Source organism: Mauremys reevesii, linkage group 2 (assembly GCF_016161935.1).
Source record: "Mauremys reevesii isolate NIE-2019 linkage group 2, ASM1616193v1, whole genome shotgun sequence".
NCBI lineage: Eukaryota > Metazoa > Chordata > Testudines > Geoemydidae > Mauremys > Mauremys reevesii.
In genome coordinates, this window is record NC_052624.1 from 164,458,687 (window position 1) to 164,530,775 (window position 72,089).

At 41.0% G+C, this 72,089-nt stretch overlaps 1 long non-coding RNA gene across 2 annotated transcripts; it reads right to left on the minus strand.

Moving 5' to 3' along the window:
• Nucleotides 1–11,125: 11,125 nt before the first annotated feature.
• LOC120396480 lies at nucleotides 11,126–22,807 on the minus strand. Of its 2 annotated transcripts, XR_005593168.1 has the most exons (4): nucleotides 22,695–22,807; nucleotides 15,789–15,898; nucleotides 14,989–15,126; nucleotides 11,126–11,805 (listed from the first exon to the last, which is right to left on the minus strand). It is a non-coding gene; the product is annotated as an uncharacterized LOC120396480 (long non-coding RNA). The 2 variants fall into 2 exon arrangements; XR_005593167.1 differs by lacking the exon at nucleotides 11,126–11,805 and having other exon boundaries at nucleotides 12,592–15,126.
• Nucleotides 22,808–72,089: the final 49,282 nt, after the last annotated feature.

The window sequence follows — 72,089 nt, forward strand, 5'->3', positions numbered from 1 at the left end:
AAGCACCTGTGTAGCTCTGTCATAAATGAAAGGGGGGGAGGAGCTTCCTTTTATAGACATCCAGTTCTCCAGTTAGCTATAAAGTCCATCGTGGTGGCTCTTCTCTGCTTGGTTTACCTGTAAAGAGTTAACAAAGTTCCCCAGGTAAAGGAAAAGAAGTGGGCACCTGACCAAAAGAGCCAATAGGTGGGCTAGAACTTTTTAAAATGGGTAGGGGGGAAAAACTCTCTTTGTTTGTGTGTGTCTCTCTCCGGGAAAGAGGGAAACAGAGAGCAGCAGGAATGTTTAGTTAGACGCTATCAGATTTACTTCTTATTTTGGCTTGTGGCTCTCCTCTGTGCTAACCCTAGATACTTTGGTTTGCTTGTAACCTTTAAGCTGAACCCCCAAGAGAGCTATTTTGGGGGCTTAATTTTTGTAATGGTTTCTTTTAAAATCTAGCAAAAAGCCTAAGTTCCAGATGTATTTTTCCCTTTTTGTTTGTAATAAAATGTATCTTTTTTTAAGAACAGGATTGGATTTTTGGTGTCCTAAGAGGTTTGTGCATGTTGTTTGATTAGCTGATAGGCATAGCTAATTTCCTTTGTTTTCTTTCTCAGTTCTTCCCCAGAGGGTGGGGTGAGGGTACTCCACATGGAGGAATTCCCAAGTGCTCCTTCCTGGATTCAAAGGGGGGGGGGTTGCATTTGGGTAGTGGCAGTGTTCACCGAGCCAAGATCAGAGCGAAACTGTAACCTTGGGAATTTAATACAAGCCTGAAATGGCAAATATTAATTTTTAAAATCCTTGTGGGCCCCCAATTCCTGCACTTGAGATGCCAGAGTGGGGATTCAGCCTTGACAAGCTTAAAAGCTTGTCTCTCACAGCAACAGAAGTTGGTCCAATAAAAGATATAACCTCATCCACCTTGTCTTTCTAAAATCCTGAGACCAACACAGTTACAACATTGCACACAGCCTACCCATAGAAAAGAATTGTCAAAATCAATGATGAACTACACAGAGACCAAGTCTGAAAGGCTAGACCCAATTCCTCCACCATGTCACAGTCCTTAGTGGCGTTATTCATGAAACAGAATGAAAGAGTTTACCTATTACTGCTACTGAAGCTAGCATGATCTAGAGGATAGGCCACTGAACTGAAAGTCAGCAGACCTGAGTTTTAGCCACAGCTCTACCACTCAAATGCCCTGTGACCTTGGGCAAGTCAATTAACCTCTCTGTGCTTTTGTTTCTCCCTATTCCATTTGGGCTATAAACTCTTCCAACTAGGGATTGTCTTTTGCTGTGTGTTTGTACAGTGCCTAACACAATGGGACTCAGATCTTGATTGGGGCCTTTAGGGGCTACTGTAATTCAAATAGTAAAATATCAAAATATACTGCAAAACAGCCTTGAGAAATTGTCCTAAGAATTCATTACTCCAAGCGGATAATCTAATGATCTGCCTTTCACCCAAATGAGAGGAAAAATAAAATATATCTTACTCATCCATTAAAATAATACTTCATGTGAGCGGGGGAGTATAATTTTGTAAGGCTGCCATAACATGCTTTTTCTTGATAATATTATTCTTTGTTATAAATGCTTGGTAGGCTAAACAATGTATTATAATATTTGTGGTGGGAGTGAATGCTGTAGTTAAGGCTAAGAAGGCCCTTGATCCACAAACTGTCTTTTACTATTATGGATGTTGGAGTCAAAGAGAGAAAAATAAAATTAATTGAAACCACAGAGTTCAATGCTAAATGTCTGGTAACGTTACCCATAGCAATTATATCCTGGAAAAAAACATACAGAATTACTAGATCCGCGTTGGAAAAGTAAAGTTCATTCAGTTATGTTAAATCATTGGCTGCTTTATGTACTAGCCAAACACATCATTGAGAAGAGAGTGCGACACTGGGGAACAAACTCTGCCAGCATGTAGAGCTATGGATATGCTTGCTTGGAATGAACCCCAATAAACATTGCATTGCCTACACTTTGGACTTCTGGTCTTCCGCTTTCTGTCTGTGTGACAAGAACCAGGGAAGCAGGCGAGGGGGAGGGGAAGGAAGAGCCCTCTAACAATGGTGTGTGATCCTGGGAAAAGCTAGAGAGAATTTTGAGGTCTGTTGAATAAAGTGACTTGTGGGCCTGTAAGCACAGAAACTGCTCCGTTTGCTGTTCATTCTTCCTACATTCACTGGAGAAGGACTTTGTATAGTCCTTGTAAATAAACAAGATTGGATCAAGGAAAATATGAGACTCCATTGTGAATTTCTACTCCTAACTGGAACATTCCCTGAGCCCCAAAGTTTGATTAGCCACTTGAGTCAAAAAGTGTGTGTGTGCGCGCGCACATGCATATAAAGTTGCTATTTACTTAATAAATAATCTTAAAATTTATTAATCTTAAAAAAAATAACTTGGGGGAGAAAAAGATTAGATGGAAAGGAAACTCCTTGATTACTAAGCTTTCTTCCCTCAGTGGAGGAATTAACTGAGTCATATTGTTGTGTAAACTTTAAGAAAAGAGGGCAACAAAGCTGTGCAAAGTGTGACACTTATTTAAAGTCTTTTGCTTGGAAAAGGTGAATAATTATCTGCTTCACACCATCTTGTAGCATGTGAAAATAGCACACATATACAACTATACTTTAATATAATTTACAATTTAATTAGTGTACTGTTGTGACATAAATTTAAAACATTAATAAATATTAAAACTTCTATACAGACACAATCATATAAATGTTAATTTAATGAGGATTAGGCAGAAAGGATTGTAGCACATGTAATTATCTCACAAAATGTGTGTGAGCAGAAGAATGTTGCCTATTTTGGGGGTAACAACATTGGAACAGTGCAGAATATGGGATTAAGAAGACAAGTTTCAGAGGGACCCTAGCTCTGAGGAAGCATCCTCCAAGTGGTCCTGAAGTATAGCAGATCAGTTAATACAAAGATGAGGCCCTTATAAGGAGCAAGACTATTAAGACCCAACTTCTAATTTTGCAGACAGTATTTTGTGGACATAGTCAATTGCGGGGGGGGGGGGAGGAGGAAGAGGGTTCAGTTATACCTCACAATCTCGACACACAGATCTTGCTTTTTCTCTGTGAAAGGAGGAGAAATAATTCAGCCTTATCTTCAGCAGTATCTTCCTCTTCCCAAGACCTCAAGGAGGGTGACTTAAAATCTGGATCTTCATTGAGAGGAGGATGGCTAGTTATGGTAGCAGTGGAATTTAAGAGATGCTCATCATCCTGCCTTGAGTGCCTCAAAGTTTTTCCAGGAAAGCTAACACAGACTGAGATTTTGTTTAAAACTAAATGTTTAACTTTAACTAATTAGTAATGAAGGCTGGTTAAAATTGATGAAAATGTTTCCTTAGTGAAATTTGGCATATATTGACATAAATTCATTTTTCATCACTTTTAATTACTTCAAATTCTATTTTGTCTTGTATTTTGAATGCCCCTCAAATTCCTCCAGATTACTGGCACGTTGACTTGCAAAACTTTATGGAATTGCACATTTTAAATTAAACACTAGAGTGGGGTGAATATTTTTTGGAAGAGTTGTTTACATGAAACAAAATGGAGTTTCAGTCAACCCCAAACTTTTACTGAATTTGACACACACAGCATCAGCCATGTGCAAAACTTGACCCCAATCTCCACACACACACACACTCCATTTTTTTTGGAATTGCCCAGGAGCCAAAAAAAATGAGTTATTTGCCCAGCTCTATTAAACACCAGTGGTCTATGGCACCATTTTCTTTCCAGAAGCAATTTCAGTTTGTGGAGAGAAATCAGGAGAGAGGGATCAACATGCCAAAACGCGCTCTCATTATCTCTCTCTCTCTCACACTCACACACACACACACACACAGACATACATAGCCAGTTCTCAATAGAAGTTGGGACAAGTATAAACAACTCTATTTCAGTCTTAGGAAATGGAATGGGAACCTGTACAGGTGAGGGACCAGCATCCAGTAGTCGAGGAGGCATGTGATTTTTACATTGCAATTTTAAGCACCTATAGTAAGGGAAACTAGTTTGATGCTCAATGTGAAATGACTGGTATTAGAGCTGAATTATGGAGTGCCATGAAGCCTGTTTCCTACATGGGTAAGGTGTACTGTACCTGTATGTCCTAGGAAAAAGTCTATGAAGTAAGTGTCTGTCTCATTAGAGTATGGAAACATTAAAGTTATGGGAAAGAACTGCAGGTTCTTTAAATGTTTCGTATCAGATCTCAGTGAAGCTGACGGATTGGGGTGTTTCATATAAACGCTGCCAGCCTGTTATGCTAAGCTTTTCATGACAAATGTGCTTTTGGTACAGTGCATCAGTAATGACTATCGTACTCATAACTTACCCTATTAAACATGTATACCATACAGACTTACATGAATGAAATTTTAATTGCTACAGCTCAATGTATCAAAACTACTTAAACAAAATGATAAGGATATGAGTTGACAGACGTGTCCATGAATGTTTAGCAATTCATGTTTACTGTCTTGCATCTTCATGTTTAATGACTTGAGGCCTTATTCTGGTGAGACATACATGCCAGACATAAATCCAATATATGCATAATTTGAACACAAAAGCAGTAGGACATAACCTCACTATCTAAGTTATACAAAAACAATAGTCTCTTTCAGCAGAATTTATTATTGTTTTATGGTTACTCCAGTAAGAACTGTGGGTGCAAGGCAAATGGGGGTGGTGGAAGTTGTCTGATAACGTTGCTGTTATTTATTAATACCAAATTTAGATATGTTGCATAATGTCACATGTGTCTTGTGCTAGTTGGAATCTTCCAAACACTTGTTTGAAGACATCACTCAAATGACCTCCCTGCACCTTTAGGGGGGTGGGGATGGCAGGGGTATTTGACTGGCTGGCTGAACAAAGGGAACAGTGCTTTGTAGCTGGGGGGGCAGGGGATGAAAACTGCTGCAGAAAGGGTCAGCAAGGTCCTTGATGCATCACCTGGGAATGCAGGGTTTAAAAGGGGCAGCTCTGTGCCTGAAGTCTCCCTTTTTGCACGGACCAAGGCTGAAGCAGGAACCACCCGACCTCCCTTTTAGGTGATAAAATACCAGGTTTTTGGTCAACACCTGCTGGGGGCATTATGCTAGCTGCCCCTTTTTTAGGGGGTCTGGGAAGGAATTTTTTGCTTAGGTGCAGCTGGGGTTTTTTTTTTTTTAGCTTTCCCCACAGCAGGCTCTGTTCATGGTAGGCCATGTCGCAAATCATTATTTAAGTGTTGGTCAGATGTCCAGGGCAGGTACCCCATAGGGAGGATATACAGGGACTGGATAAATGGCTTAGAAAAGGACTTAAAAAAAGGTGTTCATTCAAGGAACAAATGGAAGGCATTTGGGGACTCCTACAATTGGTACAGCAGGGAGCTAACCCCACATTCTTATACCCACCAACACACTCTTGGGAGGGGTTGGGGGTGGATAGTAAGGTCCCGGCAACGGATTTGTTGGAAGGACCTAGATGATAAAAGAGGGGGATCTGGTAAAAGCCTCCGTGGGTAATTACAGAATAGACATGGGGTTACCTGCACTGTACATTGTTATCTGCCGTGTAGTCCCAGACATCTAATAATAAAGTTGTGGTCTGATTAAACCCATGTCAAATGTCTCCTGTCCTTCTTTCAGAATAGCCAGACAGTGAGTCAACCTTCTGTGTCCACGTGTCTAGTGACATTTTCAGATGCTATTTGGGAATGCAGATATTTTCTTCATTTCAAGGAAGGCAACCTCATCAACCAGATTTCCCTGTAATTACTGGATTCCCAAATATATTAGGAGTCATTAAATGGAAATAGAGAATGTAAAAGACTAGACTGAGCATTAATAAGAAGCACACAGAGGGTACATGGAACATTTACAGAAATATCACAAATTTACATATTCTTGCTCATGGAATGACTGTGTGATTTCTTTCCCCTAAAAAATCTTTTTTTTTAAACTTTGTATCCGCTTTTTAACAACCTTAGTTTGTGATCAATGTTTTTATAGGACCTCTAAAAAGAAAATCAGAGTAATATAGGCCCAGATCTCAGGATGTGACTGATCAACACATGTGAGAGGTGATTGCAAGAAAGTGACTTAAAGCTCACCTTTGAACTGTCTTATCCTGGTGCTTCTCTGTGTACGACCATCACACTGCCCCATGCCCCTCCCCTAACCCGTGCTGGCTTAGAACAGGCAGCTTCAAATGGCCACAGGAGGCTGGCACCTCAGCTCTGGGGTCAGCATGATGCACGGCATCCCAGCCATACCCTTCTACTGCAGCTATGTTCCGTTTTTCTCCATTCCCTTGCTCTGTAGACAACAGCGTGGGCAAGAGATGCTTTATCAGCTTTATCCTATTGGAAGATCACGGGCCCTGAGCTGGTTAAGCCAGCTTTAGGGTCAGTTTCCACTTGTGGTGCAGCTCAAAATGGTGGTGCCATATCAAAGAATATGGTCCATAGTCTTTTAAATAAGCTCACATACATGTGCATGCCTTCTAGGGCACTGAAAGATCAGACCCTTGGTTTAGTCCAGGGATCAGAAATCTTTGGCATGAGGCCTGCCAGGGTAAACACCCTGGAGGGCCGGGCCAGTTTGCTTACCTGCTGCATTCGGATGATCGTGGCTCCCACTGGCCGCAGTTCACTGCTCCAGGCCAGTGGGGGCGGCAGGAAGCGGCGTGGGCCGAGGGATGTGCTGGCCATTGCTTCCCACCGCCCCGATTGGCCTGGAGCGGCGAACCGCAGCCATTGGGAGCCACAATCGGCCAAACCTGCGGATGCGGCAAGTAAACAAACCGGCCCGGCCTGCCAGGGTGCCGCATGCCAAAAGTTGCCAATCCCTGGTTTAGTTAGTAGAAATTCACTAAGGAGTTGCAATAATTTACCACTGAGTCCATAGCGTGTTTTACCAAACACCCCTGGCAGACCTGAACACAGATATCTAAGGCATATGACCTAGTTTTCCCCTGATGTTCAGGCTTCTTCATAAGCCATGCAAACTTCAGAAGTAAAATAAGAGAAAAGGCAGCAGTTTAAAAACTGAAATAACCATTTCTGTAATGTCTAAGCAGATAATTTGAATCATCAACTATAACCATTTAAATTGCGAGAGGTTAATGCGCAGAATAACTAAACATCATACCACCTGGTTTTATTAACATTTGGAAAGAAATTGTACAGTTGAGAAATAGAAACTATATTACAGGTTTTAAGAAAAATTGCTAAACCAGAGATCTTACAAATATGAATCTGAAGAACCCCATAAAAATATATTTTTGCAAGCTGTTTCCAGATTTGCTGAATCAAAGTAAATTAATTTTAAAAGCCATCTACCAGATGGGGGAAATGTTCACATTTCCTAAAGTGTTAATGAAATGTAGTTATAGCAAAGTTACAACCATGCATTAGAAAAAAAAAACAAAATATATATTTGCAATGGCTGTGTGAAGCTAACAGCTGTCACAATAAAGTACTCAACTGGAAAAAGGCAAGTTATTTTCCTCTATTCTTAACCAAAGATACAACAACAAAATGTTGATTTCTTGCACATATCTATCTTAGTGAGTGCTATTTTTTTATGAGACAGAGGTTGTATCTTGTTCATAAATACAGTACCACTGAGATGGGTAATGATTCAGATAGACATAAATTCATTCAGATTGATACCAAGAACATTTATAAAGAGTGCCAACAGCCTAAAACCTCCTCAGTGTTGATTTCAAAGTTAGAACAGGTAGAACTTTATTCCTCTTTAGGGATCTTTGTGCAGTTCTTAGAAGCAGATGTTTTAAGATGCAGACAGTGAAGCAAGGAGACAACTGAGGCACAGATGCAGAAATTAGTGACAGATGAGTTTTGTATCAAGGGCCTAAAAGATTTCTTCCCCTCGCTATCCACAAAGAAAGAGAAAATTAATGGCCTAAAGATGGAGCTATATTTTCCAACAGGCTGAGGAGGACAAGGGTAAGATACTAAAGGGCTTTATCTTGACATCAGGGCATGCTGTTTTTTCTTAAACAAGAACCCTGCCCCCCACCACCACACACACAAGAACTCACAAAACAAGGAAAAAACAAACAATACACCCTTAAGTTATTTTTAGTAATCTTTCTCACCCATTGCTATGCTCGTGCCACACTGTCTGCTGTTCACTTCTCTTAATCCCAGTTGCAGAGCAGAGCAAATTTGAATGTTTTATCTTTACCTTCTAGCCCCTGTATCATGCAAAATCTCTGACCCAGTCTCCTTTCATGTCCCATTTGCCCGCTTTGCTAAGCCAGTGATGCTAGACTCAATGTGCCTTCTTATCCTTTCCACGTCTCCAGGTATTATGTCCACAAATCTATTCAACAAGCCTCTATCATTGCCTCCAAGAGATTCACTACTTCTATCTCATCTACACAAAGTGTGGGGGGAGGGTGTGCATATATATATATTAAACGGCAAATAAACTGCATTTACATAGAGTTAAGGTTACATTGCCATAGGTCACCCCCTTGAAGAACATTTAGTTGAGCACAACCCAAGGTTCTGAAAATGAGAAACTGCAGAGTTAACATTACCCATGCCTAGGCAACCTTAACTCTGCCCTCTTTCAGCAATGTCCTAATATGCCCCATTAACACATATCTTTACTCAGCCAACCCGACAGTTGCTGAAATGTACAACTTCTTCACCTCGTTTTACAGCCCCTTCACTATCATTCACAGGATTCCATCCAACACTATTAAAGGGGAAAAAAGGGAGGAGGGGAAGCTCACACCATCTTCCCTCTGTTCTCTTCGAGCAATGCCTCAATATTCACATGTATTGGCCCTTCACATAATAACATTCTTGTGGTTCCACATCCGGGCGTACACTCAGCCAACTATGCAGTAGGAATACCAGACGTATACAATTTAAGAATCAGTTCACAACCTTATAAGCAGCCTTACACTTATAGGATACCATTGCGCTTTCACTCAATCATCACTAAAGCATTAGAATCTTCTCGTAGTTCACCTCACTGCTGACATTATCCTTTAAAAGTCCTATGTCCTGCTATTGGCATAACCTACACAATTTTGCATAGATATGATACAGGTTGCATCCTGTAGGTACATGTGTACCTCTTGCTTTTACTCACATACATGAGAGCACAGAAAACATAGATCACCTCATATCACAACTCAGCTCTGTCACACACCTCAAAATAATCTACAGATCTCACACACACAGCTCTGTCAACTAGAGGTAACTACTGTCTCCACCATTCAGTACAACTACACCTGTCACCGATCACACTCACTTTACCTGGAGTGCATGCATATAATAAATGCTTAGAATGTTCTTATACCCCAGCTCATGACTGACAATACCCTTTGTAATATCTCCAACTCTGGTACCCTGCTAATTATATGACATGCACACTTTGGCAATGAAATGATGTATATCGAATCCTGAAGAGACACATGTACCTCTTCCCTTTGTTCACACACACACCAGAAGGAGCAAAGCATAGATCTGCTCATACCATAATCAGTAGGTCCCCAACTTCTTTCACCTCCCTTACCATCTTTCCCCATTTATCACCTTTTCCCATAACCCCTCCCTGCAGCCTAATACCCCTCTCCCCCACACCTATTTTTTCACCCAAAGACTTTGATTACACCAAAGTAAAATTGCCACCCATGACTCACAAATTGTAACAACCTCCAACCTCTTAATTCAAAACTTTTTGTCTTAGAAGGGGGTATGTGGTGGAGTGGGGATTAATTTATCCTTAGTCATATTAGTTGAAGGGTGAGTTCACAACCATCAATCTCAATGAGTTCTGTGATTCATCCAGTCATTAGCAACTCTCGGTTTAACAATACCAGGCATCAGAAAGGAACAATTTGGGGGAGGAGGAAGGTCTATAATTCAGGAACCTCTTGGTCAAATGATCCCAGATTTGGATTACTAACACTACACAACACCCTGAATGAGACAAATTCAAAGCAACTGATTAACTTTCAGGATTTTAGAGCACTTAAAGAATAGAGATTTAAAGCATGTAAGATTGTGGGAATGGAAACCATTTTGCCATTTTTTTCTCTATTGTTTCATGCACAATATAAAAATGTACACATTCTTAAATAACAGTCTCAGTCTGGGTCCACAAAAATGTATTGAGTGCAATTCCACTGCCTTGGTTTGAGACCATTTTGACCCACAAATTATCAATAGTTTGATCTCTAGGCGAAATAACAATAAAACAAAAAAAAAAGTAGAATTTTAAAATGGCTACTTTTTCTGGGCTTATATATCCAGAGACCCTGGCTCAAATTACTCCAGATTTTGGTCACTAAGCCTACCCTACTGCACCCTACTGAGATACACCAAATTTCAAAGAAATATGAATAAGCACATCCATTTTAGAGGACTTATAAAGATCAACCTTTAAACAGATGTCATGATTTAACTATAGTAGCATTCCTGGCACCGCTATAATAAAAAAAACTAACTTAAAAAAATTAAATATCACAATTAAATCATGACTTATGGATGCTTTGCTGAGTACCTCTATGATCTTAATACTGTCCTTTTTGTCCTCCAGCCTTCCCCCTCTCTTAATGTGTCATGTTGAAAATAGACTGCTTGCTCTTTGAGCAGGGATAGTGTCTGCACACAGTTTGTGAGATGCTTGCACCTTTTTTTTCTTGAAAAAAATATAGTAACTAATAAAACTGGTCAATTTTTTTGACAGAATACTTTTCACTTAGAAAATGCAGTTTAGACACAAATGAATAATATGGGAACATATTTATTTTGATTAACTTTTCAATGGTAAAATCCAGTTAGTTTTATTTTCTTGATTCAATAATGCTGAAACATTTCATTTTGATTCATTTTTTCAACTTTTATATTCTCTGAAAATATTAATGTTATTACATTTCTATCTAAATTTAAAATACTAACTATTATAGAGGTAATATAAAGTAGTTTATATGATATTATGTTCTGATAGTTCCAAATATTTTTTCTCAGTTTTTATTTCTTAGAAAATTTTGAATTTCAGCTTTTAGTTTTGATTCAGAATAAAAATAAATTTTGAAATGTCAGATTCCTGCAAAATAAAAAATCTGGGTAAGCTTTGCCTATCTTGTTCTGTGTCAAGTAACATATGTTCGTTCCTTGATGTTGCAAACTGGCTCAGAGCATTCCTTTGTGTCAGGTTTTCCTATCTACTTTCAGATGTCACCAGCCTGTTTTAGGTCCTTCTTTTTCCCACCCTCTCCCTTTTTTAAGACTGATGTTTTAGTATGTCATCAGTCATTAAAAAAATACTATCAAAGGACTAGTGTGTGGATATAATTTAGTCCTCAGTTCATCTGAAATATGCAACCTTCCATATAAGCCTGTTGAAGTTGTAGAATTGGCTCAGTGGGCTGCCAATCTCTTCATCTCAAAGCTATAAGATTGACTAAAGTATTTACATTTTTTTCCTCATGTTCATATCCATAGCTCTAGGCATGAAATATTACATACTACTTTAACTGAAACTCCAATTCCCACCCCCCATGTATGCCCACAAGTAGAATATGCTTGGAAAAGGAGTTATCATACAGCAGCAAAGGTGGAGATAGTCTTGGAGGAACAATTGGAATTGTTTCTTATTCTGCTAAAAGGTTATTAATCTTCTATTATTGTTGTGGTATCTTCATTATCCAATGTAATATTTTTATCCACAGCCAATTTTTTTTTTGTCTTTATGGTTCTTCCAATATCAAATGTAGACTTCAAGTACCTGTGATGGAAGGTCAAGGAATGGTGCAATATTATAAAACAGCCTCTAAAATGTCTATAAATTATATTCAGAAAGCATTTCTGATACCATAGTACACAAATAGTTAGATTACGTTCACAGTCTTAGAATATGTATAGGTAAAAAAAAATGCAATTTTTTGTAGCAATTTTTTGTGCAACTGTCTTTTTATTACAGCATCTAATTAGATTCAGATCCCTTTTTTCCTTTCACTTGAACTAGTATTAGATTAGCTCCCTACAAGAATTAATCAAGAATTGAGCAGGGGGCTGGACTAGATGACCTCCTGAGGTTTCTTCTTACTCTAATAGTCTATGATTCTATTCTAATCCCATACTAGTGCAAATGAAGGATAAACCTTGGGTTTATTCAGGATGTTTTAGGATGCCTTTAGAAAAGTTTCTCAGATAAAGGTTTCTCAGCATTTTATCTATTTCAATTTAGATTCCAAGAAAGTTAATAAAATCAGTCTATTCTGATACATTTAGTGCTGCATAATGACAGATATGTACCATGAACTTAATCTATATGACTCTCGGGCCAGATTACAGCATTTATGACTCTCATGAAACTATTTCAGATAGAGCATTTCAGTCAGCCAGAAAAGAACTCTCCTCCATATGGGGCTGTTGTCAGTGTTGTGCTCTCTGCATGCTGTACTGGCTCTGGCTAGATAGCCCGTACAACAGCAAAAACTGCCCTAGAAGATCACAGACTCAGTTCAGTGGTGAAGGCGCTCTGCCAGGTTTATTGTCAACAAAGCACAGTAATAGCACCCCATAGAGTCTACAGAGATCTCAGACATGTATTCCCATTATAAAGGACCAGCTCAGTGAGTAGCAGGACTTTCTGTTCCTCCCATGCCAAAGAAACTCCTCATGAGACCCCTTGTAGCGGTGCACTTCACCGCTCCTCTCAAAAACCAACAGGAGACCTCTCTGGGCAAACACCAGTGCCCTTTTATTTTCAGTGTTCCCACCACCTTTTATATACAGTTCAATTCAGCCCAGGTAGCCCCTTGGAGGACAGCTAGCTTCTGTAGCTAGCTGGGAACTCCAGCCTAAGGCTCCTCCCTTTCTTGTTCCCCCCACTGTCTGCAAGCTTTATACAGCCCCCTGGCCCATAAAACCCATAGGTGTTTTTTCTTTAGCCCAGCAATGAGCTACACCCTGCCAGCTCCAATTAATTCCCCTTAATGGGAGCTGGGGCTAACAGGGGCCTAGCCAGGTCTCCTAGCCAGCACCCTGTTACACTCCTCTTTTATACACTGATATAAGTTGTGTGTTGCCCCTCTAATGTGGTTAGTTACTACCCTTTACCTTGTACCTGTTGGTTCAATCATCACCCTGTCATCCTAACCTTATCTTTGGAGGGAGGGGTCAGTGTGTCTCTGTATCATTTTCAGGGAGTATCTTTACACTATAACTTTGCATCAAGGGTTTATGTGAATACATAGTGTCCAGTAGCTATTAGTGTCCGTTTTTGCAGTGCCAGTCATGTTCTTACCAAGTTCATGTACTGGACAATGAACTTGTAAGCAGGCATTTGCTTTGTAAAAGGGCCTGAGTTTTGCACACAGCCTGAACTTTGCTAACTTTGACAGCAGCAGTGCCTGACTTTTGCGAACTTTAATTCAGGCCTGAGGCCTTGCACTAGGCCCCATGCTTCAGGCTCTCTCTTTCTACTACAGGGGTCTCAATTTGTAGCACATTTGTAGCAGGGAAGAACTGAACAATATGTTGGTGCCAGCAATCTGCAGGCTCCTTTTTGCTTTAATAAATAAAATAGCACTATTAAGGTCAGGATTTAGGCACCTGTGGAAGTAGCAGAGTGACACCATCTAATATACTGAAAAACTCACATTTACAAAACAAGATGTTCTGATACAAATGGGGTGGTGAGGAGGTAGGGAAGATTGTATCTAGTGTTGTATGCTGAAAAATCTCTCAACTCTCAGGACAAAATTCACTTCTGTGCAGCACTTAAATTTCACTTGAACCTTCAAAATTGGGCCCTCTGCCTAACGGTGAATTTCACCTGCAAGTTGCAGTGAGGGCTCCTCAGAATTGCTGCACAGTCATCACTTTCAAAGTATGCCATAGACCTTAGCTGCAGAATCTTGCTATACCAGACCTTCTAAGTTGATGGCCATCAGGCCGTCTTAATAGATTCAACAGAGACATTTAGGGTGGAAAAAAACAACAACCTACACAAAAGCATATTTAAACATACATTATGGACTCATTCAACTACCCATTTATGAAAGCCAAGCATCTTTTCCAATTGCATCTCTTTAGTTGACTGGAAGGCATTCTGCCCATCAACTTGGAATCAATCCTTTTCAGAATAAAGTAGTAGCAAAAATAACAGCAATCAATTTTTATACAGGGAGGTGTTGTTGAAATGTTTTCCTTAAGGGGAAAAAAAACAGATTTATGAGCATCTGCAGCTGCAGAATATGTTACCTTCCAAAATCTTAAGCTCATTCCTGTGCATGTGTCCCCCTTTTGTATAATTCCCTAGGAAGTCCTACAAAACTCTTCCAACTACACCATAGGGATCCAGCATATTTTAGCTGATGGCACTGAATATGATTCAGGTAGAGTTTCTTGGCAGGACAAATAGCTGGAATAAGAAACAAGCTGCCAAACTCAGCAATGGAAGCAAATAGTACCAAATGAGTTCAACGAGGAACAGGTCCAGTGTTTGGAAGGAGAAAATATAGGGGTTCCAGTCATTAAGTAAAATTAATGTTGAGAAGAAACTCTAATGCTGAGGTTGAAAACAAAGCAATATGTCACATCAATGAGTACTAATGCATTTCTAGAAGAAAACCAATGAGTGGAATAATTGTTCAAGCCCCAAGTCCTTCCTCAAGGTGAAGAGCAAACTCAAATCCATCTGCAAGTTGCTGCACATCTCCTGGGAGATATTGTGTACCCTCCATTCTCATTGAATGCAATTTATTTCTATAGATTGTTTCATTATCTCCAGTAGCTATCATTGGCATGAGTACAGTCAATAACAATGTGAATCATTCAGCTACTACAGAGGAATCTTTTCTGACTTTCTGTGGATGGGGAGGCTTTTCTTGAGATGAACAAAGTGTTCCAAAATAGCCTCTGAAAATGTTGCTAGGCACTTGAATGCAGAAGGCTGACTCACTTGACTTGATGCCCATTGGTCCTTTTTGGAAAGTCACAGTAGTTATGTAAAAGCATTCCTGATGGTTTTCAACATGTTCTGAATTCAAAGAGAGTCAAGGTTGCTCAACAGCTTGCAGGATTATGCACCTAGTGCATGCTGCAAATGACAGGAAATGGATTGCAGTATTAATATAAACTATAGTATTATTCATTTTAATCAAATTCGAAACAAAATATATAGTGTTTAACCTACATCAAAAGCTGAAACTTCCAAGGACATGCTGTGAATAACATTCTAAGGGATAACATATTTTTGCACAGTATTTATTTGAATGTGATGATGAATTTTCACATAGAAAAAGCTCTGGTTTTTTAATTATTATTATTTTTATTGTCCTGACCCCTCACTAACTATGTTGATGGTCACCTGGGCTACTGAAGTATTTAGTATTTTATATAATTTCTAAAGCAACTAAGAATGTATCCTTGTATCACATAAATATTTTATATTAGGCACAGCCCTGCTGCAGATGTGATGTTAATAACTGAATGAGCCCATTTGGATTTAATTTGTTTTATGCCAAAGAATCCTTAAAAAACCCAGCAACCCTGAAATAGTGTTTTCCTGTGGTGATTTTTTACATATGTTAGTGGTAGTGCAAGTAAGCTGCAATGCATGGAGAATAAATGGTGGGGAATGAAAATGAGGATTTCCAGAAATATCTGTTTGGATTCAGAAAGGGAAACAGGAGCACTGCATAAGTTTTACCATGATAAGGTTTCACTGTTTTGTTTTGTTTTGTTTTTTGTTGCTTATACCTTATTCCATTCACAATGTTCCCATCTGCATCACCAGCTTGCTTTTCTTCCCTTAGGACTGCAGGGTGTTTTAATAATAGGCCTCCAAGACCCTTACAGCAACAAGAAGTCTGATAAAATAAAAAGAAAAAAGAGCTGAAGTGATCCCTGGAGAAAGACAACATATTTTCCTATTTTCTTTTCCATTCCACAACAGATTGATGGGTTGAGCTAATAAAAGCCCACTGGCATTCCAGCAAATCCAGATACATTTTGCTTGTCAGGTAGCAGTTAAAAGTTCTAAATATTAGCATTTATAATTTAGTTGTCCTCCATTTCTTTAAGTGCACTTAAACATATGTAAGCCTAATAATTTAAATTTTCAGCCTGTTTTAGTAGGTACCAGCAGCTAGAGAATGGTATGAAAACTGCTCATTGGAGATTTCTTTCACCCTTCATTCCACTGGCTTACTGAAAAGAATGTATTTGAATGACTAGAATATTGTTTAGTTTTTAGGCATATGTTCTTAACATTTGGCAGACCTGAAAGTTATGTTAATTCAGATTATGAACCCAAATGCTAACCCAAACAAATTTTGAGCAGATTTAGGCAGAACATGGCATACCCTGAATCAAGGCCCCTGCATGATGACAGGGATCACTTGTTGCTGGTCTTCTTGTATACAGATCTCAAGAATATTCAGCTGCTGAGTTGGATCCCTTTCCCCCCCCCCATTAATGAGTTATCTGAACTGCCTTCTTTTAAAAAAATTGATTGCTATTCAGCATATTTCAACAAACACTCAATGTGAATGTATTTCAACCTGTAAACTGTTGTGAGCTATTTGCCCTGTGACTATGTCTTCAGTGATTTCCCATTAGAGCACATTGGAAATTTTTCAATGAAACTTTGTCAAAAAATGCTGTTTTGTTAAAATGAAAACTGTACATGAAACAAGGCCAGGTTCAACAAATTTCCTGACTCCAAAAAATATTAGGAAAGCTTTGTTTCAACATTTTCAAAATGAAAAAAAAACTTTTTTTTCAAGTTTGAAATAACTTTTCATTTTGAAACTTAAGCTAATTTGACTGACAAAAGGTTAAAGGTCAAAATCGAAATGAAAAGTTTTATCTGAACCCAAAACAAACAAGCAAACAAAAATGAGTTTTGGTTTGTGAATTCTTTTGGAAATTAATTTTTTGTCTTAGTTTGAGATGAGGGGGGAGGGAGGAATAGAATTCTTTCAAATATTTGTGGACTAGGAAAGCCATTTCCCACCCAATTTTGCTTGCTGTTCATTATTCATGATGTGTTACATCAACATGATATTGCTTCTGCGCCCTGATTGGATGCTTGAAATGAATAGGGGGAAATTAAAGATTGCCACACTAATACTTCTGGTACGAGTCTTTGTGAACATAGATTTTTGTGAGTATTCAAAGACTTCGTTTTTCAACAAAAATTCTTGAGAGGAAAAATTCACTCATACATATGTCCAGGAAAGTGAATTAAAAGAAGCTGTGTAAGTACGTTTGGAAGCAAATATGTTTTTTATTTGAATAAATGTTTGTGAATACATTTTTGTGATCTTCACATAAGTGTAATCTGGAGGGACTCTGGACCTGTAACATGTATGAAAATTTAGGTTCAGCGTTCATCCAAACTATAGTTTTTGTGCTAAATTCTCCTCCTCCTAGTCTATGTGCTAGAGGAAGTAGTGTCTTGCTCTTTATTCATTTTTGCTCAGGGAGGGACAATGAGTCACTTTGTTCTCTTTCCCCATAGGATCAAGAGGATATTCTTATTTTCTTTTGTCCTTGTAAAGGTAATATGAGAAGGGAGAAGGCTGCTTTTCTTCTGCAAGGGTCCTCTGGTCATTTCCATTTGTGCAATTGGTGGCTTTGACCTTATCTTCCACAACTTTCTGAAAAGTTGTGTCCATGAGGATTGCATGAATGCTCCCTTGTGATACCAAACATTCAAAGCCTAAAATTATATAAGGGAGTACAACTCCCCAACTGCCCCAGTTCCTTGTTCTCCATCACAAAGCACATACAAAGTTCCTTGCAGATGCCTCTTCATTGCCCTTTCTCACAATGCCATTGTTTATGAGTAATTAGTATAAGGAGGTAGCAATAAAGTAGAAAAGGTAGAGGGCCTGCCTGGAAAGCCTTTATATCTTCTGGCAGAGCAAAAACGCTCAGTCAGTACATCATCTCTGCTGTTGAGATGCCACTGTTAGCTTCATGCTTGTGGATCCTTAGAAGTGAGTTCTCAGGCAAGTGAGTGAGTCTGGGAAATATTCTTGAGAGTCAAACAAATCCTCAGGCAACCCCTTTAAAAAATTGCAAGTGTCATACATGATATTCAATAATCAGCAATATTTTGAAGTTAATTCTCAAATGTCAAAAACTTAAGATATCCAGGATTCATATTTTTATAATGTATTTGCTGTGAAATACATATTTCAAATAAGATATAAAACTGAGGTCCCGAATGGCCACTTTATGGCACTTTCAAGCGAGCAGTGTGTTTAATGTTAGTTTCAGTGTCCTGGCTAAATTCCAAAACTAGTAATTACATTTTGCTTACCCAGAAATTATGGGAAATTTTATTAGATAAAGTATCCTATGTTTCAGTCATCAGCTAATGTACAGCACTGCTGTGTAATATAAGACCTGTCATTTTAGACCTATGTGAAACTCAGTGGTTGAGTCATTTTGGGGAAAAGGAGAAAAGTTTGGATCACATGATACCACTGTAAGTCGACCTAAGTTAAAGTCAACTACGTAACTGATCATGAACATCACTTTATATATTTGGGTATTAAGAAACCTAAAAAATCAGTCAGACTCAGCCTAAATGATCCCATTTTGGGTTGGTACCATGTGAAATGCAGAGTATTTAAAGAAGTAATACAAAACCATAATTGCCTGCTAGGAACCTGCAGGAACTCCCCTTGACTTCAATGGGAGCAAGATTGGACTTTTTACAAAAATAAAAGGTCAAACCAATTCCAGTTAAACCAAGAAACAAATCTTGCCTGAAGACAGAAGAAAAAAGTGCTATTATTCTTGTTCTGTTTATCATTATGTATTAATGATTTTATGTATGTATTTTTGAACACCTCTAACCTTTTTCATTCTTGAAGCAGAAATACTGAAAATTCATGAGAATTGCAGACCCCAGAGATGCAAAGAAGGATCAGATGATTATCTGAAGTGACACTATTGTTATGCATAATTACACACAGCTGAATAAAACAACTAACTTCCTAAAGATGCATGAACTAAGGGGGTTCATAAGCATTCTTGTATTTTCTAATTTCCTTCACTATACAACAACTGCCTATGATTACTGAAGTGGAAGCTGTACTTGAAAAATAAATGATCCATCAGCCAACTTGAATGGTCCAGTGGTCAGGGCATGAGACTTGTTGTTGAGAGACCTGGTTTCCGTTTGCAGCTTTGCCATTCACTGGCTTTGTGACAGGGGACAAATGATAGCATTAATTGCTATCGGACTCAGTTGCCCCATTGGTAAAATGGGGATGATAATGCTTAACTACTTCTCAGGTATGCTGTAGAGTTAATTACTGTAAACACTTCAGTTAAAACTCTGCACAAATGTAAATCCTGATTTTAAAATAATTTGGGTTCATATCACTTTATACCCATATCATGTACATTGCCGATTACTCTTTCAGTACCATTTGGAATGTAGAAAGATGCTAACAATCTGCTGAGGCATTATGAGACAACAGCCCTTGTTGCTTCATTTAAAGGACATCTTACTCTTTCTTGGCTCTGTAATACATGTTGGGGACAAACACCACAAGCTGGCTAAACTGCAGCATTCAAATTGATGTCCAGGCGGAGGATGCAAAGCCAGACAGCTGTTGCTAAAATATCTGCTGTTGCTGTTGGCACTTCTTCCATTGTTGCTACTCCTGTTCAATGGCCTCCAAGGTCTCAGTGACAGTGATCACGGTTATCCCAAGCCAGGAAGATGAAGCCAATTTTTGTAATGAGAAAATTGAAGTGCTAGTGCAGAAGATAACTACCCCCCTGCTGCTTTCTGTAGGATAATGGGACCTTGATGAAGCAAAGTTTGGTACATCAACACAGTGTCAGTAAAAAAAAAAAAAAGCAGCTTTGTATAGAAAAAACTGTTTTTGTGCCTTGATTAAGAGGCATAGAATACTTTTAACAACTGTTTGGATTACATTTCAAATGTATGCTTGTTAAATACGTGAATGTTATTAATCCTACTGTAGGAAATTCAGGCAAAGATGACCAGATGTTTCACTTTGACTGATTAATCCTTTCTCCCCTCCCTAACAGAAGGTCCTGCTGTCCTAGAGATTTTTGTTGGAATGTCCATTGACTTTTTCCTCTTTAGTGCTGTGGGCTCGAGAAGCACAAATACCAGAAAGCAAAGTTGTGTTCTGTTGCTTGTGTCTGAAAACACTATCTTATTTTACAAGAGGTGTAAGAGGAGGTATTGTTCATTAACCAATACTCACAGTCAAACCAATTATTTATTTCCTGAAAGCAAAATGTTCTCTCACAAATAACCGCTATGGGAATTCTGATTACATATTGATATTGTATTTTGATATTATAATATGTATCTGATTACATATTATTGATATTACCATTCTTATATCTCACCAAATTCCTTAAAATGCAGAGCAGAGGCTCAGATATTCTGCAGTGTTAGAGGCTCTATTCAGAAAAGTAATTAAACACGTGCCTAACCCCATTAAATGACAGAGGATCATCATGACTGGGGCTTTGTTGAACACATAGCAAGAGCCAGTCCCTTCCCTGAAGAACTTAGGGCTTGTCTATACTTACAACTAAATCAGTGCTGATTCATGAGAATTGCATGTGATCGATGCAGCGGTGTTGATTTAGCAGGTCTGGTGAAGACCCGCTAAGTCAATGGGAGAGCGCTCTCCCATCAATGTCTGTGCTTCAGCTCCCAGCATAAGGTAAATCGGCGGAATAGCATCTCAGTAGATACCACTGTAAGTCGACCTAAGTTAAAGTCAACTACGTAACTGAAGTAGTGTATCTTAGATCAACCTACAGCTTATTAGACAAGACAGAAAAAGAGCAGGAGAAAGGAAATAATTATTATCCCCATTTTACAGATGGAGACCTGAGGCACAGAGATCAAGGTCACACAGGAAGAACTGGAGCAGAATTCAGATCTCCTGAGTCCCAGTTGAGTGCCTTACCCACAAGACTGGAGCCATGTTGGAACCAGAATGTCCTTTTCATAGGATATGATGCAATTTTGAAATTTGTTTTAATTCCAAATTGGAACAAGAATAAAAAACTTTGAAATTTCCAACAAAATTAAATGTTAAAAAAAGTCTTTTGGATCCATCAAAGCATTCAATTTTTATAAAATTGACATTTTTTTCCTGATTTTGACTTTTTAAATTTTGTTTTCAATTTATAGTATAATATAAAATATAAATACAGAAATAATTATTTTAAAAAGTACTTGAGAAACAAAAAGTTTAAGTGTTCCAATATAAAGTGAACCATTCCGTTTTGATATCCTAATGCTTCACTTCAATTTTTGTCTAAACTAAATTTCACCGAAATTGAGACCTACGTGTGGAAATTTTTGAGTTTCACAAAACGGCATTTCCCAACAGAAAACTTTCAGTTGGGAAATTTTCCATCAGCTTAATACAAGACCATCCTTCTGCTCTAATATGTGGGTGCTTTGACAGCCAACTCGCATTTTCTAGGTGATTCTCATACAGCCTCAGAAAATGAGAGAAAATGGTATTAACAGATGCACAAGCAAACCTTGGGATTGAATGTATTAGAAATGGTAGACACAGAAATGTGATAACACTCCTTACTGTCAAGCTTTCATCTGTACCTGTGGTGTCCATCTGCCACTTGTTGGCATTGTACTTTGTTCCATTGTGAGCATCTCCCACTATTGTAGCGAGGTATCTGCATTCATATGAGTTTAGTGAATTTTTTTTCCCTTTACAATGCAAATGACAGTGTTTTCTTGAAACTATTCACAAGTCTGCCTAAATCCTATTTACCTCTTTATTTGCTATTGCTAAATATAGAAACAAAGAAATACTGCACAATAGAGAAGAACAGATAATATAAAAAACGAGTCTCTACACTAAACTCTGCATGACTCGTACTCTAAGCTCCTGTGACATGATGCAAAATGGTGCATCGCTAATTACTGTGGATTACATACCCTCTCTCAGTTAGGAGGATAAAAACTTTAGGAAGCATCCTCTCTCAAAATCTGATAAACATTGACAAGTCCATTTTGTTGTATAACATTGTGTTGATAGTACTGTAGTGTTTTCAAGGAGAATACGAAAAAAAATAATTTAACAGGATATTTACTCAGTGATTCTTCATCGGTGGGGAAAAAAAAATCAAAGCCAAAGTTATACTGCAATAATTTGAATTCATTTGTGGCATATAGTATACATCAACCTAAGTGATTTTTTTTTAAATAAGGCAAAAACTCTGAAGTTATATGCCTTGCCTTATAATTTTCCATACTTACCTATTTAATAATTATAATTAAGTAGTTAATACAAGCTTCTGAAGTAGATAATTGTTATATCATTTCACCTACTTATGAATGGTAGCCACTTCTGGAGTGGAACACAGCAGCTGCTGGACAGTCAACAATTACACTACATATCAGTTTAGCCAAGAAAACTGTAATTAGTTAAAGCCACAGGGGAAACTTTAGGTATTCCTGCATTGGAGCTTGGTCAAGATACCAGGGTTATCATCACTAGCTACCCTTATTAAAAACACTATGGGTCTTCTTTTTTTATAATACCGGTAATAAAACAATAATGTAAGATAAATGTAATGAATGCATTTTAAATAAATAACTACAATGCTTGGTACCTTGGTTTTATGTCATTTCACAGATTCCTCCTCCAAGATCAGCTTGTTCCCTATCACTTGTGACGGGGCAAGGCCAGATGGCTATAAAAAAAGTAGTAGGAGACAGATGTGTTAGCCCCAGGTTAAACCAATCCCTGTTAACAGAATAAGTAAATTGCAGCTGCTCCAGGTCAATTAAGACACCTGGGGCCAATTAAGATCTTTCCAGAGGCAGGGAAGATAGCTAGGTTGATTGGGACACCTGAAGCCAGTTAGGGGCTGGCTGAAACTAGTTAAAAGCCTCCCAGTCAGTAAGAAGCACGTGTCAGGAGCTGTAGGAGGAAGCTATGCTGTTGGAGGAACTAAGCAGTATGAATCCACATCAGGTGCAAGGAAGGAGGCCTTGAGGTAACGGTGAAGGAGATATTGAGTGGGGGCCACTATCGGGAAGTGGCCCAGGGAATTGTACACCTCCTATTTCCAAAAAAGTCAGCTACCATAGCTGCTACTATTAGGGTTCCTGGGCTGGAGCCTGAAGTAGAGAGTGGGCCTGGGCTCCCCTCTCCCCTCCTTGATTAATCACTGAGACTGGGAGACTCCCTTGTTGGCTTATGATGAAAACGGCTCAGTAGTCTGTGACCTTTGCCTCTAGAGAGAGGAGGGCTATGTGGAGAGTCTGAGGCTAGCGAAATCCACCAGGAAGCGCAGGACCCACTGAGACAAGGACAGAGCTTTGTCACACACTGTATAGACATGGATTCAATACTGAACTGTAACTTTTTTTTTTCTACCAGAACTTGTGATGCATGGAGGTAGTCTCCCATCAAAGTATTAATGAAAGTTTGACCCTGTTTAGCCTGTGTGAATTCATGAGTTCACAGGGCAAGGTGGTATGGCAATCCATAAATCTTAGGGCTTCTGCGCAACAGATAGCTTGTGTACTTGTATACCCGTATTCACCAATAAGTTGTGCAGACTTCTGCTGGCATAAGCAGGGGTTCAGGGCTCACACCAAGAGAGAGTCCACTTGTAGGAAACTTGCAGTAGCACAAGGTGCCTCTGTACTCAAAGGCATACACTCCCAAATTGAAAAGCATGGCCTAGATACAGGGAAGATAAATTGATTCATCTCCTGGGGACATCTCTGGTCCAGGTCTTATGAAGCTTTGTCTGCAAATTAAGTGTCCAAATCCCAAATATGCTTGTCTTTGCTGGGTATGAATTTCCATAAAGGTCTAGCAGCCAATATGGTGACTCAAGCTCCTGAAATCTGATCCTGCAGATCTTCCACAGTGGTAGGTTCATGCCATTGCAGACTACGGAATCTGGCCTATGTCTCAGTACAAAACAGTCTTGAACAACAACAACAAGGTCATCATCACTATCTTTGTAGCTAAAACTTGTATTTGTAACTAATTTTCAGTGAAGATGTAGCTTTTAATCATAGTCCCAGCAGTAAAGTGGTTTCTTTTCCAATTCACCTCCTGAACTGCACTAAGCCCCAAGAATGTGACATATATGATACTTGGGAAAGACAGCACAGAAAAAGCATTAACTGCTAGAAACAGTGTCATTAACTCAGGTCATGATCATTTCTCTTGATGATGCAATGCTCCTCATTTTGTTCTGATTAACTACAACTATTGTCACATGATGATGATTCAGATGAAGTCTGAAAAAGCAATTGAACACTTCCCAAAAGTTAGCTCTTCTGTAAATGACATTTCAGTCCCCATTCAACTCATTCACCAGTACTGGGGGGAGGGAAGTGAGAGGGGAGTCTCTGAGGTAGTCATTGAGTTAGCTTTTTGTTTCTTTCTTTGTATTCCACACATCCCTAATTCTAGACCCATCGAATGAGGGACAGATGGTTTCCATCATACTGTCTTCTCGCGGGATGCCTGGTGTGTAATTCCCCTGTAACATTTTTTTTCAGTGAGAATGTTAGATGTTTGTCATTTTCCATCAGGTGAGTATATCAGCAATTTGTCATTCTTTGTCTTTATTATAACCTGAACTTTTTGTTTTCTTTAACAGTAAAGTCCTTGACCCAGTTTAACACAGAGGATCAATCTTTGACATGCCGTTTCACAGCATTTTAAAAATTATGAACTGAGGAGCCTCTTCAATGTGGAGTATAAACTTTGTAAATTATTGTATATTAGTTCACCTTTTGCATTAGAGCATTGCCAAAATGGGTGAGGGGGGAGTTTAAATGCACTTATAAGAGCAAATGTGTTAAAGCTTGACTAGAAAATTAAACCAAAAGATCCCCGTGACTTTCATTTACAGCAGAAGGCATTTTTTCTCTTTTTTCTTTTCATTCAAACCTGTATATATATATGCTACTACACATATATAGCTAAACCATACTGAATTTAATTGACAGTGTGATTATCCCCATATTGCACATGGAGAGAGTGCAGCAAAGTGACTTGCCCAGGGGCACACAATGAGTTCATTCCAGAGCTGAGATGAGAACTCAGAAGGTCTTGACTTCTAGCCAATGCTTAATCCCCGAACCACATTGCTTTACTTTAATTTAATAAAACAAAAATGATTAAGAAACAAGGAAAGAAGAGGTGCCAAAGATAAAAGCTTATGATAATTTTTTTCTAAGGCTTAATTGGAATCTGAAAATAGACTCAAGCAAGAAACACGAAGTTTCAAACCATTACAAGATCAGTACAAACTCTCACTGGATGATCATAACCTTAATGCATGGCACTGCTTCTAGCAATTTGAGAGCTGTTTTTCCTGTATAAAGTCTTTTGCATGTATCCCACCCTCCACAACCTTGGGGTTCTGTGCAATTCTAACTGCCTTTCTTACACTGTAGCCTGTTCAGAGAGCATGAATGAGCCTCGAAAGGTTTGATTATGTGTTCAAAAGTTTTAAATCCACAAGCTTTGAACTTTTTAAAGCAAAGTCCTCCTCTCTCAGCTGTATAATAGTCTTTCTTTAATACTGATATCCCCACTTTAGTACTGTGAACTGACCCAGCTTTGGTTTTTCCAGACATTTTGGCATCTTTATTTTTCTTACTGCAGCAAGCACAGCATTAACATCTGCAAAGCAGAGATTACAGTCATGCATCATATTGATATTTTTTTCGTAGAGTGCTGGTGTTCCTTCAAAAATCCTTCCCTTGTGACATATTCTATGAAGGAACTAACATGTCTGCAGGCAACAGACAACCTTGAGGCACTTCCACTGCTGTTCAGAAGTAATTAATGATGTCTTCTTCTCACCCTGTTCTTGACACAGATATACATTTTACCTCTTGTAATATAGACATGTAGTTTTTGTTCTAAAGAGAGAATCTTTCACTTAGATGTTTTCATGTACAATTATTTCTCTAAACTTTATAGTCCTTATTGATCAAAACTAAAGCCTTCATCAATAAACAGAGCAGTACTTTTGTGGTAGGCATTAAAATATTTGTGTATCCTTAACCATATCAGAGAAATCTATCTGATAATGATTCACTTGGACCCGAATTTAGCTTGATATCCTGCCATCTCTTTCAGTTTGAGATTCACTTGACTTCTAATGATTTCTTTAATTACTTTGTTGACATAGTATAATCATCTGTATCTGGGAATGCCTCCCAATTTTGGAATTATCAGTCTTTTGTGAATGACTTTGGTTCTTTGGGATTCTGCTATATGCCTTTTTATTGGTCTGTTTTGCTCTCTTTTGCTTTCAAAGCTTTGTAATTAAATGACTGTTGAACTACATTAGACTACTGTTTAGTAATAAGATAGATCTTTTATCCTTTGCTAAATGGATGACAACAATTTTTGAGATGCAATTTGCTCCATAGATGCAAAAATATGTTTGTGTCATTTCAGAAAATGTATTCAAAAGCAGACAATACATCAATCCCTTGAAACGAATTCAAACAGTCAAATATACAGCACAATGGATGCAACACTAGTATGATGCAAGTAGTAGACAAGTTTATGAATACTTTAGGAAACAAAATGATGACATGCTGAATGGCCTAAACAAAAAGCTCTGAGGCTAAAATATAATTTTTCAGATGGAGCCGCAGTAGTTACTCTTGAGTATGCAAGTCATGTCTGGGTGGAGGCGGGGAAAGAAGTTATAGACTCACATACAGGATGGCCTGTTTAACTATTCTGTTGCTCTTCAAGAGAAACTGGTTTAACTGCAGAGGGTATTATTGGAGAAGTATGAAATATTAAGCCCTGAATCCTCAGAAGCTGAATTTGGATCCAAGGCTTGATATATTTTCTGAAGTTAGGGTGGGGAACAAAGTTTGCACATTGTGGGAGATTTGTGAACCACTGACTTTGTTCTCTTTCGACCAGCTGGCCTCATTCTATTCCTATAACCAGCCTTTCATATGCCATTATAACTGCTTTCCCTGTCGCTAACAAGACCATACTTACTGTTGCTATAATCAACAAAGGGAAGGAGAGCAATGCCATCTTCTGCTTTTGCTTAGTGATGGTTGTCTTTGCAGGAGTCTTGAAAATGTTATAGATGGCTGTACCCCCATTCTGAATCTCCAGAAGGCTGCCAGGTATAACCACTTCTTTGACGGGGGGAGGGAAGCTGAGGGCAGGATCTGCCATGATTTTCCTATAAGGCAGGAGAGGGAAACAGAGTTCAGTTCTGCGCTAGGGGATTGATATAAGGTGCTGAGCATTCTGGCCCCCATGGTTACTTAACTTTGAGAGCATGACTGGTTCCATTAATTTAAATGGGATTATACATGTGCTTAAAACAAAGAATGTACTTAACAGCTTTGCTGTATCAATGCAAGTTTGCTCACCACCCTGTAGGATTGAGCCCTAAACCGCAATGGCACCTGTAGCTCTCACTTAGTAATCCAACAGCCACTGTGAAACCCTCAAACTTCCTTAGCAATTGTGAACCATTAGGTAGGGTGGTGCAAAGATTGTGGGAGATATCTGTATTTTTTAATGAATATTTTATGTACCTTTGCCTGCTTGGTTTACATGTGGTTACAAAGAATTTACTTAATCCTTGAAGGCAGACAGTGGGTGTAGATGGCCCAGTACACTGGTATTTAATTGAAAAGGTATCAAGACATACCCATATTATTCAAGTCCAAGGGGACACAACCAAGCAAAAGTCTATTGACTTGCTAACTGGTGTATTGACCTGTAACAACTACAGAGGACTGGAGATTGGAAAAATCCCAAAGGAAAGACAGGAAGAGACAAAGGTGTTAGAATCTGTTCCAAGGAAGACTCTCACAAAGAAAAGGGAGCAGACTAGAACCTGAGGACAAGACTGGGCAGGAGGGGAGGGAATGCAGAAGAATCCTGAGATGCCTGGAAGACACTAAGACCCAAGGGACTTTCAGGAGGGCTAAGGGAAACTCAGGTAGGGTTTTTTGTGCAGGGGTTAATTTTTCCAGGGAGCTGTATATCTTTTGTGCTGTGTCTATGAAGAAAGTGTGTGGATCTAGAACTCCTTTACAAAGTCTGTGTATTATGTACTTTAACTGCTAAGAGATGGAGTGAGAAACCAAAATCCGGAAGATCCTTAGCTACAGTGGAATTCTGCATAAGCTGCAGGGGACACCTAGTGGGTCAGCAGTGATCTTGGGAACTGGTGCAGCTAGACTGTAGGGTCCCACAACCAAGAAAGGGACTCTGTATCTCCCTGAAAGTACAGATATAGAGATAGTGTCTGAACACTGCTCAGCTCATCTAGATGCGATTATATCGATCCCCGAATGAGCTCCTGTCGACTCCGGAACTCCACCAACCCCAACGGCGGTAGCGGAGTCGACATGAGGAGCCGCGGACGTCGATCCCGCGCCGTGAGGACGGTAGGTAATTCGATCTAAGATACTTCTACTTCAGCTACGTTATTCACGTAGCTGAAGTTGCGTATCTTAGATCGATTTCCCCCTGTAGTGTAGACCAGCCCTCAGAGTCAATATGCTTAAAAGCCTGTGAGATCCACAAAATTAGGTCCAGTACATGGGTTTAGGTGAGTGCTCACAAGGGGGAGTTTAGCTAGGGCTGTAACATCTGTTCATAGTATTTTAATCTACAGTTTGTCTTGTTTGTTTGTTTTTAAAAGGGGTGAATGTGTGACTTTTGGTTTTTCATTTTCTAACTAGCTTTAATAGAAGAGAAACCTCAAAAAATCTAGTAAGAAATTTTTAAGGTTCTTTATTTACTCTTCTAGCCTAGATTTGATAAAACCTATTCAAAGATGACTGCAACGTTTGAGAGTTTTCCTGTCCTGATTTCAAGCTATGTAAATAACTGATTTTTCAGTTCGCTGGCAGTTTTATTTTGAACATGTTAAAAAAAAAAAAGGAAATATTTTGATTTTAGAGGAGATTTTGGTTTTAGTTTTGGTCTACCAAAACAGTTAGATGGAATCAATACAAATTAATGTAACCTTTTGGTTGACCTGCATCTGCATTTTCCTCTAGAAAATTTTTTTCTATTAACATTTTTGCCCAAATCTAGTCCCAGTGCCCTCTTAGGACAGAGGAGGGTAAAGACACTACCCTGCGGATTGGAGACTGCCTGTCCTCACATGAGAAGAGCGGGAAGCAAATTCTTGCCATGCCACCAGAGGCCCTGGGAAGCACCTTTGTGAACAGGTGGTGATGGGATCACTTTGAAAATGTAAACTGCCATGTAACTACATTAAAGGGCAATGGATCTCCTACTTAAAAAGATGTCCACATGTGTTTGGTAATGATTTAGATCACTCTCGTTCACTGGCACAAATTCTGTGGTGTAGTTTTCTAATTCAGCATGAATGTTCAGATACAAACTCCTTCTGCAATATGAGGAGTTGAGGATCATGCCATGTATTGTCTTAAAAGCAGGTTCCCCAAGATTTGCAGTAAGGTCTCATACTTGATGTCTGACCTTGATAGCAGTTTCTATAATAACTACTTCCTCCAGTTTGCTAACAAAAGGAAGAAATGTACTCAGAGTGGCAGCCCGACAATGCTCTAATTCTTAATTTTGCTAAAGTGCCTTTGGCCTTGATATGGAGTAATGGTGTGACTTTTGTTCACAGTGATGCCAAGATATTCTTAGATGTAAAACTGGCACCCTTCCCTGCAGAAAAAAAAGGTGAAAGAATCGTTAGCAAAGAATGATGTTATAGAAAACATAACTTTGTTTCCAGAGTGCTAATTAAATGATCCTTTATTACCTTTTTTAAAATTTATTTATCTTCTTTAATGTTTTTGCTTGCCTTTATAAGCAAAGCTTATAAGGATTTAAGCAAATATCTAAATGTATCTGCCCATCAGTTGTTCTCCAGTTAACACCTTCTCCATTGCTGCTCCTCCGAATTTGGAAAAAATAAAATGCAACTTTTTTTATTTTCATACTGATATGCCATAAATCCATATTTTAGTGGCCCCAATGTTAATGATACAGGATAAACATTTCAAAAGCATGTAAGTGAAAATCAATGAGATTCTCAATCACTTAGTCCCATTGTCAATCCAAGCCTAAGGCACTGTGACACTCAGCATGACAACGTCTAACTTTTTGGGTTCCTAGAAAATCACAGGAACAACGTTGTGATTCACAATGTCTATGTTAGGTGCCTAAGCTGCTATACTATGAATCTGGAGAGAGGTGCCTTAGGCTGGGAGCCACAGAAGCCAGTACACTGGGTGGCTCTCTTTATAAGCTAGCTGATGGGAGATGCTGATGAGAGGGGTATATCCTAGGCCCTGTCACTGTCACAAACATAGGAACCTAAGCCCAGGCTTTAAAGAAACACTGATATCTGCTAGTGATTCATATCTCCTGGAGCCAGTGGCTTAAGTGCCTAATATGTTGGAAGTTTTTTGACAATGGGTTAGGCAGGTGCACAGAGTGGCCAGTGGAGGAGGCGCCGATCTTAAACTTTTAGCCCAACTCACCTGAGATGTGGGAAACTCAGGTTCAGTTCCCCTCCCTCTGCCTGAGGGAAGAAAAAGGATTTGAACTGTGGTCTCTCAGCTTTGAGGAGAATGTTCTTACCACTGGGCAACAGGATATTCTGATGTGGGCCTCCCTCGGCTACTCCTGCTGATGTTGTTCCATTGTGTATAAACAGTAAGAATCATTGGAGCAGGGGGACTCTGCTCTGGGTCTCCTGCCACTCAAGGGGTGCCCAAATCATCAGGCTACAGACAGGGGCGGCTCTAGGAATTTGCCGCCCCAAGCACTGCAGGCAGGCTTCCTCCGGGGGTTTGCCTGCGGAGGGTCCGCTGGTCCCGCAGCTTCGTCAGACCTGCCACAGGCGTGCCCCCGCGGTGCCGGCAGAGCACCCCCCGCAGCTTGCCGCCCCAAGCACGTGCTTGACGTGCTGGGGCCTGGAGCCGCCCCTGACTACAGAGTCATTCTCACTCCATCTCTAGCCCAGTGGTTCTAATTATCTAATCCAAAGTGGAACAGCTTCAAAGAGGGAGTATCAAAGTATCTCATAGCATCTCAGAGAGGGAAATTTACCTGCGTGTCCCATATCCCAGGTGAGTACTCTAGTGCCTGAGCTAAGAGTTATAAAGTGAGCACTATTACCACCACCCTCCTCCTCTGGCCAGTTATCTGGAAGGTGTGTGCTGAAGCTCCCACACAGTGCAAGTCAGGTGGACAAATGCCTATGTTCCCTGGTTTGTGAATCACTTTGGGGCTTAGGAAGAAGGATAGGCAACTGGACTTGGAGAGTGAGGCTGCAGCACACATGCTCAAAGGCAGAGACTTAGCTGCCTAGGGAAATTTTATTCTGAAAAATTTAGGGGCCCAGTGAGTTAAGGGACCTACAGGGCTAGGATGGAGTTTTGTGAATTACAGTGGAGCTTAAATCTGAGATTTAGGTGCGTAAGTATGTTTTTGTGAATCTGGGTCTTAGTGTTAGGTGCTTGATCCTGAGCCCATTGGAATAAAGAGTGCAATGTTCTTGTGTACTTCACTGGTGCAGGATCAGGCCCATACAGTACTGGACTAGGATTCAGGAGAGACCTGTTCTAGTCCCAGTTCCTCCACTGGTCTGTTGTGAACATCAGTTCCCTCCCTATGCCTCAGTATCCCAAATAGGGATTCTGGTACTGACTTCCTTTGTAAAGGGCTTTTGAAATCTACTTTGAAAAGTGCTATATAAGACTTAAGTATTATTTATGGCTAAAGGATTTTGGGCAAGTAATTAGAATCTCTGTGCCTCTAACAACTATGTCTACACTGAAGCTGGGTACACAGTTTCTAGATTGAATAGACCTACTTGTGTTAACTCTGGTTGAGCTATTATGCTAAAAATAGAAGTGTAGCTGCAGTGGGGTGAGCTACCGAAGGGGCAGCTGCCCTAGGTATGTACTTAGGTGGCCTATCCTGCCACTCATGCTGCCTCAGCTACACTGCTGTTCCTAGTGCACTAGTTTGGTATATAGCCACTCATGGCTATATATACCAGAAATTCAGTGTAGCTATACCTAAAGTGTGAAACAGAGGTGATAATGTTTACCTGCTTCACAGGGATGACCTGAGGCTTGACTTAGTGTTCGTAAAGCACTTTGAATCTTCAGATAAAAAGCATTACTGTATATGGAGTGTTATTACCAAGAGACTTTGGATTTAATAGTATGCTAATCTCTCTTGTTAGCATGGATAAATAAACTGAAGTTACATACTTATATTGCACAACCTGTGGACTTTAAACAGAACCAAATCTATTTTGTTCTCTTGGGAATGTTACATCTCTTTCCTGAAATGTTTAAATTTTGTCTCAAATTAAACATATTTAGGTCTCAGGATGTGAGTAACATTCATAATTAAGTACAATAACTTTTAATATAACTTATTAGCTGAAAATGTCTGAAGAGGACAGAAGATTTTACTTAAAGCAAATACTAACAAAACTAGGCTGGGATCATGGAATTAAACACTGTGTCATGCATTAAGAGCAACCTTAATTCTAGCATTTTCTAGCTGTAACCCTTCTGCAAGGTGGAGTTGGCAGCAACAAAGGCTAGGTTTGATATCTAGGGGTGCCTCATAACAAAACAAAACAGAACGGGCTCAGGGCCCCACCCAATAATCTGGGAAAATTTAACACCACCCCTGGGTACCTCTGAGAGGCAATACATCCCTTCTCACAAGCACTGTGTCTGTGTATAGCAAAGAAAACTTAATAAAAAGGGGGAAAGAACAAAGCATTAATTGGGGAAAACACCACAACCATGATTTGAAAGCATATGACCATGAGCAAACACCCATGGTGGTGGACAGTGTCCTTTGCCTCAGTTTCTGACCTTCCATTGTGAAAGTCTAACAAATAAATGTTCCTTTAACATGCCACTGCCTTTTCTCACCAAAGCATCCCATTCACAGCTGCTGTCCTTGGTCAGTGAAGACCCAGAGTTCAGAGGTGCATTCGTATAGGTTCACTCTCACCTGGGGTAAGGGGGAAGCATTGAGCTGTACCTCAGCTGCTGCGCTGCAGCTGGGCTCACAGTTGCCACCATCCGTTCTGCTGCCTTTACCCGCTGTTGCTGTCCCCTGTGGTGAGTCATGTTCTGAGGTTCCACCACTCAGTGATCTCAGCAGGTAGTGAGGAATCTCACTGCTAGTGCAGTGTCTGCATCTGCAACACTGTCCCATATCAGGTCTATGGCTCAGCACATGGTTATCAGATATTTCACCCCTAATGATCACTGAACAAAAGAAGGACTCTCAACTGAATCTGATCAGCTCTTCTTTAAACAGCAGAGAGGGGAGGATCAAATGCTGTCTAGGATTCCTTAGGCAGAGCTCTCCCACACTATCTCTCTCCTTCACTGGGATTTGGCATCCCCATCCCCTGGTTAATGAGCGAGGAACACTTTAGGGTGACCCCCTCAGTCAGTCAGGCTAAGTACAGTTATGCTGCCCTTTACTCATGCAATAAGGATAACATTTCATTACCCCTTCACTTGATAATAAAGAGATTTGTAACCCAATACCATCCAAAAGTGATCATTTTGGCAAACCAGCTCCATCATGCTGTGAACCTAGGCAGAGTAGGTGGTGTCTGTGCAAATACAGTCTGTTCTTCAAATCTTTTCCCCAAGCTAATTACTAGATGTCAGAGGAGAGCTCATTCAGACCCTGCTTACATAACTTTGCAATACTTGACTTTGAAACCATAACAACCTTCTTTTAGAATTGGTGTCTTAATTAGCTGGGGAGCTAACTCAGTTGATTGAAGGCTTTCACTCAGCCTTCTAAATGTCAAGCAGCACATTTCTAAGTATAACTGACTTTAAAATACTCGAAGGTATTGAGTAATGTCTGAGCGTCAAAAGAACACTTCTAAGTGAGACAAACATAGTGTATTGGATTGGACATTGAAAGGTTCATTTTAGGTTCACCTGCTGCCTATTGATCATAAGAGCCTAACTTTGCTTGGTGTTGTCAGTAATGTGAAGGAGGCACATAGAGCAGGCTATCCGATAGGAGACTTTAGTATCTGGTTAAATCTGCTCTAATGTCTGCCCGTCATTTGGTGGGTGCACCAGGGGGCAGGGAGGGCAGTGTTGTTAGACCCCATGTGCAAAGTCAAAACAGGAGGAAAACCTTTGTTATGAAGAGTGGCATGAAGCTCAGATAAGTGGAGTGCAGCTCCTGTTGTATCACGTAAGACAAGCTCCATTTTGGCTTCCCTGGTGGAACTGCTACAGGATGACCATGAAGGTCTCAGTTCCAGTGTCAGATCCAGTGATGTGTGGGATGCAAACATGAGTCTAGACACCAGATGGGCGACTTCACATATTAGTTAAGTCTGTTTTAGTATCTGGCCACCCCTTGGTGGGCACAGAAAGTATTTCTTCTCAAGGCTTGAATTTAACATTAAATGTGCTTGGTTAGTCTGATAGGTAACCCCACTCAAGGCAGTTTTTCTGAGGCTAAGGAGTGACTATCCTTATGTGGGCTTCTGCAGTGTTGGTTTGAGACTTTTTCTATGACCCCTCCATCTTCAGGGTGGGTTATTTGTTGAGCTGAGCCCTAAGCTGGGAGAGATGCAACAGCACACATGCTGGAGCAGATTCAGAAATTACTACAGGAAGGAAAAGAGTCCTAATTTAATTTTTAAAATACTTGTTTTGGTCCATTTGAGTCATTGGTTGTCTGCAATACTTTATGATGTGCCAGTAAGAGCAGCTAGAGGATTTCCTAAGAGGATATTCAGACTCATTCTGCAGAGGTGAACTTAATAGTAAGGACATAAAATGGCTTGAAAAATTCAAACAGGTTCATCTTTTGATTTGAGACATGCAGAGTCTTGGCTAGCATGACACTTTAAAATGAAATAGCTTAATGCAGCAAAGAATAACCAAACACCATGACACCTGCTTTATTAGCTTTAAAACATAAATTAATCAATTGTAAAATTAGGAACATATTATGGGGCATATGAGGGATTGCAAAAATCTACACAAGTTCCAAATATGAATCTAAAACCATTCATGCTGGTGTGTTCCTAGCCTCACTAAATCAGAGAAAATGAGTTTTATGAACAATCCACCAGATGGGAAAATGTTCACATACCACAAAATGTTGATCAGATTTATTTGAAAAGCAAGCCGTAACCATATGCATATGAGAGGAAGTAAAATGGATTTTCAGATACGCAATGACTGCTGTCAAGCTCGCAGCTGTGTGAATTTAATGCTGTACTGCTATTTCTACAGTAGACTTCCTTGATGCCACTTACCTGTTTGCCAGCTAGTATGATTAATATTGATTCAGTTTTACAAGCAATTAAATTGAAAGAAATAAACAACCTTTTTATTGGATTTTCACTAGACAGAAGTACACATTTGGATGATATTTTTTTCTTTGAGAAACATAATATTGCAGCATCCAGAATCTTCAAGAACAGAAAGATTGCATTTATATCACAGCACCTCTATGCCTCTGGAATTTCTCATTCATCCAACACCTTAGGTCACCTCATGTTTGTTTCACTGCATTGACTCCAAGTCATCTACTGGTGTAAGAATGAAGAGTATAAATAATTACATTATTTATGAATATGTTTAGTTTATTTAATTAGTCTCTTGAGTGGTGTTCTGTTGTCTCATCTTTCTACATTTGAAGAAATGTAATCTCTGGTTGTAGATTTTAAGGGAAGGGAAGCAGCCTGATAATGGCGAGGCAAGTGGAAAGCTGTGACCACTACTACTGACAAACAAGAACTTGACATCTTATATATTTATTATTTCAGCTTCCCTCTCCATCTCACCCCCCTCCTGCTCGTTTGTCTCATCCATCTATTATGCCTGAATAGGGAGATGGAGATTGGCACAACTGATTAAAAGAGCTCTAATCTGGGAATTCAGGGGAGACTTTTTGGAGATGCTCAGGTACTCTCCATGCCTGATTCTAGTATTGAGTGGGAGGAAAATCAAGTACAAGAGGATACAACAATGGAAAAAGGAATAACAGAGGGTAGGAGAATGGACAACAAGAGGAAAGATAGTGCCGGTGCCAGTGCCACTGAGAGTAACAGATACTGGCAGTAAAATGGCTGTACCAATCCAATGAGGAATCTGGGTGAAGCTGAGTAGAAACAACTAAGATGTTTGCACAGCAATACAACGAGTCTGTGGTGGTTTTTGTTGTTGTTGTTGTCGTTTTTTTAAATGGAGGAATTAGAACGACTGATGAAGGATGTGAAACCAGATATTACAGGGCTAATGGAAACATTGTGGAATAGTATTCATGACTGGAATACAGATATTGAAGGGTATGTTCAGGAACAACAGAAATAAAGGTAAAGGTGGTAGAGTAGCATTGTACATTAATGATGAGGTACACTTTAAAGAAATTAAAAGTGATGGAGTGGATAAAACAGAATCAGTTTAGGTCAAAATCTCTTTGGGGAAGAAAGGTAGCAGAGACTCCACTGGGATATTGGTTGGGGTCTAATACAGACCCCCAGGACCCAATTTTGATATGGATAATGATCTTGTTAAATATTACTGGGAATTGTGTGTTTATGGGTGATTTTAATTTCCCATATATAATTTGGAGGTCAAGTGCAATTAATAATGGTAGGGTCCAGATATTCCTGTATGTGATAGCTGACAAATATATTGATCAAAGAGTAACCGAACCAAGAAGAGGAGGCTCCATTTTAGATTTACTATTGGAAAGTAGTGATAACCTCTTTGAGAAACTGGTTGTAGAGCTCAACCTTCATTCCAGTGATCATTAATCCAATTTAAACTAAATGGAAGAATAGAAAAAATACATCTGCAACTAGGATTCTTGATTTCAAAAGGGCAAACTTGAAGGGAATTATTTAGGGATGTAGATTGGCTGAAGAACCCAGGGATCTCAGTGGTAATTTCAATGAAGAAAGCTTGGAATAACTGGTTTCAGAGTAGCAGCCGTGTTAGTCTGTATCCGCAAAAAGAACAGGAGTACTTGTGGCACCTTAAAGACTAACAAATTTATTGTAGCATGAGCTTTCGTGAGCTACAGCTCACTTCTTCGGATGCATAGAATGGAACACACAGACAGGAGATATTTATACATACAGAGAACATGAAAAGGTGGAAGTATGCATAACAACAGGAAAAGTCTAATCAATTGAGATGAGCTCTTATCAGCAGGAGGGGAAAAAAAACTTTTTGAAGTGATAATTAAGATGGCCAATAGAAGGTGTGAGGAGAACTTAACATAGGGAAATAGATTCAATTAGTGTAATGACCCAACCATTCCCAGTCTTTGTTTAGGCCAGAGTTAATTGTATCTAATTTGCATATTAATTCGAGTTCAGCAGTTTCTCTTTGGAGTCTGTTTTTGAAGTTTTTTTGTTGCAAAATTGCCACCTTCAAGTCTGTCACTGATTACTTTGCCTCAGTTTTTAATAAGGGTGGTGAGAAGCTTTGGGAGGCAGTAGTGAGATGGCTAATGGAACAAAGATATGGAAGTAGAAATTACCACATCTGAGGTGGAAGCCAAACTCAAACAGCTTAGCGGGACCAAATTGGGAGGCACAGATAATCTCTGTATAAGAATATTTAAGCAACCGGCACAGATTCTTGCCCCAAGATGGGGCCCAGTATTATTTAAATTATTGTATAGCTGGGAACCCCGATGTGCACAGTTGCAATACTCACAGTATACAACTACTTTTATATTTACAAATGTAGTTTATTTATACATCATCACAGTCACAAGCACCTCAACTCAGTAAGTAGATAGAGATGCTACAGAATATACATCTGCACATCCATATACTCATACCATCTCCTGTAGAACAACCTGAAGTGTTAGCCATCATCTTCCTCATCACCTTCCCCATCATCACCAGTGGCCATCATTCTGGCATTGTCACAGCCTCAAGGACCCCCTCCTTCAGGGGGTCCCACGGGGAGGAAAATCAGCCTTGTATGTTGTTAACACTGGTGCAGGCATTTCAAAGTGTGTCAGAAAAGGTCAAAAGTGTGAGTGTGGAGTGAGATTCTTTTGCAGGTTGTGAGAGGCAGAAGGGGGAGAGAGAAAGCAACGAACAGGTTAACTTGACACTTCAGCTAGCTCAGTCCGAAGATAAGACGCTGACTCCAGCCCAAGGCCACAGCGCACATCTGACTCTTGGCTTCCAGCCAAGAAAGACGGGGGCCTATTCCACCCCGACCATCCGTGAGAAAGGAGGATTCAGGACTGCAGGGGCTGCAAAAACAAGCGAGACAGTGAAGGCCGGCGGGGGAGTGGGGGGACAGGGGACAATCATTTTCACGTCCCTGAGGCTGTTGTGTTTTGGGAAAGCTGAGAAAGCCATGGAAGGCCGGTTTGAACTGGTACAAAGAGCACCAGGAACAGAGCTCCCTGAACGAGATGCCCCCAAAGGACACCAGGACTTAAAAACCTCCCAAGAGCTGAAGCAAGTCAGAGATCAACAGCAGACCCTGGATGAGCTGTACACAGGACAAGAACTCCCATCCACCCTTCTCCCTCTTCTTATTTTACACCCAGGCTTGGCAAGCCTCGGGCAGTATGGGTGTGAGTATGAAAGTGGGTTAGGGCTTGGGGCACTAACGCTTTCTTCCTTCCTCTGAGTGATGTGCGGAACCTCCAGCACTCTCCACAGTTATTTTATCATTGCATTAGTAAAGCTTTAAAACTTAGACACTTGGTGTGCTCCATCATCTCCTCTCCTAACAGTCTGTGGCCTCAGCCTGATCACCTGATGCCTCAGGCAGATTGGTAACAGAAATCTGTCACAGCATCTCCCAAGGACTACAGCTCTCTCGCAGCCATATATGGACCTTATGCTTTAGCTCATCACCATCTATCTAGGTGAAAGGTCCCAAACATATGTATGCTAACTTTGTCCTAGCTCAACATATAGGATGTGGGCTGTAGGTCCCATGTGTTATAGTCAAAATATACTCTAATATAAACCTATAAAACTATTATAATAAAAAAATAATCAAACCCATCAGAAAATAAAGAAAGCTATATAACAAAGAAGCAGGCTAGCCTTAGATTTATTTCATGTATCTGTTATGTGCGTCAGTTCATTGCCAGAACACTTCTGTGGTTGATTCATGTACCTGTGGTCAAAACTTCCCCTTAAAACTCTATTTTCAGCTCCCCAAATACTTGGGGTTCTCCGTTGGGCCGTCTATCTGTGCAAAGTTTATCTGTTCAAAGTTCATAGGCCTCAAGCCTTATGCTAACTTGCTGAAGCTAATGTCTTACAGGATACAGGCCTGTAGGTTTCTTGCATTGCTGCTGAATATAATGCAAAGCAGGATATAATGCAAAAAAGTGAATATAATAAAGGTAAACTAGCCCACTTCTGAATCCACGTTCAGAAGATTAGAGCCATTCCTTCTACAAGGCATGGGAAAGAAGGGAACAGTGCCACAGAGGCAGCTGCCATACTCCTAGCACTGCCATCTCTTGTGATTTTATCAGTCTCACAATATTTGCTGTTTTCCCTAAAGTCACAGCTGCTAGAGACATGTTACTTTGAGAATCTCCATTTTCATTTTAAATAAAAATAAATGTCTAGCCCTCATGGTTGTAGAAAAATGCTTGAAAAGGTGGATGAACTGCACCTCAAAGGCAAAGAAACCAGAGAGCAAATAGACCCCCTATATTTTTTTATATTTCGTGATTGTTAAGTTAGTCATGATTTTGGGGGTCTTACTCACAATTTCTGAATGCTTGGGGTTGGCAATACTGCTACCAGCTCCTTTTTCCTGTGAATAAAGGATGAAATCTATGTGTCAAACGGATGCGAAGGAGGAGGAAGTCTTCTATCTGTAGATCACAGTGAACCACTGGGGCCTCTGTTACTTTAGAAAATCATTCAAAGTGTCAGTGCATGTGTGTGTTTATGGTGAGAAACATCATTGGAATGATAAACCCTTCTGAAAGGGGAAAGTTCAGAAAAAGAGAAGTTCAGCTAGATCAGTGGACTGGACTTCCTCCAGGATCAAACCGATACTTCCAGCATGACTGACGGTCACCTGCCTTGCCTTTTTGGGCCCTATTGTTTTTCTCTTGTAACTGCACAGAATACTTAAATATGAGCCTTTGACTCTGGCATCTTTGTCTCCTTGGATTTTTCTGATTCACTCCAGCACTGCTTCAAACACCTGAGGTATAGCACAGAAAGCAAGTTTGTTAACAACAAAAGAAGGAAATAGAGGGCAGCAGGAAGTGGTGTGGGCCGAGGGATGTGCTGGCCGCCGCTTCCCACCGCCCCCATTGGCCTGGAGCGGCGAACCACGGCCGGTGGGAGCCGCGATCGGCTGAACCTGCGGAGGCAGCAGGTAAACAAACTGCCCCGCCCCTCCAGGGGGCTTACCCTGGTGGGCTGCGTGCCAAAGTTTGCCGATCCCTGGAGTACAGGTAAAGATTCAAGACTCCAGAATACCTTCTATTTAGCTCATTATGCCTTGGCCACCTTTTATGTTGTTGTTTAAACAAAGATGCAGAAAATTCTCTCATTCTCCATGTAGTAGTGAGCCCTGTCCATGACAGATACCAGAATCATCAGTATTGCATAGGCGCTAGAACTGGGGGTGCTGTCGCAACTCCTGACTTGAAGTATTTTCCATTATATATAGGGTTTACAGTTAGGTTCAATGATCTCAACACCCCGACTTTACAAATTGTTCCAGCATCCCTGCAGTACTGTGGACATTTCATACAATTAAGGACTATCTAAAGAATTCACTGTTTTTTGGAAGGATGTCTGCATGTAACATGGTCATATTGCCAGACACCAAAGAGATATTGAGTCACTCTTTATTTTTGTAAGGTCAAACCTCCTGAGAAAATGCTTCCATCTGGTACCATGTCTGTCTTATTCATTAGTTGTACACCAAAGCTGCTGCTGGCATCCCTAACTTGACAAATAAAACCTCTTAAGTCATCAAAGCCTCACATTTACCTTCTGGTGTGTGTCTCTGTGTGTACACACAAAACAGAGATTAGCAGCAGCACCATTTTTTGTCTAAAGGAGGAAAAGTAGGTTGACCACAAAGCATATTCATATTTACTATCAAAGGTTCTGATATGCTTTGCCTTAGTAAGTGATCACTGTTTTAGACATCTGAATAACCCTGCACTGAAAGACTGATTAGACATTAGCCTGACTTAGCCATTTGCTCTAATTTAGATTTATGAGTATGCCAGTTTAAGGAATGAATCCCTCTCATCAGACATAGAGGCATTAGTTTCCTTTTTCCTCAATAGTAAGATATTTCATTCACTGGCAAAATTCCCAGTCCAACAATATGATGGAAATAAATTATGTACATTTGCATGGAACTTCTGTGGATTCTTAATTAAGAAATGGTAACTATCATCCAAGGGGATGCGTTTTATTTAGTGAGAAATTGAACAAATCCATTAACCCCTATCAGTTCCAAGATTTAGCAGGAGGGATGGATTTATGATTGCTGTTAATTTTTTTAAAAGGGTTTTTCAAAAACACCTTTCACCTCAGGATATTGATTAAAAGCAAACAGTGCATAAATTCTGCCCGCTTCACAGGTACAACTGACATTTTGACAATTTTAATAGAGCATATTTAAGGTTTAAAAAAAAATAAGTATAAGATAGCATTTCTTTACAATAGCAGAGAAACAGATTTCCTGTCAGTGCAAAGGCTAAAAGCATTGTATCTTCATGTAATCGTGCTTATGCTGTGCAGAGAATTAATTTCAGAAGCTCTACTTGAAATCCCTATGAACATAATCTCTGACAGCAGATACAAAAAAAAAGGCAAACAATTTTACTATGAGGTATTGGAGGAATGTAGATAGAAAAATGCTCTCAAAATACAGTCCAGGTAGGGCATAAAAATATTTCACCAAGCTATGCAGTACTAGAGAGGAGCATTCAGTCCCCTTGTCCTAAACTACCCATTATTTTTGCATTCCTTGCAAGGAAAACTGTCAGCTGCATCTTAATGAAATTCTCAGGTCCTGAATAGGGAAGGACTTAGACATCTACTAGATATCTCAGAGATTATATATATCAAGAGAGAGCTTAGTGGGGGAAGATACAAGCAGTCTGATAAGATGTATGTGAAGAAAATGCCAACTTACAGTACTTCATATTAAGTTTCTTTTCCTTCTAAAGGTTCCTATGCACCCTTCATTCTTAATCAGTATTCTAAGATTAAAGGACTGGAGGTGAGTGACCTGCAAAAACAGTGGAGTAAAGATGTTCAATTCAATATTATTAATGCAAATTGGTTGGAAATTAAAGAGGAGGAACACAAAGAGATGAAGGTGCTGGACGGGCAAACTAATGAAGAAAAAGCAAAGTATAAAACACTGTTAAATGATGGCTAAGGCTGGGACATGTGTATCTGCTGTCAGAGATTATGTTCATAGGGACGTCAAGTACAGCTTCTTAAATTAATTCTCTGCACAGCATAAGCATGATTATATGGGTCTGGGTTTACAATGCATGGTAGACATATCCTGAAGCATCCCTGAAAACTTTACTTAAGGTCTTTCATCTAATTGTTTAACATCAGATATCCTGTACTCCTGTCCTGCTGATGATTTTTCATTTGTGCATTAAACTGTATCAGCATAACTTTGCTCTTATTGAAAAATGTCAATAACATATTTCTTAAACAAAGAAAGCAAGCCTGGGCTGAGTTTCAAGTGACCCTTTGCTCATAGATGGTTTCATGAGGTCAAAGATGTTCAGAAACATGAAAAAAAAAAACTGATTTTGACTAGAAACTGAGCATAATGTAACAGTTGCAAGTGAGTTTTGCTAAAAGTAAAATTGAAATTTAGAGATGGTAAATAATGCCTCCCCAACTATTTCCCCTCCCAGGAAAAAAAAAGATTTATGCAAACATCTAGGTACCAAAACTACTAGATTTCTTGCAGCTACAGTATAGCTATCACCTCATAGAGTACAAAGTTAGTACAAAGTACACCTCTGAATGTAGGGCCAGGTCTACACTACAGACTTATATCAGTATAACTCAGTCACTCAGGAGTGTGAAAAATACATACCTCTGAACAACGTAGTTATATCAATCTAAGAACCCATGTAGACAGTGCTATGTCAACGGGGGAGCTTCTGTTGATACAGCTACTGTCTCTTACAGTGATATGTGAATGAACTATGCCGATGGGGAAAGCTCTCCTGTTGGCATAGTAGTATCTTCACTGTACATGAAGACAAGCAGTTAGAATTACTCCCATTGACTACAGAGTATGTGGTATAGAGAGCAGAATAAGATTATAGAAAGTGCAGGATGAAGATAATTTCAAAACTAACACTTTTTAGGTGTCGTGAAAGAGCATTTGTTTGTTTCCTTCTTTCACCATCTTTTCTTCTTTTATATGGGTCCAATATTGCTCCCTTTGAAGCCAATGGAAATTTTGTCATTGACTTCCATGAGGTTCTGATTGACCCTATAAGATTCCTTAGGGTAAATCCTATAGAATTTAACAGAAATGAAAATAGAGTTTTACAGAAATTATTCTAAAAACATAGAATGGAAATTGTTAAAAACTGAGATCCTCTCTAAAACTCTTTTGAACCATTCTATAGCATGGTGTGGCAAAGTACCTGCTTCTCCTTAGCAAGCTCAGTCCTTTTTAGCCTTGGAGACACAGGCTTGGTCTCCAGCAGTTGGGTCCAGCTGAACCTAATTAGTTCCCTGGTAACTCCTTTTCCAGCTGAACCTTATTTCCCCATGGCTCTGTCTCCTCAGTGGATAGGGAGAGGCCTTTTAACCCCCCTGGGACTAATTACTACCCCTCCCTTTGTAGCCATTTGTCCTGGGTTTGCCACAATGGATATAATTTTCTATATGATTCTTTCCTAAATGAAAAACCAAAACACATACTTACATCCTCAAACTTGACTAGCAAAAAGAAAGAAAGGAAAAAAAAGGATAATTTTCTTTTGACAGGAGAAAGGAAAAAGTTGAAATTCGGTAGAAACATTGTATATGTCTCCTTTTTCTTGGGGCTTCATTATTCCATCATATTTCCTTGAAGCAGGTAATTCAACAGCTAGACACAGAAAATTGAAGAAATGAGCATGTAGGTTGTCCACATGTGGCATACTGCAAGATGTGAACATTTTACATAGAAATCTTTAAACATTTTGGACCCTTTCATGTTTGTAATTCTTTTGGACTCAAAAGTTCTTATTCCTGCATGGATGCAGCTGCAGCATTTTAATGAAGATGATCTAAGGCAATGGGTGAGAGTTCTCCCATTGGTGTAGTTAATCCACCCCCACAAGAGGCGGTAGCTATGTCGGCAGGAGAAGCTCTCTGGCTGTCATAGCACTGTCTACACAGGGGGATTAGGTCGGTATAACTATGTCGCTTAGGGGTGTGGATTTTTTACACCTGTGAATGATGTAGTTATACCTCTATAAGTCTGTAGTAGACCAGATCTCAGGGTATGACCCAGGCCAGCCACAAGTGTTTTACTGAACTGTCAAACATACCCAGAGTATCACAACTAAATATGGGGTGGATCAGATTGTTTAGCATAAATAGTTAACACATTCTAAGGGACCATTCAAGGTGAAGTGGCCAGTTAATACCTTGCAGTCAAAGGACTGAATAGTCATAGAGTACGTGTTAACTACTTATGTTAAACAATCTGTTCTACTTTGTGTTTAGACATGACACTCTGAGGCCTGGTCTATACTAGGAAATTAGGTCAATATAACTACGTTGCTCAGGGGTGTGAAAAATCCACAAATCTGAGTGACACAGTTAAACTGACCTAACCCCAGGTGTAGACAGTGCTCCCGTGGACCTACGTACTGCCCCTGAGTGAAGTGGAGTGCCTATACCGATGGAAACAGCCCTCTCATCGACATAGGTAGAGTCTTCAATGAAGCGCTACAATAGCACCGTTATAGCTGTGCAGCTGCACCATTGCAGCATTTTAAATGTATATAAGCCCTGAGTAGTTTTCCCAGACTGAAGAGATCTGTATATCTCAAAAGCTTGTCTCTCTCACTGACAGAAGTTGGTCCAATAAAAGACATTGCCTCACCCACCCTGTCTCTCTAATAGCCTAGGACAACACTGCAATAACAGAAGTTAACACAGCATTTTCAAACCACAAAGTTCTGGATTTGAGATATGGAAGAAGATCTGGATGCATTTCTTATTTTATATGAATATGTTTAACCAGTCCTATGCCAACATGATTAAGCAACTGCAGTCCTTGTATATAGTCATAAAGCTTCCATTTATGTTTGAATCTTGTATTACTAACAATATTATACAATTTGAAAGCTCCTTTTCTCAGAGCATCAAAAAGCACTTTACAAAGATGGGTAATGAGTATTAATTCCAGGGTGGGCCAGTTCTAGGGGCGATTGTTCAGAGTGGTCCTAATTAATTGGCTTATTTTTTTTTCTTGGGTGAGGGACATGGAAAACGTTTAATGCCTTGGCTGGCAAATAGCAGTAGGCCTAACATGACACCCCAACCCCCTGCTCCAGTTTGGAACCCCTCCCACACCCAAACCCCCTCCAAGAGGCTGTACCGTGCATCCCCTCCTGCACACAAAACCCTTGCTCCAGGCCGGAGCCGCCTCCTGCTTCCTGAATCCCTCATTTCTGGCCCTGCCCCACAGCCTGCACCTACAGCAGGAGCCCTCAGCCCCACCTGCATCACAACTCCCTGCCCCAGACCAGTGAAAGTGAGTGACGGTGGGGGCAAGCGAACGATGGAGGGAGGGGGGCTGAAGTGAGTGGGGATGGGGCCTCAGAGAAAGGGCAGAGACAAGTGTTGGAGAAGGGGCGGGGCGAGGGTGTTCAGTTTTGTGCAATTAGAAAGTTGGCAACCCTAATTATAGTGATGTTTAATCTTAATCTTCTTTAAATTGTTAAGTAAAGGTGTGTTTAACTCTTATTTATGTATATTGGATATATATTATTTATAATTGGTATTATTATTCTCATTATTACAATGGCTGTGTTCCTGGAAGTTCCCAAGGCACACCATGGAGTGTGTACAGGGGCCACCCAGGTGGAGGCAGTGTAGTTTTATTCTGCTTTTAAGTGTCACAGTCTTGCTGCTGCCCATGAGAAGGAAAAAAGTACATGAATGGGGGAGGGCAGCAAGCTGTTGAGTAGTGAACAGGTAGGCAGAGTAAGTAGACTGTTGTGTCTTAAAATACTCCCTGCAGTTATTCCTCACCATCAGTCCTACCAACATTTTTTACCTTAGCTGCCTCTTTTTTTTCCAATTGCAATAGTAGGTTTCCCTCACTCAAAGTTAGTACTTCAAGATTAGAGATAAGAACAAATAAAAAGCCTGAATCTGAAAACCACAATCATTTGGAAATGATGAGGTGGATTCTGGAATACACATATAGAACTGGATTTTATGGATGGTACCTGACTGTATAACGAGCCAAGCCAAAACCCTGAATCTGAATGTGTTAACACTCTCAGCTGGCTGGCTTTAGCTTCATTATCAATTAGCCTTTCCATCCATGGATCCCACCCAGATGCAGTCTATCAGGTTAATTGCCCTAACAACCTGCTCTGCTTTGTGTGGGTTGGACACCCCATCATACCCTTCCAATAAAAATGTGCTTTTGACATTTTGTCACTGTTCAGGACATGTTTTTCCAAAATGCAAAAAATGTTCACAGGAAAGGATTTTCATTTTCTGGCCAGTTCTATTAAGAAGCTCTATCTATTTAGTTTAACAAAGATACGGTTAAGAGTGGCCTTGGTGACTATGTATAGATGGTAGAAAAAACTCTTTCGTGTAGTGGACAAGGACATAATAAGAGCCAATGCTTGGAAGCTGGAATTAGAAAAATAGACAATCAGAAGCAAATTTTTAAGCAGTAAGGCTAATTAACCACTGGAACAACTTACCTATGGATGTGGTAGGCTCTGTCAAGTTGATGTCTTTAAATCAAGATTGGGTGTCTTTCTGAAAGTCTAGCTCAGTCCACACTTATGGGCTTGATGCAGGAATCACTGGGTGAAATTGTGTGTCCTGTATTGTGCATGAAGTCTCACTAGATGATCATAATGACCCCTTTCTGGGCATAAAAATCTGTGAATCTATTAAACTAAAGTATATTTTGTAGTTTGCAAATAGTGCAGTTACAAAAAAAAGATTAGGATTCATGAATTAAAGCAAAATTCATATTGAATTTTCATAGCCACCTGGTGCGCCTGTCACAAACAAAGTATATGAGTCATTCATCTCTTCTTAAAGACACCTTCCAGCATTTTTAGCTTGACTACTCTGCTCCCTTGTTAGCCAATTGTTATCATCAACATTTCTTCCTCAATTTGTGTCTGGCATTCTTGGCACAGCATCAGATAGAAAGACATGATATATAATCTGAAGTTCTTGCCTTACGTGGTGCAAGCATCTAGAACATTTTTTTTCTCCTTACACTATTCAAATGCAGTAGATCGCTCCTTTCCCCTATTTTCTCTGTGTTACATTGTTTGTATCTAAGTTTCTGGCCAGATTTTACATTTTATACTTCTAAATAATTTTCAAATAAACTGCAGTTCCGACTTTGCTCTGAATGGGCTCTGTTGTGCAAGCTGCTCAGCACTGTGGCCCTGAGCCAGCAAAGCACTTATGTATTTGCTTCATTTAAAGCCAATGGGATTACTCATGTGCTTAAAGTGATGCAGACCTTGCAGGATTGAGCCCTAATGGACATAACTGGTTTTTTCAATGTTTTTATGGAACCTGGGCTACAGTAGGACTCAAACAACCCTGTGGGAACTACAAACTCTATGAAAACTAAACAAAAACAGAGATTGCCACTGAGGTTCTGCATCCACATCAAGAACAAAATAACTCTATATGGTCTAAATTTGAAAACAATAGAGAATTTCACTCTGGTACTTTCCAACTATAATTATGCATACACTGGAAATAGAGATAGGATAGATACACACTTGTCAGGGTTCCCTCCCCACTCTGAAATTTAGGGTACAGATGTGGGGACCTGCATGAAAGACCCCCTAAGCTTATTTCTACCAGCTTAGGTTAAAACTTCCCCAAGGTACAAATTCTCCCTTGTACCTTGGATTAGGTAAACGCTGCCACCACCAAGTGATTCAAACAAAGAATCAGGGAAAGGACCATTTGGAGTCCCATTTCCCCAAAATATCCCCCCAAACCCTACACCCCCCTTCCTGGGGAGGCTTGAGAATAAACAAGATGAGCACAGACCAGCCTTGGGTTTTTAGGATACTCAAAAAACCCAATCAGATTCTTAAAAAAACCCAGAACTTTACTAGAAAGAAAAAAGGTGAAAGGAGTACCTCTTTAAGATTAGAATGGAAGATAATCTCACAGGCAATCAGATTCAAAACACAGAGGGTTTCCCTCTAAGCAAAACCTTAAAGTTACAAAAAGAAAAAAACAAGGATACACATTTCCTCCAGCACAGAGAAATTCACAAGCCAAAACAAAAGATAATCTAATGCATTTCCTTGCTAAATTCTTATTAACTCTATAGGAGTTGGATTGCTTGCTTCTTTGATCTGTCTCCTGGAACAGACAGAACAAATCCTTTCCCCGCCCCCCAGATTTGAAAGTATCTTGTCCCCTTATTGGTCCTTTTGATCAGGTGTCAGCCAGGTTACTTAAGCTTCTTAACCCTTTACAGATAAGAGGATTTTGTGCCTCTGGCCAGAAGGAATTTTATAGTACTGTATACGGAAAGGTGGTTACCCTTCCCTTTATATTTATGACAATCTCATGAAATCTCCCTTGGAATTTATTCCCAGAATCCCTAGCTACACAATGATATGTGCTGCCAAAAGATCTCAAACATTTTCTCCTGCACTATGCAGACTTTCAAATGAACTGCTTAATATACTGGGTTTGAATTCTAGCAGTTTGGTTTAGTCTCTGTATAACACAGAAGAGTGGAATATACTGGGAGAAGGGAAGTGTATTTGGGGATACAGAGTCTGACAAGAAATCAAAGAGAAAAGTAGCCTATAGTTACTCCCTAGGAGGAGGGAGTTTGGGCTGGTAAACCAGAGAGGTGGGGTGGAGGATAGAACCCGGAAGTAGGAAGGAGTTCAGGGAAATGGCAACAGGATCTGGGGGCAAATATATGGTAGTTACTGGACATAAGGTCCCTGGACTGGAACCTGAAGTAGTAGGTGGGTTCGGGTTCCCCCACCTGCTGCTGGAAAAGTGGCAGAGGATCTGAACTGGAAGACTGTTTGGAGTGGCATGAGGACATGTGATTAGGGTGACCAGATCATCACACTAAAATATCGGGACACATTGGGGTGCCATCAGCCCCGCCCACAGTACATCCCTGCTCCTCCCAGGCTCTGCTCCCACTCTGCCCCAGGTCCCGCCCCCTCTCCACTCAGTCCCCCTCCCCACCACACCATTCCTCATCTCCTGGACTGCCGCTGGCTTGCTGCATCCCTCCTCAGTCCCCCACTGCTTGCCTCCCCGCCAACTTGCTCGCCGACCCGCCGCTTGCCTCTTCACCCCCCCCCACCACTCACACCTATGGCGCCGACTTCCCCTCTGCCGAGTGGGTGCTCACCCACCCTCTGCCTCTTCCAGCCCCTGCACCGCCCTCACTCAGACTCCATTCCACCCCCTTCCCCCAAGTCCCCTCCCCTGCCTGCCTCTTCTCCGCCTCCTATCCTGAGTGCACTGCATCCCTCCTATCTTGAGTGCTCCTCCCCCTCCCTCCTGGAAAGCACTACGTGCCGCCAAACAGCTGTTAGGCGGCGGGGAGGAGAAGGAGGCAAAGATGGGGGAGCAGGCTGCAATTTTTCCCTGTGGGTGCTCCAGTCCCGGAGCACCCACGGGGTCAGCACCTCCCTCCCACTCGCCTCCTTACCTGAATATTGGGACAAATGGCGTCCCGATCGTACATTGATCGGGATGCAGGACAAAGGGTTAAATATCGGGATAGTCCCGATAACCCTACATATGATCCAGTGGTACTCTGATATCCTGAAAGAAGAGGACTCTACAGCGACCTGGCTGGAGGGCTGAGTCATGAAGAGGGAGTACTGTGAGTCCTGGTGAGTGATGAGGGACCATCGCGGAAGGGTACCCAGATGCGGACATAAGGGTGCGCCCATGGTGAATAGAGAATCCCACTACTAAAGAGTTTTCAGGAAAAAAAATGTTTCAGAAAGACTGAAACTGTCTTTTTCAGTTTCTTGGCTGCCTGTCATGAAGTCTTTGTCAATTTCACTTGTGAAATTGTGAAACCTGCCCAGTTTGTCAGAAGCTTTGACATCTAGTGTTGGCAGGGAGTTAGACTAGATGACCCTGGAAGTCCCTTCCAACTGTATGGTTCTATGATTCTAAAATCCCATTGAAAAAATTGGTTTTGTCAAATTGATGTTTTCTGATGGAAAAATGTTCTATGGGACAATTTCCAACCAGAGTCATAAATTGCACCAGAATAGCAGCAGGAGATGTTGTGACGTAGAAGGAACAGTTCCCTCCCTTTTTCTCTCCAGGCAGTTTGTGTGGTCGTGGTTTAATAACATGTTGCTTATCTATATAAGCAATAAATTAGAACACTCTTCATTCTGGCATGTTTGGGGGACAGAACTGAACATCCACCTAGTCCTCTTTTGCTCACCACCCACCTGCCCCAGGCAGAGAGTAAACCACTATCCAGCTCTCACTTAACCCCACATGCCCAGACCCAAGTCCTAGGTAACCCACACACAAACTCCCTTTTACATCCCTGGGTGGGTGTGGAGTCCAAGTTATGATCTACCTTTACCTATTTTGGGAGACTCTAATCTATCTACCAGCAAAACAAAACAAAATAGTGACTACATGTTGGCATTCTGAACTTGATGTTGATGATTTCAAAAACACCTCCTCATCACTGTTAAATTCTTTATTTCTAGCATTCACTGGTGGTGGTGAAAATCTTTTAATCTCCGGTCCTATGACTTAGAACAAACAAACTGTAAAGAAATGTCAATTGCACATTAAGTTCTGATATGACACTGAATATTCTATCTGAAAAATGTGGCAAAAGGTGCCCAGGATGCATATTCATATCAGAAACAAATACAAAGATTGAGCCATAGACGAAAACATAATATTTTTGCACTCATGAATTCAAGCTGTCATGATACTGGCTTTGTTTCCTAAGAGAGTCTACTCTGAATGAAAGGTAAGTAAATGTTTTATTATTTAAATTAATGCAAGCTCTCTGGCAGCTAAATTGGAACAAACAATCAAAATATTTACTAAGGATTTTAATATGGAGAAAAGGTCAGAACAGATTTTCTAGTCACAAATAATATCTGACATATGATCCAGGAGACAATGACCTATGAATGAGGATGGTGTAATCCTTCAAAGAAAAAAACCTATTCTCTTATGTAATTTTCATAAGGACAATCATTATTTATTGGCTAATCTAATGTTTAGCATTGAAAAGTGCAGTCTTAACAAGGTCTTTGCTGCTTCTTTAGTCTACATTTGTATTATGCCATCAAGCACTGAATAATAAAAAGGGCTTGAAAAATGTCAACTCTGAGCCTTATGTTTCTCAAATGCACACACACACACACCCTCTGCTTTCTAGCCATGGCAAATTAGCTTCAGCCTAACTATAACAAGCCGAGGTAATATTCCATCTTTTACTGTCTTTCACACGGTGCTGATATGCTGTTTTGGTCAGTATTCGTCAGAGCACAGTGATTTTGTGCAGTCATTATCTGGTATGGGCTTTGGCTGTTGACAGCAGTTAAAATAAATTTCATTGATTTATTAATGAATGTGTTTGTATGCATGTTTTTTGAAAATGGGAAGAAATAGATGCAATAAAAGGTACAAACGTTTAGTGTGCCACAAAATGATCTATAATAGGACAAAGAAATCATTTTTTTATTCAGAAATGTAAAGTTGTTAAAGGTGTAATTTTTTTAATTGGCTGGTGGTGCAAATGGTTATTCAATTATGTCTTTCTTGCATATTCATGAAAATTGTACCTACCTGCTTCTGACCACATTTCAAAAGATAAAATTGCCCCCTAATGGAGAAAATCCCTCTTATGCAGATTACACATAGTCTATGCCACACTTGAGGACCCAGAGCTAGATTTGCAAAGACATTTAGGTGCCTAAAGATGCTGATAGGTGTCAAGTGGGGATTACCAAAGCAACTTAAGTAAGTTGGGTGTCTAATTCCAGTTGACTGTCAAATGGAGTTATGTGCCTATTCTGCTCAGGCACTTTTGTAAATTACCAAGATGCATCGTTAAGCACCTAAATAACTTTGAAAATCTGCCCCAAATCCTTTGGAGATCTATGTCCAGAAAATAAGATTTGATTGGAAAACTTTAATGGAAATTCAGTGTTACATGAACATTGTGCTGGCCCTCTGCACAAAAGATATTAATTTCACCCAAATGAATGAATGGAAGAATCCATACAATGACTGATTTGACTTGGAAACTTCTGGAATTTGAGCATTCTGGTATAAGCATAATAGTGTTCTCTTTTTTCAAATGACTTGAAATTTGAATATCATGAGTGAAATTGTGGTTCCATTGAAGCCTTTTCGATGTATATTGCTGTTGTGATCCACTAACAAAACAAGATACATTTGCTCTGCTTAGAAATTGCAAAGTACATTTGATTCAGTACGATCTTGGTTCAGACCTCTTGACATAGACATAAGCAAAGAAATTTAAGGCTCATGATTAAAGATAGGTGTTTCAAAGTCATCTTAGCAAAAGAGATAGAAAGATATTTTGTAATATTGCTGAGGAATATTTGCACTGTTAGTTTTTTGTTTACCACTAACTAAAGATGCTAGAATAGTTGTTTCAATCATTAAAGTATCAGTTGGAGAAAGGTACCAATATCATTACAAATATATCTTGATGTTCAATATGACTTGCTTTCCAAATTTATGATAGCACAGGCCTGAATGATTACCCATCTCAAGTAGTGTTACAAGCAGGTTAGCTAATCTTTGGTTTCATCCACTTCACACTGGTAAAATGTGTTAAAGTCAAATGCCTCTCTTAAAGCTAAATTTAAAATTGTTTTTATACAATGCACTGGGTCTTCAAAGTGCAGCTATAAGTGTGTGCACTTGGAGAGAAACATAAGTGGTAAATTGAACACAGGAGCATAAAACAGCTTTAAAATCAGAAGTCAAGGTCTCGTCTGTGCATCAGTGGTCCTGCACTATTTCTGCTTCACCCATTAACATGCAGTTTTAATTGGTGCTGCAGGCCATGAAGATGATTCCTCCCACAATGGGGCTGGGGAAACAGTTTTCAAAGGCAGAACTCCCTGCTTCTGCAGTTGTCGCAGGCTCCTGCTCCCCGATCGTGCAGACATGGATAGGAGCAGGCGGGGGGGGGGGGGGGAGGACGCTTAGTGTTCTTAGTACCTTGTTCCTATATACCTGATCTATGGCCACTTTCTCTCTTACAGAAAAATTTAAAAAAAAACTAAAAAAAAAAAATTCTGCACTACTTTACACTTCATTGATACCAACTACAGCCTTGCTGGGTCTCTGCCCTGTCCTCTTTCCTGTTGTTGAATGTCACAGCTGTCTTCCAGGAAGGTGAATGCCGCCAATGCCTGCTCTCTACTCAGCCTTTCCTTTAGACAGACCTATAGTATTTGGCCCATGGGGCCAGATCCAACATCCAATGGAATCAATTGAAAGACTCCCTTAGACTTTACTTGGCATTGAGTCAGGCCCACGATGTTTAAAAGTCATGTTTGAATCTTATGCCAAATGTGCAAATATGAATGTATTAAATGGACACATGCTTTGATCACATAGGTATGCATTAATCTCCTCTTGAAATAAATAGGCTATTGTCAAACTTTTTAATATACTACCACCTCCTAGGGGGATTATTTTAGTTTATGCTTAATATAGCCTATAAAAGAAATACTGAAAGGTGTATTTCCACCTCCTACATCTTGCTTTAATACCTCAAAATAGCTCATTGCTGTCAGAGATTTTAAAACCTAAATCCTTATTTGTTTGTGAAACTCTGTATACAATTATACTGGAAAGGAATTAAATGATGCAACATCTGTGGAAAAGCTATGAACTACGAGGGGAACATAGCCAATATTCTTATAGGCATACAAGATAGACTAACAACCACATCATGCTGTATCCTGAGGAATTGCAATTTAGCTCAGATGAACACTAAGCACTCTTACACAACTGTTGACAACAGACTGTGCCTGCAAGGGTGAAATTTACTCCTGTTAGAAGGCCTGCTCATAGTCTGTTCACCATGTATGTTCTCAAAATAGGCCGCAAGTGCTGCACAATCCCGGTGCATCACTCTGAGTTTCCTCCATTGGTAAGTACTTGCTCACATGAGTAGTCATATTGATTCCTTTGGCTCCAACAGGAGTATTCACATGGATAAGTGTTCAGCAGCATAAGTAAGAGTTTCTTAAAGGGCTAAATGTTGTCCTTTTTCATTTTTACATTTATATTATAAGGTACATTACGTCTTTCTGAATTTCTAAGGCTTATACATTGATGTTTCAGAAGCCAGACTGTTGGATGTGGGAAAATAGCTTAGCAGTTGCGGGCTCTCAATCCTGCACGCACACATTTATCTAAGGCACTGTGTTGGGGAAGGGGCTTCTAAAGGCACAGATGTCTTGTAGTTAACAACTAAACAATCTTAATTTCAATTGTCATGAATAGTTAGTAAAGGGTTAAAGCATAGTACCTGGTGGGCACCTGACCTAAGGACCAATCAGGGAAGAGATTTTGAAACTCCTAGGAGGGAACTTTTTCTTTGTCTTTGGCCGTTTGGAGTTCAACAGACCAGACGAGTTAATCAAGTCCCTACAAGTTCCACCTTTCTGAACTAATTTCTTCTAGTCAAGATAGTGAGTATTAGAAAGATACTTTGTGTCCTTATCTAATAATCCTATGTTTGCAATTCTGTGTGTTTGTTATTGATTATTCTTAATTCTGCTTGTACTGGTTGTACTGAGAAAGAGAGAAAATTCTCTCCAGAACTTAGCAAGGTTATACCCTATGAGTGCCCAGCTTGGATTCATAGAGATTCTGTATTTTCTTTTTGTTCTCTTAATAAATTCTTTTCTTTTCTTAAGTGGGCTGCTTCCCTGTGTGTAGAGATTCAAGGTGTTTGAATCCAGGCACCTCTGTCTCCGAAGCAGGCTGGAGAGAGGGAAGAGGGGGGAGGGGGAAGGTTCCTCCTCTGTGAATTGATCTGTGTTCCAATTGACCGGGTGGTGGCAGCCGAAGGGGAGACCTACCCTAGGATTTTGGGGTGGGGGGAAGACATGCTGGTCCTCACTTTGAAACCGCCCAGTTTCAAGTGAGGGTTCAGACCAGGACATGGTGGCAGCAGACCAGGACATCAATACTATATTGTTCTAACACATCAGCAATCAGCGCCTGGTGCTGAGTACAACCTGCCGCCCCCACCTTTGTCTCTGTAGCCACTCCCACATCCTTACATAACAATAGCAACTGCTCTTCACAGCCAATGGTCTTCTATGTTTATCATACCTTAGTCCTCTTTTACATAATAGGATCACACTCCTTGGGACCCCACCTTCCATTTAGCAATATGGGAGAGGCATAGGGGTCACAATCCTCTGGCACCTGTCTGTGAACCTCAGTTCTAGGCCATGTATCTACTGGGAAACCACCATTACCTTCTCTGCTGGGGCATTTGTAGTATCCGAGCCTCCTTAAAATCTTGTAAGGTTTCCCAGGCTTTCAAATATTTTGCAAATTCAGTTAAGCTAAAGTACCTTGTTGACCATCAACCACCCACCTGCAGCTCCTGGCTTTTTCTTGGAGGTCTCCTTTCCAATTACCAACTATTTTCATTCTGTTTACATTATAAGGGCTGAGGAGGTATGGCTGAAGGCAATGGCGGTTTTATATTGATGTCTGTAAGTAACAATGCCTTTATAGTTTATATTGCCTCATATGTGACCAGGGATAGGAGAGGTTTTTAGTAGAGATTTACATTAATAAAATGAAAGCTTTTGGATTTCACTTCAAAGGGAAATGCCAATAAAAGCATATCCTCTCTTAGTTGCATTGGTAGCAGAATATTAACACAATTGATATAGAAATATCGTAGCTGGAGGCTCAGAGTTGCATCTGGTGATGGTGAAAAAATAATTTGTAGGCAGTGTCAGAAATGGCTGTAGCCATTTAAAATTAAAAGATACCAACGCAAGGAGTGACTTCTTGTTGGGGCAATGAATTCACAGAATATATATATGTATTCCACCTGCTTATTTAAAGTGCTCCAACTCTTCTGAGATTTCTCAACAATACCATTGCATTACTAGCACCCTGCTGTTGTCACACCACTGTGAAATGCTCAGCATGGTTTCTGGTAGTGCAATGGACTTTTTACCTGTCTGTTTCTTTTGTTCTTATGTTTTTAAAATAAACAAAAAAGTATCATAAATAATTCAATAATGCAGCTAAGTCAGAAACGAGACAATTTTCCAGATTTGAGAAAGTTTCGCCATCTCGTATTGGTACAAAATGTAAAAATCTGAATAATTTTAATGGAACAGTTATACCCTCCCCCTACAAATTGTTAATTGCAATGTTTTGTTTTTATAACTTTGATTTTTTTTCCCCACTTTATTCATGCTAAGTGATATTCTACTTCAGAAGTAGACCCATTAATTTCAGCAACACTACTCAGGTAGTAAGAACCTGCTCAAGGAGTAACAAAACTTGTGCACAGTAAAATGGATTATCACATGGACATTATTCACAGATTTCAGTTAGATATTAGGAAGAAAAAAAAACTTCTAAGGGTAGTTCAGCTCTGGAACAGGCTTCCAAGGGAAGTTTTGGAATTCCCTTATTGGAGGTTTTAAAGAACAGGTTAGACAAACACCTGCCTTAGCGGGGGAGAGGGGGTTCTGGACTTTGATGATCTCTCAAGATCCCTTCTAGCCCTATATTTTGATGATTCAATAGGAACTTCCAGTTAACAAGTAATTAGTGAAGAGAATTTTGAATGTGCAGGGTGCCTTTGGTTTATGGAGAGGAAAACTAGTGGCTGTTTTTTGTGCATTGATTTCTTCATGTTCCAAATAGTTGTGTGTTTTTATCGCATATAATCCAAATATATAAGGCAAATTTCATTCAGTTTGTTAGATTTCTTATTCAATGGCAGGTTTAGAAGCTTAGTCAACCCAGTATTACCAAACCCAAACATTCATAAACTGAGCACCAGACAACAAAATTAATGAGATAGACTTATGGAGAAGGCTGTTATACCTCACTCTCATCTGGGCCAGAGAGACTCCCTTGTACATTGGCCCCAACTGACAAGTAGCACCCCTCTGAACATGATCTTGGGAGAGGAGCCTACAGCTTCTAAGACCAAGGACTCGTTATCCAGATCTTTGCATGAAAGCAAAGGACATGCTCATGGTTACAAGGAAAGACCCCTGTCTAAGTTTGTTCCTAAGAGAAGAGGTCCCTCCTCGACCCCATGCAGGTCAGGAGAGCCTTCACATGCAGATCCTAAGGGCTCAGGACCATTTAAGACTCCCAAGCAGGAAGGTAAAGCACAAAATAAAAAGGATCCATCATTGCTGTTTGTGATTCCATCTCCTAAACATAAAGACAGGCATCCGCTGGCTCCATCTAAGAGTTTTGGATCTGACTCTTCAGCGGTACCAGCCCATCCCTTTAAGGACCAGCCAACCAAAATATCTCGGGACACATCAGAACCATTGGTCATGAGTGCTGGAACACCCTGAACACTGGGACCTAGGGACGCTTATGTATCACTGGAGGATATCTTCCTCCCTTATCCTCAGTCTCTTCTTCTCTTGGGCCAAATCTTCTGAGATACATTGCCACAATGGAGGATGAAACTACCTTGGCAACACAGGAACCATCTGTGCTCCAATCTTCAGGCAGGAGTGATCACCTTCACTAGTCTTTGCCCCACCAATGGAACATGAGCAGGTCTCTGACTCTGATAAATGAGGCACTCTGACTAGTCTTTCATATACTCACAGAGAGATGACTCCTGACAGGGAGTAGAGGAGATCTGGATGCTCTCCTCCCAGATATAACTTTATCAGGGACTGTTGGTACCTGATTTTGAGGGGTCCCTGTCAACCATTTGACCCCATGTATTGGCCCTACTGGAGCCCAAGGGACTTGTATGGGAGACATCCTGGATCACTCCACAAGTTTTACTGTATCTCCCTCACTCAGCGTCTGCTAGGTCCATTGGAGTATGAGGTAATTGACCTGGATCCACAGGCACTCCTTTCCAGATGATGCAATCACTTTGTTCTCACCATCTCTGCAGGGCAACCATAGGTAGTACCAGGAGCGGCAACTCCACAGGATAGCGAATGACCTTCAGATCCCACTGGAGGAGGTCCGCCTCCTTAACTTACAAGTCTGGGAAAGGTGGCATTCCTGATAAATGGAGCCATCATGGAATCAGCCAGAGTAGTCTGGCATACCCCAGCCTCCTGCACCCCTGTGCTTAGGAGCTGAGCAACCAAAAGACTCGATGGACGCTCGCTCCCTGGGAATTTACACACCTGCCCCAAAGAGAACACCATAGGGCACGTGTACAGAACAAGACCACCCCCTCCATAAACCTTCTACCACCACTGCCCAGATAAGATAGTACACAAGCAGCAGAAGGTTCAGAGGACTTGATTTTAAGCAACTTTTAATATCATGACATCTACCCATTCCAACCCACCTGCTAAGGGCTACCTTTTATGCTGTCGTCAAGAACTGTCCACTGTTATTGATGCCAACCACTTCTATCCCCTCATCCCTTTACCTCCGGGGTCCATCTCACTTTTTCCCACTTTTTGCCCTTTATCACAGCAGACAGTTGGGTTCTAGACATTATTCACCAGTTATTCCAATTAATTTCTCTCCCTTCCTCCCCACAAACCCAACTTCCTCTTCAGAGACTATTCAGAGACACGAGATTATTCATCAAGAGGCACATTGTCTTCTCCAACAAGGGACAATAGAAAGAGTGCCACCTCAGTATCGAGAGAGGGCTCTATTACCCATACTACTTAGTTTCACAAAAAAGATGGAGGGTGGAGACCTATTCTGGACCTCTGACAACTAAACATCTTTATTCTAAAGTCAAAATTCAGTATGGTTACACTAGCATCAATTATCACCTCCCTATAGGAAGGAATGTGGTTTGCAGCTCTTGACTTGAAGGACTCCTATTTCATGTAGATATTCATTCATTCTACAGAAATTTTCTTCTGTTTCTGGTAAGTCAAGAACATTACTAGTTCACAGTCCTTCCCTTTCGATTAGCAACATTGCCCTGGGTATTCATAAAGGTTTTCTTTTTGATGGCAACCCATCTCACACTTAAACAGTTTTCCAATATTTGGACAATTGGTTCCTGGTAGATTACGCCAATCAGTTTGTTCCTGATCCATCTTCTAACAGAGCTGGGTGGCTGCATGAGCAAAGAAAAGTCTGTTTTGACTCCCATACATACAATCAACTTTATCAGAGTGACACTGGACTGACTTTCAGCAAGAGCTTTCTTCTTCATAGTAAGATCTCAATCAATGAGTAACCTGATAACACAGATTATTCACAGACCAAAGACTATGGTCAAAGTATGCCTTTCTCTACTAGGCCACATGGCCTCACATATTTATTTAACACCATTCCCAGACTTCATCTCTGCTGTCGATAGGCCTGGCTCTAGTCTCTCAACTCATCAGACGAGGACCACATAAAGGCCAGATATCAGAGGGGTAGCCGTGTTAGTCTGGATTTATGAAGCAGCGATGGCGTGCTCAGGGAGGAGGCAGAGCAGGGGTGAGCTGCTTCCCTTCTCCCGCCTCCCAGGCTTACGGCGCCAATCAGCGTAGGTGCCGCAAGCCTGGGAGGTGGGAGAAGTGAAGCAATGATGGCGTGCTCAGGGTGGAGGCAGAGCAGGGGTGAGCTGGGGTGGAGGGTGAGGGTGCCTCAGGGTGGGGAGCTGCCGCAGGGGAGGCGCCTCAGGGTGGAGGGGGGAGCTGCCGTGTGGGGAGGTGGGACGCCTCAGGGTGAGGGCTTGGGGACGGGGGAGGGCTCAAGGTGGAAGTTTTGCCTACAGTGCGAAACATCCTTGCACTGGCCTTGTCCGTATATATACCCATAACACATGCATAAATGAAGGATTCCGAGATAGCTGTTCAAAACCCAGTAATTTAAAATTCTCATACAAGAATACACAGTAGATTTAAAAAAATATTAATAGTACTAATGAAACTCCCTTTGACTCCCAAAGTCTTAGATACATGATATCCTGAAACAGCATTTTAAAAGATAATTGTGACATCAACATCTTCTTCTAGAATGAGCATTAAAGGAATACCAAATGAATATATTAAAAATTAAGACTCAGAACACTGAGAAAGTCTCCCAAATAAAACCAAAGTTATATCTTTACCACAATGAAAAGTGATTTGTATTTTACAATAAGGTTCTTTAAATTACACTAAGTATCAAGCAAAATGTTTCCTATATAAAAGTCAGCAAGACAGAATACTTATTGAAGCAATCAGAAATAACATTCAGAGTGAATCCACAGACTATCACTAAATAATCAATACGAACTTTACTGACTAATACAAACAAGTGTATACCTCAGAAATAATTAAAAATAGAGATGAGGAAAATTCAGAATTTCTATTCCATGAGAAATTCTCATACTTCATCTGTTCAATTCAACAAGAAATTGAAATTTGAGAGTTTTTGTTTGTGGGAGAGAAATTCCAAGAGGTTATGATTTGGAAGTATCAAAATATTTTGTTCTAAAATTCATGATCATTCCCAAAATCCATAGGTTTCTTTTTGGTTTGCTGAATTGACTCAGAATGCTTTACTTCATGTCAGTTCACATTCAGTTGTATTTTTCCCAATGTGTCATATTATCTCATAGGAGCTGTAATTCAGGAGCCTGATGCCCCCTTTATCTCCTATACACCAAGCTCCTTGGGCTGAACAACAGCTCCTATGATGAACCCCGAGTCATGTGACTCAGATGAGCACACCACCACTTGGTCAGAGGAAAATCCACATTGCATTATTGGGGACATAGTTCTCCAGGGAGACTGCCAATCAGAGAGAATGGGGGCCCAACTTACAACTCCCATAAGAGAGTATACTGATAGGGAAATGCAATATAACATTCTCTTGAAATGACATGAAAGTAAACTTTTTGTAGAAGTTCAACAAAAGAAAATATTCCAAATCAAGGCTGAAGTGACTAGAAATGAAATGTTGCATTTTGATTTTTTTCCAATGGAAAATTAAAAATGTTCACGAAACTTGAAATTTTCTTCTAGGAAACTTGAAATTTTTCAAAAACTGCATTTTCTGTCAGAAAATCATTATGATGGGAAATTCCCAACCAGCAGGAATTTAAAACAATTTCTAGCTTATATAAAATTACTCAAACTAGAGGAACAGTTAGAGGGTAGTTGTGGCCCTTTAAGGGAGTTTGTCTTAGTCTCCAAATGTGACTAATCAATTGTCTTCCAGCTTATGCTCTGATGCCAAGTGGAAGATCACCAGGTTCTCATAAAAAAGAGAAGGTTGGCTGCAGAGGAAGATCTGTGAGGAGTACGTAGGCTCCTACAGGAGTTCCCGGATCAAGGGAAGTTCATATACAGTTCCCAGGTACATGGCCTATAGAATGCAGTGCTGTAGGGAGCAGGCTAGGAAGGAGTTTCAGAGCTTGAAGGAGTAGATAGGCTCCCAAAGATGACCCTGTGTCAGGGAGAAAGGACATAATTAGCATGTTGAACTTACGTTAAACAGTTTTTTTCCCCCCTGAAGAACTTAAACCATAGCCCTAAAGAAAAGGGAATGAAATCTTGTGGCCGGTCAGTATTCTTTGGTGTATGGGTTAGTGTTAGCCCCCTGCCTTACAAACAACATCCTCATTGTTTAAGAAAATGTTTCTTTAGCAAAAGTCTCCTGTGAGCATGCATCCTCACTCGTAGCATGCCCCCTTGTGCCTGGATCTGGCACTGCAAGGAGTCCTCGACTCTGGAAACCCACTATTGGGATCTCACACCAACCTGCAATGGGCCTTTCTCAGCCTGCATCTTCTCTTGATTCTCCCTCTCAGTGTTCAATGACTTAGCCCTCCACCTAAGTGATATAAATTCTACATCCCTTCTGAGGAGCATCAACAATTTGAAATAAAAAGTACAAACAAACCTTCAAACTAATAGCTCTTCTGGCGTTTAGGATTTTCCTCTCGGGCTTCAGTATAGTTCATTGTTGCCTCTACTTCAGGGCTTCTCCGGAGAAACTCAAACCTGCTTCTATATTGTTATCCCCCCTGTAAACGGGTCGACTCACCCCTGCAGCGCCTCCTACTGGTTGCTCTGGGAATTAGCTCAGTCCAGCCCCGGAGCGCCCTCTGCAGGCTGGTGATCCACCTGTTCTCAGGCCCCCGTGTCCCTCCTTAGACCCGGTGCCCCTTTTCTCCGGGGTGCTGCCCCCTGGCAGTAACCCCTTTTCACTCTGGACTTCCCCTTTTGTCTCAGGGAACCCCCACCCGCTATCCCTACCTTGCCTCAGTACATGGCTACTGTCAGTTATTGTCTAGCCCCACACCCTGAGGCAGACTGCAGTATCAGCCTATTCATCATTGGAAGGGTTGGGTTTGGACCTGCTGCTTTGGCCTACCCCTGCCCTCTGCAACCCCCAGTACCCGTTGGCCTCGTGCTAGGCCGCAGCCTGGGGCTTGCCTGGCTAGAGCTCCTCAGCTCCTCAGCCTTTCCCCAGCCCTGCTTCACCCTAGGTACTTATCTCAGCTCCTAAGCAGCCAGGCCCATCTCCCTCTGAAGGCAGAGAGAGACTGTCTTGCTTCTGGCTTCCTTGCCTTCTTATAAGGCCCTGTTGCTCTGTTTGGGGCATGGCCCCAGCTGCAGCCACTTCCCCAATCAGCCCAGCCAAAAGCCCTTTCCCAGGGCTGTTTTAAAGCCCCAAAGGGCAGGAGCGGGTAGCCACCCTGCTACACACCTCCCCCCTTAAAACCCCCACCCTGGGGAATCAAGGGGCCTTCTGACCTGTGCGACTCGGAGGTGTCCTGCCAGCTGCGTCCGCTTCTCCTCACTGTCCTTCAGTTTGAAGGCCAGGGCTTCCTTCTCCTGGTGGGCTTTTTGAAGCTCTGCTTGGGCTGTCTGCTGAACCCACTCCGCAGCCTCTAGCCGCGCCCGCAGATCCTGGTCTTCCAGGCAGTCTTCCCGACCCTCCACACTCAGGGTCTGGGTTCCCACAGTCATCTTGTCCACCCCCACCTGGGTCCCGGCCTCCTGCTGGGCCCAGTCCATTTGGGTCTCCTTGTCCATGACCTCCCTGGCGATGGTCTGGGTCTTACCCTCTCGCAGGGTCCCCACCGTCCCAGTTGCAGTCTTCACCACCTCCCCTGGGTGGCCCACTGGCCGGTCAGCCACTCTCTCGGCTGCCTCCAGCTGCGTTGCCCTCCCCACTAGGGGGCAGTCTTTCCTCAGGTGGCCCAGCTCCCGGCAATGCCAGCAGGCTCCCCGCCTTGGTGTTGCCCGGGCCTCCTGCTTCTTCCCATTGTCCCTCCCTGGTCCAACCCATCCTGGGTTGCCCTGGGTCATGTTCCTTGGGGCCAGGCAGTCCCGCCAAAGGTGGCCCTGCCTCCCACAGGCCCAACACGCCCACAGCCGCCAGGGTTCCCTTACCCAGCGCGCTGTCTGAGGGACTGGGTGCTGTCCCAATCTGGGGTGAGGCACCCTGCCCCCAGCCCCATAGGGACAGTCCCGTTTTATGTGCCCGCTCCTGGCACAGACGAAACAAGTCCTTAGTTCTGCCCTAGGCCTCCTGGCCCTAGGGCCGGGCTCCTTCCTTGGCCCTTGGGAATGTAAAGCACTCTAGATGTGCATATTTAAATTTGAGACGGATCCAACCTATAGATCTTAACTATTTCACTTTTGTGTTTGTGGATAATAAGGTCTAAAGCTGATTATGCAAATAGCTGATTGTCCAGATAGGGTTGAAATACCCAGTCCAGATCCATTCCCAAACTTTCTAGTTATTTAAATCCAAAGTTTTGGATTCGGCTCCTATTTACTTTCAAATAACACAGAAAATATAAATGACCCAGCATGTAAAGCTTGCTGGAATAGTATTCATCAGACCAAAGATTTTACACTTTTAGGCTTTTCTTGCGGACCTTACTGATCTCTTCAAATGTATTTGTTATTTCTAAGTATTCATCAACTAGTTTGGATAAACCATTTTCAGACTATAGATGGATTGCAAATAGAGTGGGTTGACTATCAACTGTGTGTGACTGGTTGTATGGTAATATTTCTGCTCCTGATTAGTTCACTGTTTTAAAAAAAAAACAGATAAAGAACCGTGCAATTCTAGTATCAATTCATGATGCTTTCAGAATTCACAGATGTTTCATGAAAATTTTCAGCTGTCCAAACTTTCATGCATAATTACAAGTATGACCCATGAAAAACAGTGCATTGAAGTCAACTGGTTTATTCACTAATACAGTGTATCCCAAACTTGGGATGCCGCTTGTGTAGGGAAAGCCCCTGAAGGGCTGGGCCGGTTTGTGTACCTGCTGCGTCCACAGGTCCGGCCAATCGCGGCTCCCACTGGCCGCAGTTTGCTGCTCCAGGCCAATGAGAGCTGCTGGAAGTGGCAGCCAGTACGTCCCTTGGCGGCATCCCAAGTTTGGGAAACACTGCCCTAATATATTTGAAAACCTGTTTTCTTTCATTATTCAACCAGATTGACTTGATAGTTAATGCACACTGCAGTGGACCTAATAAAGTTTAAACTGAAATTGTTATATTGTGTGATGAAATAAAGTACATCTTTATTAGAAAAGAGCAAAAATTTGTGGAATTAAACTTTGCCTTATTGAATTTAGATATATCATCTGTTATAGCAGGTACTTCATGTACTATCTGGTAGATAGTGGATCAAATAAATTTCTTACAATGTTAAATAAATCTCCTAGTAAAACATACTGTATTAATATAAATCAAATATGTTTAAGCTATCAAACTCCACACTGAAAACTACAGACAGTTAAGAGCATATTTTTTCCAAGCCTTTATTTAAATTGTCTTCAGTATGAATATGAGGTATGTATAGACTTGTGATGGGCAGAATTATTCCTTTGACAGCTTTCTCTTATAAGTTTTTCTCTATTAGATAGTCATTTAAGAGGGGTTTATCAAATCTGATACTGAAATTGCTGAATGGTGGTGCACTTGATGCTGCAAGTTCTTTTCAGCTCTTTAATTATGGATGTAGAGGCATTGTTATTGAAGGAATATTGTGAGTCAAGCATTTATGTGATGACTAGTGAATTGTTCAAATGTCTGTTTATTCTAACACTTAATGAAATACAACTTTCTATTATATATTCACGGCAATCTTTGCTTTTTACTGTCACTGACAATTTTCTTTGTTTAATCTGCATAATATATTGCTTAGGATTTATGTCTTTTTAAGCAGCCAACATCAAAACTGTTAACAGCCCCAATCTTTTGCTGTCAGGTGTGTTTTCAAGTGTTTTACTGTCATTGGTTGTATTTAACTGAGGCATTGTCTGTAATTTTTACATTATTTTTCTTGTTTGCTTCCCAGTCCTCTGATCTTGAAATTAGTCTTTGCGAGGTGCTCAGATACTATGGTTATGGAGGCTATGTAGATAGGCCTAGCCTATCATAATTTCTGCAACCCATATTCTGGATGTAATCCTGCATCCCTTACTGGCATGAGATAGCACATCAAGCTGCACCTAATATCATTCCACTAGACCAGTGTTTCCCAAACTTGGGACACCGCTTGTTTAGGGAAAGCCCCTGGCGGGCCGGTTTGTTTACCTGCTGCATCCGCAGGTCCGGCCGATCGCGGCTCTCACTGGCCGTGGTTCACTGCTCCGGGTCAGTGAGAGCTCCTGGAAGCGGTGGCCAGTATGTCCCTCGGCCCGCGCTACTTCCAGCAGCTCCCATTGGCCTGGAGCAGTGAACCGCGGACAGTGGGAGCCGTGATCAGTTGGACCTATGAACGTGACAGGTAAACAAACCAGCCCGGCCCACCAGGGGCTTTCCCTACACAAGTGGCGTCCCAAGTTTGGGAAACACTGGACTAGACCCTTTGGTTGTATTTCTGCAACTTTAAGAAGAGACCATGCCATGTAGAATGGTTTCACATGCTCCTGACCTGACATTTCCACCAGAGAGACCTAAATATGTAGTAGTCCTGAAGAGTCTTCCAAGGGCTTGAGCGAGGGGCAGCATGCTACACATTTCTTCCTTCCACACTTCTCACCCATTGCCAATGGCTTTTCCTCTCCTCACAAATATAAATGGAGGAGAACCATCTGACACTCAGTTCTTCCTCAGACAAAATATGCACTGACTTCAGTGGGAATTTTGCCTCTGAAAGTGTTCCAGACAGAATTTGGCCCAGCAAGTCTGTGGATGAAATCCTAACCTCATTGTAGTCAATACCAACTCCTCAGAAGGCATTGATTTCAATGGGGCAGGATTTAATTCTATGTATTTTACCAGCTGCTCCATGTGAGGAATTTGTGCACAAATCTGGTCCACATTAACAAAATTCCCACAATGTAGATGAAAAGGTAACTTTAAACATAAAACCCCAGTCCAGTTCCCTAAGAATACTCTCATTTGTGTTGAAAAACTTTTATAGTCAGGGATGGTCTAGATTTACATGGTGCTGCCTCAGCACAGCAAACTGGACTAGATTACCTTCTGAGTTCTCTTCCAGCCCGACATTTCTGTGATTTTGTATCATTTTCCTTTTTGGATTGTTTCTGCAGTGATCAAGATCTGGGATGGAGATACATTAGGAGGCGGGCAAGGGCTGAAAGAAAACACAGCTTTGTTACTTCAGAGGTTTATTAAGAGCTTTTTGTAAAGTTAATGTTTTCTTTGCATTTATGATATTGCCATTTACGGTGCTTTAGGTGTGATTAAAGTTTTCCATGTGTAAAATGTTCTTCCTGAGACTCTACCTGGGTAAATGGCAGATAGTGTGTAACCCTTCTGCCGGGCCGAAACGATAGCAGCAAGGGCCGGGTTCAATACATAGGGGTCCCTTCCCCACAACATAATGCAAACCAGCTCGAGCCCCCACCCAGTGACCTGGGAAAATCTTACACACACCCCTGGGCGCCTCGAGGAGGCAATACTTCCCCTCTCGCAAGCACAGAGTCTTGGTGTAGCAGAAAAGGTTTAATTACATGAAAAACAACAAGCATTAAATTGGGAAAATACCTCAACTAGAGTTCATAGGTCAAACCGTGAGCAAAGACCCACCCCAGCAAATTGGGCCGTGTCCTTCTCTCTGGGCCCTTGAGTCCAGCAACCCCCAAATCACCCACAGTCCCAAAAGTCTCTGTCCCGGGTCAGTGCAGCCCCAGAGTTCAAGAGTCTCTCTGCAGAGGTCCCCCTCCCCAGCCTGGGTAGAAAGGGGCACCTTACGTGGTTTCGGGGCCAACTGCCCTGCCTCTTCGTGGGGTTCTGCTTCCACTAGTCATCCCCGCAAACAGCTCAGCACCGCTTGCTCTGTGGGCTGCTCCGCTCTGCCAGCTGCTCTGGTCCACCAGCTGTCCTGTGATCCACTCCAGCCATCCTCACAAGCTGCTTGGCTCCACTCACCCAGTGGCTGCACAAACTGCTCCACTCCGCTCTGCCAGCTGCTCTGCTCCACGGTATTGCTTCAGGCTCCCCCACTCATTAGCACAGTACTCAGTGCTCTCAGCTCAGCAAGTCCAGCTCTTCAGTGATTTCAGCTCTTAGTGATTCCAGCTCATAGAAGGGGAGCCCCGGTGCCAGTGAGTTCAGCTCAGTAACCTGTATCTAGATTCTTAAGGGAATCAAAATTAACTCTGACATTCCACAGTGGAGAAAGCATAGGTGAAACTGGTGCTTCTGGCTCACACAAGGAGCCTGCACCACCAAGTACAGATATCTGTCCCCAGCCTCTCTCTCTCCAATGGGTTTTGGAACCCATGTCCCCTGTCTAGCAAGCGCTATCCTGCTGACAATGAAACCCCCCATCACAAGACAATTTTGTAGTTCCCCATTTACCCAATCAGGGTAACAACATTTCATTGCTCCTACCCCAATAACAACGAAATTGGGGGTCCCACAGCTGTGAAAATAACCATCCCATGCTGCTTTGCGGTATGCTAAGTGGGGTGGGAGTGCCAATGCAAATAACCGAAACTTCTTTCCGCACTCCCCATAATTTACCACCAGATGTCAGGGTGGGGCTCATCCTGACTCTGCTTACATCATTTTTATCAGGATGGAATGACAAGGCATCCATCATGTTGTTCAGAACACCTCCTGTGTTTTCACCTTGTCCCTTCAATGAACCGAGAAGTGGAATTACCCAGCAAAACATCCACCCTATTGTTTCTCATTACAGTGTATAAATGGCCCAAAGTTTAGACCAAATAAGTTCAACCAAACCATTGCTTTATTTACTTATCTATATTTTATTGTCACATCCCTGCACCTTAAAATAATTTAAAAAAACAGTACTGCACTGCTGGTACAGCATCATTATTAGGGTAAAGAGGAAAATACAGACTTACAATAAACATAGTCAAACATCACCAATATTTTAGAGAATGTCAAACATTCTAATATATTGTATTTTTAGATAAGTTTGTAAAAACAAAAAGAACAGGAGTACGTGTGGCACCTTAGAGACTAACAAATTTATTTCAGCATGAGCTTTTGTGAGCTATAGCTCACTTCTTCGGATGCTGTAGCTCATGAAAGCTCATGCTGAAATAAATTTGTTAGTCTCTAAGGTGCCACAAGTACTCCTGGTCTTTTTGCGGATACAGACTAACACGGCTGCTACTCTGAAACCTGTCTTTATAAAAACATTTGTTATTTTATATTGTGCTAGAAATGTCCTGGGGTAAATTTTCAATTAACCTGTTAGTGGGGCTTTATATATGATTGCTGCCTTAGATCTGAATTAAAATCACATAGCTTAAACCCTACAGATCTCTGTGAAATTATGTCCCTAATTCATGTATAGAAAAGTTTGACACTACATGGTAGTGCAGAAATTCTTATTATTATTCACTCCCTGTGGAGCATAAGGCGCCAACCACTCTCCTCCATTCATTTTGTTCTTGAGCGAGACAGTAGATTTCATCCCACTTCATTCCCATACCTTTCATTTCCTCTTCAATGGTCCTTCGCCACGTCCCCAATGGTCTACCTCTCCTCCTTCTTCCTTGTGGTGTCCATCGTAGGACAATACGAGGGTGTCTGTCAGCATCCATTCTCAACACATGCCCCAGCCACCTCCATCTTCGTTGTTTGGCTTCATACACTATATTGTTGATGCCCGTTAATCGGCTCACTTCAACATTGGTGATACGCTGCGGCCAATGTATGTTAAGAATTCGCCTAAGACACCTTCCTTCAAAGCCCCGAAGCCGACTTTCTATCTTCTTGTTAGTCCTCCATGTTTCCGCCGCATAGAGCAACACAGAGCGGACGTTCGACCTTTAGATCTCTACCTTGGTTTTCATTTGCAAGATGGTTGACCTCCAAATATTCTGAAATCTATAGAATGCATTTGCTGCAAGACCGACTCTGGTAGATATCTCCTTCTGAATATTGCCATCAGCCGATATGTAACTTCCAAGATATTTGAAGTCATTCACCTCCTCCAATTCAACGTCACATAACACTGTCTTCGTCGAGCTGGCTGTTTTTACTTTCATTATTTTGCTCTTACCGGCACGGATATTAAGTCCTACGCACCTTGCTACTCTACCTACTCTATCAGTCTTCTCTTGGAGGTCCGTCTGAGAGCTTGAAATCAGGGTGATGTCATCCGCAAAGTCACAGTCTTCAGTATGACCAGAGGGTCCCCATGTGATCCCTCTTGGCCTATCTTCAGTGGCTTTCCGCATCACCCAATCTATGACCACAAGAAATAGAATGGGTGAAATAACGCACCCTTGTCTAACTCGCCTAAGTGCAGCAATGCCAGATCTTAATAGGCCAAACTGTGTAACTTGGAGGCTGCAGGGACTTTCTGTGTACAGATCTCCTCCACTGTGTTGTGAAGAGGGATCTTGTTCCTTTGCAGCACAACAGAACTCTGGAGAGAGAGGTCTCTGTGGGATTGCAAACCATGGCAGAGGGGGAAGAGAACTGAGTAGCTCTGCACTGACCGGAGGTGATTGTCTCCCCACTGGACTTGTTGAGGTTAGGTAGAAAAGGTGAGGCATCCTGGGACTGTATAGCCTTTCCATGGTAGAGAACCCACTTTAAAGGGCTAAAGAGGCAGCCATGACCTTGGGATTATAAAACTGGGGAACAGCAGAGGCACTAAACAACAGGAGGGACAAGTCCTCAAATTCCACAATGGAATTATTTTTCCTCCCTTGTAGCCCACTTCCTTAATATTTGAAGGAGTGCTCAAGCACAGAACCTGCCTTGAATGTTCATTCCCTGAGAACTGGAACATGGTTGTCAATAGAGCTGAGTGAATAATAGATTTTTTTTTTAGTTCTCTAGCAATTCTGAATATTTTATTTTTAAATTGGGGTTGAACTGAAAATGAATTTTTTCAAACTTTTTGGTGTATGGAAAATCTTTTTTTTTTTTCAAAAAAGTTCTTCTCAATTGTAAGCATTTTAAAATAAGTTTAAACATAAAAAGATATTTCAAAATGAAAAGTCATTTAAAATAAAAAAAATACATTTCATTCTGAAAATGTAAAAACAGTTTTTGACTGTTTTTCAGAATTATTTCAAGTTTATTTCAACCAAAACAATTCAGCAAAATCGACACAGATTTATTAAATGTTTCAGTGTCACCAACTCTGCATATTTTGCCAAAAAAAGCTTTGATACAAAAATATTTGCCCAGCTGTAGCTGTTGTCAAGTAGTTGCTGATACTATAAGAGCAAGACTGTAAGATACCTAGAGAATCAGGGCAACAAGAGTCTCCAGCAACTGATAACTTAGGAGCAAAACCTCCCAGCTTCCCAGCTGGATTTCTCAGGGGACATTAGTTTAAGGGCAAATCCCTCAGGTTATCCCATCCAAATGTATCAGGGCACAGGTCAAAACAGCTAGTTTAAGTTCAGCCTGTTAAAGGTAGGTTGTGTTTCAGTCAGGGCCGGCTCCAGACCCCAGCGCGCCAAGCAGGCGCGTGGGGCGGCATTGTCTGGGCAGGGCGGCATTTGGCTCCGGCGGACCTTCCGCAGTCATGCCTGCGGGAGGTCCACCGGAGCCCCGGGACGAGCGGACCTACCGCAGGCATGACTGCGGAGGGTCCACTCTTCCCGCGGCTCCGCTTGAGGTCTCGCAGGCATGACTGCGGCGGGCGCGCTGGTCCCCACCGGAGCCGCGGGACCAGCGCACCCGCCGCTGCCACTTCTGCCCCGGCCACGGGACCGGGGAAGGGCGGCGAGCGTGCCGCCCTGCTTGGGGTGGTGTAATTTCTAGAGCCGCCCCTGGTTTCAGTCCTTTATCAGCCTATCTCCAGCATAATGCATCACTTTGTTTGTCTAATTAAGATCTCTACAGATTTTGTTTTTTAACATTGTCTTATTGTACAATATAAGAAAGTACTTAACACACTGAGCTACAGAAGAATTTAGCATGGTTCTTTGTTTGTTTAATCCTTTTCTAGGATGTTTACCAAAAGGTATGTGAGCAACGTAATGAAATCTAAAACACAAAATGTGGACAAAAAAGAAGCAACTAGCTCAAACTTGCAGCCAGGCAGAATCCAGACAGTGTTTCGGATAAAGTCTGAAACTTCTTAGGGCATGTATTGTTGCAGTTGTATCAGTCCAAA